At 39.8% G+C, this 72,089-nt stretch overlaps 2 protein-coding genes and 1 long non-coding RNA gene across 4 annotated transcripts in view; 2 read left to right on the top strand and 1 right to left on the bottom strand.

The window, feature by feature from the left end:
• The first annotated feature begins 744 nt into the window (after positions 1 to 744).
• Positions 745 to 40,485, top strand: LOC129092812 (uncharacterized). Of its 2 annotated transcripts, none has more exons than XR_008531267.1 (3): positions 745 to 834; positions 18,417 to 18,490; positions 40,097 to 40,485. It is a non-coding gene; the product is annotated as an uncharacterized LOC129092812 (long non-coding RNA). The 2 variants fall into 2 exon arrangements; XR_008531268.1 differs by having other exon boundaries at positions 40,126 to 40,485.
• A 9,057-nt stretch (positions 40,486 to 49,542) lies between these two features.
• On the bottom strand, positions 49,543 to 53,431 carry LOC129092301 (zinc finger protein 503). The gene is made up of 2 exons (XM_054600207.1): positions 52,812 to 53,431; positions 49,543 to 52,445 (listed from the first exon to the last, which is right to left on the bottom strand). The coding sequence occupies exons 1-2, from the start codon at positions 53,064 to 53,066 to the stop codon at positions 51,000 to 51,002; spliced, it is 1,701 nt and encodes a 566-aa protein (XP_054456182.1). The 5' UTR covers positions 53,067 to 53,431; the 3' UTR covers positions 49,543 to 50,999.
• Positions 53,432 to 61,021: 7,590 nt separating this feature from the next.
• The window catches only part of lrmda (leucine rich melanocyte differentiation associated), a 192,022-nt gene continuing 180,954 nt past the window's right edge, over positions 61,022 to 72,089 (top strand). The window contains exons 1-2 of the mRNA XM_054600471.1: positions 61,022 to 61,251; positions 62,328 to 62,428. Of these exons, the coding sequence (XP_054456446.1) occupies positions 61,210 to 61,251; positions 62,328 to 62,428 (143 nt within the window). The 5' untranslated portion in view covers positions 61,022 to 61,209. The remainder of the gene's footprint in view (positions 61,252 to 62,327; positions 62,429 to 72,089) is intronic.

Consider the following 72,089-nt stretch of genomic DNA (forward strand, 5'->3'; position numbering starts at 1 on the left):
CATCTCCATCTCACCCCTAATCCGCAGCCGTCTGCTGGGTGTATTTGCTAAGGTTTTATGTGTTTACAGAGAATGTAATTACCTCTTTTAGACATGCAGCTGCTAGAAAAACAGATTTTATGGATCATGGCCGTTGCCAAAAAATGTAAGCTCCCTGGGCTTAATTTGTCAATTATTAAATCATAATTACATTTTCTTTAAAGCTATTAGCAAAACGGGGTTTAGCAATCATTTTGTGTTAGGCCACTAACTTTTTTTCTGTGCTTTTCAAAAAGAAAAATCATTTAAACCTCCATGATATGTCTGGAATCTTTCCCCTAATTTAGCTAATAAAGTGCAGAAATGATTCATGGCAGATGAGGGCATACTTCATAATTAGATTACAGCTTGATGGACTAGAATGTATTAATTATGAAGACACATACACAGAGCTTTTAATGCAATTTTTCTCCACACTTTCTCTTTGCCCTCCGACCTCATTGGCACATTGCTCACTCATCTGTAGCCAGCTGCTGGGCCGAGTTACCAAGTTGTGGTAACACATTGTTACATCGAATTATGCACAGGCACGGACAGGCCATTCGCTAAGTGATGGCCACAATATGCATTTGCCTTGAAAACTTAGAGCGGGAGTTTAATTTATCGAGGGTGTCACATGGCAGGAGTGAGTAATTATTCCAAACAACCCTGTGGACCTCAGTGGTTAATGTATTCCAGGGCCCTAGGGGGAGCTGTCAGAAAAAGGACACCCTCACCGCTGCTCTGCTCACTGGCCATGTTGGATTGTGCTGGATTCAAGCTTCTCAATGCACTACCACAAATCACTCTCTGAGGGTATGTAATTGTGCGAAATATCTTCCCTGGTTTACAATTTCTGCAGCTCTGCATCATTACTAAGGTGTAGATTTAGTTCTCACTGAAGTTTCTTTGAAATACTTACTCCTGCTTGTTGGCACAACAATTGCTAGATGGTTTTACACCCTAACATTATAAATAAACAGTTAGAGAAGTTCCAGTAGGTTTTTTTTCTTTCATAAAGGAAAGCTATTATAGATTTGCTGTTGGTTTTGAAGTCTAAGCCACCAAACATTTGTGTTTATGAAATGATTAGACCATTGTTTTGTTAACTTCCTGTCTGCTGTTTATTGTGAGGTTCTGGTAAATAGTCATTAATGGTCAAAGCAGCTGTTGACAATAACTTATCAAGCAGGAGACCACAAACTCTCCCTTTGATGTTGGCATAGTTTCGAGGGGCGGTCATTTCCTGGGTCAAACTGTGCTAACAAACCGGTCTGCTTTTCAGTTTAGGGATCAACAAAGAAGTTTAGCAATGAAGTCTCTATGTTTTTGTAGCTTTACAATGTTTGGCTGGCAACCAATCTTTTATGATAATCATGCATTTTGCTATGTAGCTATTGTTTAAAAAAAGTAAAAAATTCCTATAATCTGTACTTTTATATTAATACAATGTCACCCAGAGACAAATCCACATTGGTAGATCATGTAGCTTCTTCAGATCCAGATATTTTCCTCAGGAGTTTGTGGAGAGCAAGGCCAAAGCTAAAATAAGGTCACATGAATCATGTGACCAGAAACGCAATTTCAAATGAATGTTCATGTTGCTTTGTGACTGCTGGATTTGCATGCCGCATCAACTTAAAAGGTGATAATATGTCAGTGTAGTGTTGACAGCTTGTTCCACTGCCTTCAAGCAGCCCAAAAAAGCAATCCGAGACCAAAATATTGCAAAATATGTTATGACACACTGTTATTTTTAAAATATGTTTTTTTGTTTTTTTTATTTATCTACAGTGGATCTGCAATGATATACATATAGATAGTGTTAGACAAGCTTTAGTTATATGCACCAGATGTTTTCACTCAAGTAAGTAGATAAGTAAAAAGAAAAATCCTCCACCTGCATTAAAAACAAATTGCTCTCTACCCATGGCTTCATCCAAATTGTACTAAAATTCCTTTGAAAGGTTTTGTAATATCCTGCTAACTGAAAAACTAAGGTGACGATAATATTAGTAATAAAGAACCCACAAATCAATCAAGATCCATCTTGAGCTATAGTCCTACTGCACAATAGCTCCTTTTGAATCCCACAGTAAAAATTAGGTTTGGTCATTAAGTTACTGAACCATCAGTCGTCATGAGTTGACAGAGTTTAGAACAGGGTGTCAGGGCATTTGTCTAGAAACACAGTGGAACTGTTTTAACAGGGTTCAAGCAAAGTGTGACTTTTATTCCCAGACTTCACATTATACCCATGAGTGTAGCTTGAAGACAAATAAGAGGCCTCGCTCTTTTAAACAGCACTGATAATAACTGTGGCTTTTGCATCCATGAGAAATCTCTCCTTATCTAGCGATTCAGTCTCACCCTGGCTCTCGGTGACTTACGCCTCCCTCTAATTCCCATTACCGGGAACACTGTACCCTTATTAAGGGAAACAATAAGCCACTTGTCAGCGCGGCAAGGAAATATGAGGAAGCATCTGCCTGGTCCAGAGGAACTCATGACTCTTGGTGAAAAAGCTCTTCGCCTCCCTCCTCCTGTCAGCCCTCCCTAGCCTCAGCCCTCCCCCCTGTGTCAGTCCTCCCTGTGACCTCCAGGAAGGCAGCGGTGGTGTGGAGGCAACTAAAAAACATAGTAAATCTGATCATCAGGGGATAAGCCAGAAATTGAATTTAGCTTCCTCCACAGTGGGCAGGGTTTTCAAGTGCTGCAGTTTGGGGATATGTGTGGGATGCACAGTTGGGAGTTAAAAGAAGGGTAGTTGGGTGGAGGGGGACACCCACTCTTGCTTGTCTTCAACCCCCCCAAATAGAAGCCCTGCTCCTGAGCCGTAAACCTGTCACAGAGATATGTCTCTGTCAATGATGGCATCCGACTTTTTTTTCCTTCCCCAACCGCCCCTGTGCTGGGCTGTTATCTCCTTCCTCCCTGCTATGTCTCCCTGCTCTTTAAGACAAAGGGTAATAAAGCTATAAATTGTGTGGTCTGCGGAAGGTATGGACATTCTGTCTGGGAGACGCTGTAAGAACTGCCATAAAGCACCCTCAAAGTCATAGCTGAAGATTTACAGTTATTTAACATCCTCCTCTTCCCCTAAATCACAGTGATAAGAGAATTAAGTGATGGCTATAGGTTCTTTGTCCTTACTCTATTGATTTTCTTCGCCCCTCAGAAGGATCTTGAACATTATAATTATTGAGCCCTGCAGTTTGATGCAGGTTTACAGAGTGGGAGAGGCGCCCTCAGTTCGATTGTAACACAGTTAAAACAAAAGGCACCCGTTTTTCAATTTGGTAATGGGCTTCCAATTATGCTTCATTTACCTTGTTTGGCCTGAAAATGGTTTATCCGAGGCCTCTGTGCTATAAACAGCTTCTTTTTGTTGGACAAAACCTCAGTAACAGCTCTATTTATCTTTAAGGCAGAGAGCCCTGCTTCTTCAGCAATTCTTCAGCCGTGGGAATAAAAGTGCTTTTTGTAACACATTTGTTTCATTAAGAACATGTCTCCCGTTGTTAGTCATTTTCTCGACACAGTGATCTGTGATGTCTCGAAAGCATTTCTGTTAGATAAAAATCAAGATCTACTGAAATGTGCCACTGTTTATCCCCACTTTATGAAAGCTTTATCCTCTTTTTAAACTGTTGGCCTGAAGACTGTGTGTGTGTGTGTGTGTGTGTGTGTGTGTGTGTGTGTGTGTGTGTGTGTGTGTGTGTGTGTGTGTGTGTGTGTGTGTGTGTGTGTGTGTGTGTGTGTGTGTGTGTGTGTGTGTGTGTGTGTGTGTGTGTGTGTGTGTGTGTGTGTGTGTGAGAGAGATACTTTGTCACCAAAAACATGGCCTTCTGCTCCTGAGGTGTTGACTCTGTGGTTGTGAAGGCGAGTGTCATTTGCTCTCCCAGTAGGAAAACTCTCATCACCCACGAACAAGGCATCTGAAACAGTAGGTCATAAATATGCATCTTTGAGATTGATCCAAGAGGAGAATTACGCTGCTGAATTATTTCCCCTGCAGTAATGAATAAACAAAACACTTGTACATGTGATATGTCTCCATTTCAGAACAGGTGTGAGTCTATTCAGGGGTTTTGTTCGTGCAGTATGTGAGCATGTACTGTATGTGCATATGTATTTGAACATGCTTTAGATGGCTTAAGATGGCATTTATGTAATCTGAGGCCCTGGATCTACCCTCAATAAACTGACATTTTACTTTCAAAATGTACTTACTTTTGTAAAATTTGATGTTAAACCAAAACTAATATCACCTGCTGAACAGATTAACAAATGCTCCCCAGTTAGGAAGTCATGTAGACTTTGGATTAGTAGGAAAACAAAGCAGAGACACTGGTTTTATGGTTATTATGATGGGCATGAGCATTCTTTTAGGAACAATGAAAGGCAGCAAACAGCTCATCTAAAGGTAAGACAATGTTATGGGTTTGGATAAGAAAAACATCTGATGATATATATGATACAGTATAGTGTTGAAAAAAAGTTAAATTGAACTGTTTTCCCTAAAAATGACAACTTCACTCATCTAACATAATATTATTTGTCACTTTAAGAGATAACTTTGCAGATGTTAGTCCCTGTGGTCATTTCTCAAAATTGTGAGGGACCAGTGGTAGCCTATTAAGAAATCAAGTCAAAAACCTTTATTATGCTCTTTCATTTTTGGATTTGGATTTGTTTTGTCTGACAACTTGACAGTATTTGTGGTGCAAATTAAGATAAGATAAGATAATCCTTTATTAGTCCTGCAGCGGGGAAATTTGCAGGCTTACAGCAGCATAGAGTAAAGTGCACACAAGAGACATAGTAGAAGAAGACAAGATAAAAGTAAAAATAAAAAAAATAAAATTATAGTTCAGTACAGTAATCCAACTGCAACACAGTGCTATATCCCAGAAATGTGATTGCAGGGATGGCAGTTGGTGACCAAAACATAGCTAAAAAGAGAATAAATATGACTCCAAAATAATGCTAATATTGCTCTGTATCTGTTAGCAACCGAGGGAATTTGTAAGATGATATTATGTAAATGTTGTTTACAACTTGCTCTGCTATGCGAAGGTGGCTGAAAAAATCACTTGATGCAGGTTCATGGTCTGGTGAAGTTTAGGCAACCAAAACTACTTGATTATTGTTAGAGAAAGTCATTGTCATGGTTAAATGAGCGCCTAAATGAGCGCCGTCGGTAAGACACGAAATGTGCAGCCTCTGGTATCATTGTCAGACCAGGTACAACCTCCGGGTATGAAAAGTGAAGCCAATGCAGAAGTGCTTTAATTCTGTAGTTTTTTTAGGGGAGGACAGATTAAAACTAGCAAATACACTGCCACAAGTATGTTCTATAACGTACAAATATATACACTCTCCCTTTCTTTTTCCCCACACACACAGAAACCCAAACATACAAACAGACACACACATTCACCTACACACACATTCACACACCGCGCCACAGAGGGCCACAGCCCCACTTACCACTGCCTGACAGTTGGCTTATTAACAAAAACGCAGGGAATATAATTCAATCATTTACCTTTGATACCCAGCCAGCTTTGTAATTTATTAATTCACACAGGGTGTGCGGGAATTACATTCACCAAGAAAAAAAAGTTGTTTTCGCATTCTTTGTGGACAAAACCCAACGCCATTCCCTCCCTTTTCTCTCTCTCGCGTCCACCTTACTGCAGCAGGGTCCTCAGAGACGGGGAGTAAAGAAGTTAAGTGCTTCTCTAGTTGAAATAATGACCCTGTGCTGATGTTTAGGCCTCATCAGCCAGAGTGCCTGAGGCCAGATCAGTCTGAGGCAGGAGGACAGGCTTTGCTTACACATCCCTCTCATTTGGTCTGACCTTTTGCAGTGTCTGTGATGTGGGAAGGCGATTGCTGTCTACATCATCAGTGTCACACGGCACCAGAAATAGCCTCCGTGTAGATCAGCTACCTTTGGAAGAGCGGGGCATAATGAACACTTTCACAGATACAGGTTGTGATGTAAAATCCAAATATCATGTCAAATGTTGCAAGTCCTTACAGAGAGCAGACCTACGGAATCAGACTTTGACACAAGCACTAGTGACACTCTCTGCATGGTACTGTAATCAGTACAGTATATCACTATCATTAAATCATCATTAATACTATCATTACATTTTTTTCTACAATAGATTACCATTGTGTGCAGTGTTTGCCAGCGTTATTCTGTTTTGATGACGCAAATAGGGCTTTGACGCATGAATGTTTGTGCTGTCTGTTAGTTGTTTGCCTTGGGTGTGTTTTTGCTGAAATGATTATCACCTTTTTGCACTGGATCTGAGTCAGAGTACCTCTGTAGCAAGATGCTCAGAAGGCAGCCTGAAGCAAATTCTTCAGTGTCATCTTTTTTTTGCCTTTCCAAGAACATCAAGCATTTGAATCAATGAGCCTTTATCAACAATCTGATTTTTTACCCCTCCATATCGCTTAGCTGCTGCACTGCCAGTCAAGTAGAAAAAAATACAGCAGTGTTGTTTTCTTTTTCTTTTTTTCCCCCTCTGGGTTAGTAAATAACTGCCACTGCAAAGTTAAAAGCATCTGAAAACCACTTCTGTAAATTATTGGCGATAAATTGTAATGAATCATACAGACCTGTGAGAAGTTTGATTTATAATTTGGGGCTGACAGCGAGAGGATATATTATCCTGAGAGCTGCTGGGAGGATTTGGTAGGCTCCATAGTCACATTCATCATTCTTTACTGAAGCCATTTTTTAATGTGTACCACTATTACGTCTTGTACTGTTCTACATATAATAGGACCATATACTGCTTCTTGACTCTCAGGCTTTCAGTCAGCTAGTTTCTATAGTTTAGATACTGCAGTTTCTTTGAAAGCGGTTCTCTCAGGGGACTGGATTTTATTTTCAGATACATAGTGTTCCTATAATGTGTGTCAAAATCTGCCTTATTATATTATGCATTTTTCAGGTCAGTTATTGTTTATCATTAACTGAAGATATACGGTACATTAATGCCTATAACCCGGGCGACTGACTAGCTTTTCCCAGAACTTTCATTGTCTTTATCAGCAAAATCTCTACAAACTGCAAAATAAAAAACAAAATCAATCCTCTGATTACCCCCAGGAAATGTTAGAAACTTATTTAGTCAAACTACTCTAAATAAGACATTTTTTAGAGTAGTTTTTTTTTTCTTTGCTTCTTTTTAAAAATAATGGATTATTTTACCTCCTTTGGCCCAAGACAGTTTATTAAATGAAATCAAATTAGCAATTTATACAGGATATCTTTCTTTGGGGAAGGTTCTTACAACTCATAGACATCTGAATCATGACAAAGGACCCGTATAACACACTGTTTTGTTGTTGTTTTGGTTGGGAGCCACCTAATTCTTAACAATGCAATATATATATATTAAATATAAAAATAGCGTATAATCTTATAATATAAAATCGTAATCTGAAATTCACCTTTATCTTTCAAATAATGTAGGGGAGCAAAAGGTTCAATATTTCACTAACATTTCACAAACATAGTGGAGTAGACATCTTGAGTTGCATAAAATGGAAATGGAAACCTCAAAATTGTACTTAAACAAAGTTCTTGAGTAAATGTACGTAGTTACTTCTAAACACTACTTTTCACATATAATGACATATTTCATATTTTTAAGTAGTTCTACAATCTATAAACTACTTTAAACCTATCCACCAATGAGCAATAAGTGTCTTCGTTTGACACAAGATGGTTCCATGCTAGCATGGCGGCCAACAACCTGGAGATCTCTACACAAGATGCTTTTAAAAAAAGATATACATTAGATGTATGTTTTCTATGTTTAATTGCAGTTGAACTTTAATAACTACATAGAAAAGTACACGTGCCTCCAGGTCAAGATATTACATTTATCAGATGGTAAGAACTAGAGGTCCTATGGCGATTAGCAGACCAAGGACAGTCATGTGGTGACAATGTTTACATCCCTCTGAGATCTAAAGAGCATTTACCCAAACCATATGCTGCCTTAATAATGGTTAGTGATATTTGTGTGAACGCACCCAACAATTAACGAGGGAGAAATGGGGCTGGCGTTAACCTCCGGGTATCCCTTGGATGTCAACACCCCTCTGCCTGAGCCTCTTCTCTCCCTCTGCCCTGCCCTTCTCCCTGCTCCTCACATCCCCCACCTCCATCCCTCTCCTTCCCTGTGCTCGGGGTCCGGTTGAAGTGATTTATCTCAGCGTGAAAAGACTTGTGATGACGCCGAGACAGGAGGCCTCGGGCCCTTGGCATTGAATGCTTCAATGGCGTTTGCATGAAGTTCACGGCCCCGGAGCCACGATAAATGTCAAGTGCAACAAACGTCCTGTAAATAAGATAGAGCTCTGCCAAAGCCGGAGTCTGCTTATTGACTACCAGAGCAGAATGTGGTGTCTGCGTGTGTGTGAGTATGTGCATGTGTGTGTGTCAGTGTATAAAACCGAACCTTGTCCTCGCTCAAAATAAAAAGCAACAAATCTTGGATTTCATAGATGCAGGCTATACTCTCAGAGCGGTTATGAGCTTTCCTCTGCATGGGGTTTTATTCGACAGCTATGTAAGAGTGAGGAAATGTTGAAGGTGAAGACCATTATAGAATATGTCATTACAAGTGTGTCTGCACATTTTCCCACACAAAATCTGGCTTGCTTCAATATACAGTCACAGTATTGCATTTTATTTTGTATCACATAGGACAGAAAACTGCTGAAAGACATGTTCTCTCCTTCTTTGTCAGGAGTAGCTAGTGGCTACTTAAAATCTTAATTTGCTACCTTTCACTTGAGATGTAAAAACTATATATGTCTTTTAGAAATGACTCCAATGTGAGGTCATGCTCAGTGCTGCCACCCAATGGATCCTAGTTGGATTAAATGTAACATTAGAGAATTATAAAAAGGGCTTTGCTCTAAACTCACCCAACAACATAGGGATGTAAATAAAGAAGTTTCTGATATGTGCTATTTGTTGACCAATGACATGAGAGCTACAGTCCAGAACATAGTGTACATACAGTAGGAGCAGCTTCTGCCCCAGTATAGTTTAGGACACACATACTTGTGCCACGTGCTCATCCTTTCTACACCAATAGTCGAGGCCTGAGGCCAACAGACACATGTTGTTTCTATAACACACAACATGGCTACTCCTTTATTAAATAATGTATGTCCACACTTCCTCAGCTCATGTCTGAATGTGTGGTATACTTTAATTTATGAAAGTATAGCATGAAAATAAATTAAGAAAAAAATACACCTACCAGAGATAGAGGCTGCACCCCCTTTTTTTTTTAAGTCAGACGACAAGGTGCCTTTATTCAATTCTGAAATTACATTTAAGGACTCAAGTGTATACTTCAAAGTATCATTTGATTTGATCAACCTCTCCTACTTCAGGATTTTCCCTGTTGGTTGAAAATGAGGAGCAGAGCAGGAACAGGGCTCCACGTTATTAGAGTTATCTGGGGAAGTACAGTCCTGAATATATCTCCTCAGCCGTTGTCATCCCCAGTTGATAAACTGCATTTCCTGTCAGTGGAGGACACTGAAGGTTACAGCTGAGATTAAAAAGAACAAAACAACCTTCCAACTGGAATGGTGAGACATTCCACCTACTGGATTGCTTCAAGTAATTCTGATCATTCAGAAGAGGATATGAACCCTAAATGAATCCTCCAGAGGTCCCTAAATATGGATGTAATAACAGCTTTTAACATATTTGAGACTTTCCACATGAGTGAGAGCAACCAAGCATGGGGACATGTGCTCACGCACTTACATCTGACATAAAACATGCAGCAATATGCAAACATTTGCCTACATGCACTCAGCTGATTAAACAGGCGCATAAATTATTGTACCCTGTCATTTTTATTTTTTATTTTTATATAAAGGCACTGGGTTGTTCCTCCCTCTATTGAAGTGACTCGCAAACATCACCAGCAGCACTTAGAGTTGGTTGGGCACAGACAGCGTGGCCTGCTGTATATCCAACCCTCGGCAGTGACCAAAAGCTGCGTTTGTTCACCAGCTCCAGACACACTGAGGCAATTTATGAGCCTCTGGCTGCAGGCTGATTAGAGCAGAGCTTGTAAAATGTATTTTGGCATGTATGCAGGGTTTTACTGGAGCTCCCTCTGTCACACATCACCCATTCATCAGTATGAGAAAGAGAGAGGTGAAACAAGAGCAGCAGAGGGTGGTGTGTCAGTGTGGAAGGAGGGCATTGTTCAATCCTCAAAAGCCTCCATTTTGGAAATGCTTTCCCTCAAACTGTCAGGACCTCATTATTTTAGAGACGAACACTAGATGAAGTTTGAATAATTATCATCTATTAACTTCACTGTCCTTGTTCAGTTTAAAATAATGTGAATATATGTTTTATAGCCCTCCGTAATATCAATGTTTCCCACTCTCAATAAATCCGCTCTTTGAAATCACATCTCTTCGTCTCCCAGAACAAAATCACCTCTTTTTTTTTTTTTTTTTTTATCAACCAGACAGAACAACATGTGCAGCCATTTCCTGGCCTCTATCCAAAACATGTCTGAGCTTCTCAGGAAGTATACATGAGCTCTGCTGTCACCCAACTTTCAGCATGATTTGTGACAGCACCGTCTGACCATAACAATTGCATTAACAAGCGCCGGAAGGCCCTGCCTGTCAGGCTCCGCTGATACCATGTGAGATCTTTATTAAATTACAATTACAAGACGACAAATCCTCTCTTTGTTCCACCTTATGGACTGCACTTGGACACGTGCCACTGTCACATGAGCACAGGCTGAGGCATTTCTCAGGAACGGGTCTTTACTCTTCTGGCGTCCTGTCTTCCATAGCATCAAACCTGCTGGGAGAATGAGTACACGCTTTGTCGAAGACAATTTGATTTGTAAGAGAAGCAAATTCATTTTCTCAGACTAAACTATATTTCTGTGATACCTTTGTCTTGTAAGCTGCTCCTTTTCATGGATAGTGTAACTTTTGGCCACCTTCACTGGTAAGTTAGGTAAATGTGAAAGCTACAAGACACGGCAGACTTTTTGACTTATTATAGCAGTAAAAACACCACTGTAATTAGAAACATTAATGATGGCTGCATTCCATTTCCGTGAGGTAATTCCAGGGTCCTGGTATTGTACAAGCTGGCTCACTGGGATACTTGATGGAACCAAGGTGTCATTAATGTTATTAGTAACACCTGTGCTTTTCCTGCTGACAAGTCCAAATGTCTGCTGTGAAAAATGCTTATTTCACAAGGCTACCAGCATGCTTCTATGACTGGTCCTTCTAAAGAGTAAAATTCTGCACATTGCACAGACAAAGGGAAGACAAACAAACCACTGTTGTGATGAGAACCAATTAAATGTGGGGAAAAATCGAGCCCTCACGATCACCCGCATGTTAAATTATTGAACATCAGGGGAAATAGGGGATATCTGGCCGCCTTTAAGCTAGTTGCTTGAAGCTAGCTAGCTACTTATCATCTTTAGGCTTTAAAAAACAAAGTATGTAAATGCATATTCTGAAATGAAATTGCTATATTAATAATGCAACATTTTGCTTTTAGTATATAGTGTTATAGGTGTTTGTTTTGTTAAATTGGGGTGTTTGTAGAAATATATTGGAGTGTCACTGACATTACACTGGAGGGGGCTTGACCATTTGCTTAATCCCGTCCCTTAAATGTAAAGTGGCCAGTCACTGGCTCAGCTCTACACACTCATTTTCTGGCTGATTTGATGGATTTCGATCTAATCATGGTTACACGTTGTGTTGTAGTGATACTCGTTACGCTGAGAGGTTGGATTGAGGAATGCTTTTTTTAAGATGTTATGTTTCTCCATAAAAACCTCTGGAGCTTAGCAGAGTACATTGGCGGATCATTAACCAGCGTTAGCACTTCTATGCTATGCAAGCTACTGAAGGTACACTGAATGACGCACACATGCTGCTTTTATGCATCTTTATCTTTTTAACCTGTTTTTGCTGCTGAATCAGTTCGACATCCTGGATACATCCTTGAATCTTATATTATACACACTTCTGTCTGCTTCCCTCTGAAATGGAGTATGTGTGTTTAAAAAAAAAAAAAAAGAATTGATTATATCTATTCAGGGAGTGCCGTTAGTGACAGTGTGGGCTCCATGGTAACTTTAACAGCTTCAAGGACTACCAGCGGGAGGCAGGGCTTAGCAAAAGGTCACTTAGCCACTGATGCAACGCATCTGTGAGGAAAACAAGACACACTGATGAGGGACAAACGGGGACATCCTCATAACACATCTTAAGCAGAAGGCAAAGCTCTTTGGTTGTGGGGATGTTGAATAAAAGGTGGGCCATGTTTTCAGATTTCCCACAGTAGCATAATGTCTCGCAGCATAACAGAAGTGTAAATAGTTTTAACTTTGTAGGCTAAGCAGCTAGCATCGATAGCTAGCTTAGAGTTTCAATATTCTAAGTATAAAAAAGTATAAAAAGGTTTAAAGTAAAGTTTAAAGTATAAAATAAGTTCTTATATTTCCTAAATATAATTTTTATTAACAGATTTTTTTCACAACAAAAATACAGTCAGTCTTCCGAGCTAGACCTCAAGGTGTTCATCAGCAATATTGTCAAGCAAGTCCACTAGGAAGCAAATAAACAATTACTCTTACCAAACCACCTTGATGCATTAGTGTTATTTATGACCCTAGTGTAAATATAAATTGAGGTGAGTAGGAAATGAAGCCCTCTCTAGGGCGTCATTTTATTCATGCTGGCAAGCAGTAATTCTCAAATGCTGAAAACAATACAGTCTGCATATGATAATGCATCTGGTGGATAAAATATGCCTTACACTCGGCATGTGTGTGGGCTGAGGCAATCACATATGCAGAGAAGCGGAAAGCGCTCCGGAAGGATCAATAAAGTGCATAGGATTTGGGATTTATGATGACATTATATCGATCTATTAGGAGCTGACGGTTTTAAGCACTCAGAGGTGCCAATGGGTATTATAACTATATCAGAGCTTAGACAGAATTACTGTATAACAGAAGATAAACTAAAGCATTTCCCTTTTACAATTACTGTCGCACCTTTTCAAAGGCTGATTAGTGTAGACAAAGACAAAGTGAGTGTGATGCAGCGCTGTCTGCTGATGGAGAAAGTCGCTTTGTTTTCAGATAAATTTGATTTTATGTAGCTTAGTAAAATTTGTTCAAATCTCATTAGCCCATGAAAGCTTAAATGAAAAATCTCTCTCTTTGGTACTCATAAACATCAAACATGCATGTCAAGTATGTAATAATGCAGGCCTATGTTGCGTAATATGCCTATCTTGATTTCTGCTGTGATGTTTTGTACATTTCCACTCATCTTGAAGAACATACCTACAAATGAGGGCCAGAATGAGATAGACAAAGATAAAAACCCTCCTCCTGTGACTTCTCAGGGGAAATGGAGTCATTTAGTAGATTTCTCTCCATGCGCCCATCACTCAAACCGAGCTGCTTTCACCATACCGCTGATAATCATACATATTCTATGCGCTCGAGCACCATAAATCTCTGTCCCTGTTTCATCCCTCCGTCATTCATCAATCACGCAGGGAGCAGGATGAAACACCGCCTGCTGGAAAATATATCATATTAGTACCTGGGATGTTTACCAAGATAATGTGAGACAACAGCAGAGGGTAAAATATAGCACCACTGCATTCCTTAAATTAAAACCACTCCTCCTCCCCTTCAGACCACCCTCTTCTATGGGAAATTCTGTCCATGTGTCCTTACCCTTCTCTCACCTTGATACATAACTAACTTTTGAGACACAACACTTAAGCCTAAAACAGAAGCAACCCAGTTGCACAAAATGCAATTTATGTGCTGTGTTGAATATGGAGTGACAAATTGCAAACACGTTTCCAAAACCTGTACAGTACATAGATGATATGAAATCAAACTAAATTATAACATTAGATTTGTACTCAAAGCAACAGTTACTACTGTGGTGGTAGTTGCATAATAATAATAATAATAATAATAATAATAATAATAACTTTAACTTTAGCACTTTGTGTTTGAGTTTACAAAGTGGTTTGACAGATGAAGCAGAAAAAGCAAGGCAATAAAACAACAGAAAGCTCAACAATGAGGCCAAACAAAGCAAGACAAACTGAAGAGTTAACCCACATAAAACAGTGCAATTTTTCACACAGTAAAACCGATAGATACGATAGAAATTAATTAACGAATTAAATAAATAAATGTAAAATAATATGGTAAAATAATGTAATTATTCAAACCAATAATAAAATAAAGCATTATAGTGACGAAATCCCATAAATGCCAGTCTGTAAATATCATAAATCAATGATAGAAAGTCCATTTCATTTTCTATATTGCTTAAATCTGAGGATAATGACATAAACATTTACTTAGAGATCTTCTCCTGTCCCTTTACGCTCCAACCAAAATGTGTCATTGTTCAATCGTTGTATTGTGATGGTCTGGTAAATAGGGGTGCTTACTTTCAATATAATTACATGACAAGGAGCTACACTAAGAAACAGGAAAACAACTGTCCTTAAGTTCCTCAACTGTGTTGGCCATTGATGCCTTAACAATAAGTATATATCGGTACATATAGGCACTGTGAGTAGTCAGTTAATCTGATATTTTCGAAGTGAAAATTTAGTTTCAATGGAAGTAGACTGTCAGGGCATCATGTTCGCAGTAGTTTTCTATTGACTTCAGTTGACAAATAAGTCAATAAAACTTACATTACATTATACTTCTCTCACATTAACAACACTTATACTATTGAATTTCCATTGGCATACGCTGATGACATGTATCATTCTGAAAATCATTAGCGGCAATTACCTCTGGCCGGTCTCTTTTATATATTATTCACCAATTTGGAAAAAGATGGATTCCAACTGTATTAGCCCTGTGCGTCTCATTGCAAATTCTAAAGTGGCCACATATTAAGCAAAATGTCAACATTTGTTTAAAAAAATGATTTCTGTATGCAAATATAAAAGAAATTACACAGTCCCTCATTTCATCGGTTCTTTAGATTTTTAGTACTGGATTCTTTAGGTATTTTGTTTTTTGGTTTGTGTGCGCTAAAGCTTTCCCCCAGGACAGTAAGCTACAGGCTGTGTATAGTACTGAAGGTTTTTTCCCTCTCTAGTATATCCCCTCTTAGATTAGAAATGTAATTTGGGGAGATGAATGCATTCTATTCCAGTTTGCTGTGATCAGGAGTACTGCTGTTCCGAAAACAGCATTGCTTCCCGATTATTGAATTTTTATGGCCAGGTAATTAATTGCAGATTCCATGTTTTGTTCTATTTCTTCCTCTCTGACATTTTAATTTCGACAAAAAGCCACGGTCTCCACACGGCCCTTCTCTGGAGATCCTAATGGCCTATAAAACATGATGACTTATAGATATGGCAGGGAGTTCACTTCGCCAATGATTGTTTGAAACCTTGCTGATCACACAGAATTTAGTCCCCCTCATGCTTCCTCCCTCCCGCCATCTCATCCCTGCCTTTCCTTCCCAACCTCCTGAATTCATTTCTTGTCAATTAAACTGCAGCTACAGTGTCCCATCTGAAGAATAGGAATCTATCAATGTGTCATCGACCGAGAATTCATTATTGGATGCGGCCTGGTAACTTTTCAAAAGCAGCGTTCAGCCCATTATTCCTCAAAGACGATTGTCATTACTTGACCAGGCAGGCGAGTGTCCTTGGCTTGCATGGAAGCACTGCATTTAAGGGCAAGGGGGAATCAATCGTAGCGGAGGGTGACAGACGCCATATCTCAAGGTAGACAGGTTTGAATGCTTATATCAAATCAGAATCCTTTGCTGGCATGGGGAACATTAGTTACCCTGGTGTCAGGAGCACATGTAGGCCAGCCATCCAGGAAAAAAAGGGGGACGGCGGTTTGTTATTTTATGCAGGTCTGCTAAAATGTCTCAAGATATTGATGAGCTACTATAAAACATCATTCTCCTCTATGCATAAAAAATAGATGCATATTCAATGCCTTGGATGTTGCACTTTTATTTTTATTCTTAAATAACAAAGATGAAGCTTTATTTTTATTTATTTTTACAAGTGGCGGCTAGAACTGGCTTGCAAATTAAAAAAATCTTAAAGAAAAATTGGTAAAATGCTGCATGTTATAATGCCAATTCAGCAACATTATGCTGAGACTAAGGCTCATTACATTGGCACTGAACAGACTATATTAGCATTTAACAATACACTCACTTAAGATACAAAAGAAAGGTTGATATGAATGAGTCTAGTTCTTGGCCGAACCACTAACCTTGCTTTTGTCCCCCTCTACTCTAACATATGTCCACAGGATATCTATCCACGTGTGTTTATTTATCATCCGTCCTTAGCTTCTTTCGTCTTTTCTGCTGTCCCCTCGTCATGGTGCTGTTTTTCTGCTGTGTAAGCATAAGTCCGCACAGCATATCACTCCTGAAGCATACCCCCCTCCTAACCTTCAAGAGTTCTCCCTGCACATTCTCCACGGCTTTGTAATGGCTGATGCAGTTACCATATTTCAGCCCTAATTGGGTCGAAGCTACAGAGCCAATTTGGGAGGGTACTTCGGAAGAGAGTTCCTCTGCGACATTGTTAGGCGTTGAGTCCTCTGTGTTGCCAGGTGTGGATTGTAATTGCCACTGAATGAAAAGAGCACCTCAGAAGTGGAGGGCCGTTGTGGTTTCTTTGGGGTATGTGGGTGCTTTATCCACAGCAGTGTTTTCCTCTCTTTTTGCTCAATATGTCAATCCAGACAAGATGAGATTGGGTGACTTGTCTTGTTTACATCTTTTACGTTTGTTTTTGGAGCAATACTGTTGCCTTGGGAGAACACCGTTTGTTCGAGGCAACCAAGTTGGGCACTCATCAAAATAACATATTACGTACCGCACCCTTACTGTATTCTATTTCTGCCTTCATCCTATTTTCTTATGTGTAGCAAATGTGCTTTCTCATCCAAGAAGCATTGCTCAGAGACTAAGATGCGTCTCACTGTCTGACCTTAGCTGCCGCTCCTCAGAGCCAGGATCTATGGAAGCCATTTTCTCTCTAGCCAGTCATGAAGAAGCAAGAGATGTAAATGTCAGTCTGTGTCTCCTTAACACTCAATAAAGGGCTGGGATTGGGCCCCTCCACTCCGCCAGTCGATTGGCCATCTAATGAGGAGAGGCCTTACCATAACTCTCCAAGATTCACTACTGTTTGTGTTTCACCAGAGGCCCTAGCACAGTAATAATTCCAACTGGATAAATGTTTTCCCGATAACAAGCTGAAATAACCTGTCGGGTTGAAGTTGATGTAGAAAAGAAGAATCACACAATTAGTGATCAGTGGAGATTTATCCTGGTAGCAGGAGACAGAAGGCTAAGTCCTGTTCTCTGTCTGGCAAATATCAAGGCTACCTTGCTCAGATGTGCTCTTTCTTCTGTTTTTCCTGCGTGTCATTAGTCACAGGCTTTACCTTTGTAGCAGACCTCCTTGTTTTTACCTCTAAATGCCCCCTCACACTAGCTTGTTAATGTAATTGAAGTCACTCTGAGGGAGGATGTTATGGATGAGGCTCATGCAATGAGACAATGCTACCTAATCTCCGTTTATCTAGAGGCTACTTCCCACCTTGAAAAACGGAGGTAGCACGGAAATCCATTTAGATTTGTTGAAAAGATAATAATAAAGAAGGTTTTAAATTAAAGACATCAGTTACTTCAAATCATTATAATGGCTCAATCTACAACCACTTTTAACTGCATTGATTGTTCAAAGGCAGACAAAGTTGTCTTTTATAGCAGCCTGTTTGAAATTTTGATTTGGTTTGTTAATTGGCACTTTCTCTGCAATCATTTTCAAATAAAGGGCTTATTTAAATATCCTAAAAAGACAGCGATTACATCGTGTCAGACCATTACGCCTTTCCACACCTTATAATGTTACAAGGCACTCTAAAGTTGATTAATTGCAACCAATTTCGTCATAAAGAGGTAGGACTACTGTAGCTATTGTAATTAACCTTTAAGTGTGATGGACTTTACCGTATATTGCCCATTTCTATTACTGACCCACATATATCACACCAGAATACGCCGCCGTTCCGTGCATTCGAGGCCTCCCAGGAGCCTCAGCATACATAGTGTATGCGATGACATCATATCCCCAAGGGAGTGTGAATTATCTTGTTTTTGCCAGATCTCTCATATGTATTTTCTCTGCTGTTCCTGCTGAAATGTATCATTTAAACCATTAGCAGCACCTAGCTCTTTCATTAGAATGAACTATATCATCCCCTCCCCAGAGGCCCCCGCAAGCCACTGGACTGTGAGAATACATTTCACTGAGAAGGAAAATTGAAGGCGGCAACATGCCTAGGTAAAGTATTACTTAATTTATACTGCTAATGTATAACATTGATTCTCTGTGGGGAAAATAAAGGACAACATATTTTCAGAGCCCACATCATTAAGGTTTAATAATTTAGACCCAGTTAGTGTGATAATAAATATACTGAGGGAACTTAAGTGAGGGTTTTGGTGATGAATGCAATTAGAAAACATTGCACTTACATAGAAGAATAATATGAATGGGGTGTAGAAATTAATTGGAGTTGGAGAAATGGTGTGGCCTGCGGTGTTTCACAGGAGGGATAAAAAATTGCCTTTTTTTCCAGGAGCCCTATCCAGAATACTAACTATCCTCTGCATGCTGATTTTCCTTATCAATATCTACACAACTAACAAATGGCTGGCCTAAAAAATGGGCTCCTGCTGCTTCTCATTTCTAAATGCAGGTTTGCACTCTGAAATGAAAAGATGGTGATAATGTGTATTCAGATTCTTGTGAAGTGTTTCATTTCATTTCTGTTTGAGCGCATTGCTCTGTGCATTACCCATCACAGTTCTAGTCCGTCATTAATTGGGGAAATATGGGATATGCTGTCACCGCTGCACATGCAGACCCAAAGATTCATCTGCTTCATACAGTATGTATCAGCAGGACTGTGATGGCTCTTTAAACCTATTCATTATATTGCACAATTTAAATTCCCGATAATGGGGGTGCATAAAAATTTAAAAGCAGTGATTAAAGTCAGAGACAATATTAAAAGCAGGGTTTAACAAGGTCTTTGTTTCTTTTAATCCATAGAATTACTGTCAACATCTTCTTATCACAATTATTTATTTTACATTTGCAAAACAAATGTCCTTATGTTAAAGCTAGGGTTGGTAATCTTCTGCAAAAACATTCTTTGTTATATTTGTTGAAAATCTTATTACACACGAAGAGCAATCAATAAATTAAAAGCTCTGACGAAAAAAGGAGAAACTGGCTGTTGCAGGTCTGTAATAAACCAATGCCATCATTTCATTCATCGGATTCACCAGAGTCCTCCATAAGCTGCTAGATTGACAGCTGTGAGTACTAACAATATCCATATTTGTTGTTTACTTTCAATATGATACCTTATTTCTTATGATAATTTAGGGGGAGTGGCTTTGAGAAGAGGCCTGAAGGGATGGGGTCTCCAGCTTTAGCAATTTTTGGAGCTAGTACCACTAGCTGCTTCCATTGGAAAACAGTTGGCAACACTGGGCTGGGTTTTGTGGTTGGGTATTTTTAAATCTCAAGCATAGCTTTAAACAGGGCTTTAAATTAACTGCTATCTCGGATGACAACCAATAGTTTATAAAGTGACATGTCATTCTTACAAAAGGGACTCCATGTGAACATTAACGTTGCTACTACACAATGTGGTCCAAAATGTAAAATTTAAAGTCACATATGATGTTAAAAATGTTATACATACCACACTATTTGTTTGGTATGGTAGTGGAGTAACAATGTTGGCATTTAAGAAAGTGTTGAAGATTATTACTTTGTATAGGTTGTCATATTGCGTCTTATTTTATCAGATGCATAAAGCTACATTCCTGCCCTTGAAATTATTTGTTTATTTACTGGCTAGTTCACACTAAACAAGCCCTTCCAAAGATGGTGAGGTATGAGGAGCACTATGCATTTTGTAGCATCGATAATGTTCCAGTCAAAAGACCTCTTCTTAAAAAAATGGTGGAGGTTTTTCAATAGTTCTCCCAAAGCTACATTTTACACCCCACCAAAAGATTAATAGTACGTCGCCCTTGAAAAATGAAATTCAAAGGTATCAAAAGGCTGCTAGGGATTAGAGCCAGGGATTCTGATATCAAGCCCAGTTTACTCTTTATGATGTCATTTTCTTTTTATGGAGGAAGCAGGGGGTGAAAGCTCAAGGCAGATACAGGATCCAGGTTTGGGGGTAATCTCCCATATACCACAGTGCATAAATCTGCTCCATTGATCTCTGGAATCATACTTTATTGACAAGAGCGAGTCTCTCCTTTTGAAAAGTGATAACTGCGCAAGGCAGTCCCACTAAACGTTTATGGATGTCATTCCTGCCTTGGTCTGGGCCCCTGCTCTGTAATAGCTTTTAGCGTCATGTAACACTCCTACGTGTGAGTGAATGCACAAATGTGTCTGAGACCCTGCTGAGTAGGTTTACGCTCGCCGTTAATCATTGTCCGGGCCAGCTGGCTGTAGCCACTGGGCAGGTGGGCCTGTCAGGTTGGCAGCCTCAATCATGCAGCACTGAAACCGGAGCCTTCAGGGACGACCATGCCCCTGGTGTCTTTCAAGTCCCACGTCAACTGGTGCTTACCAAGTGCTATTTTGACTGATACTTTAGATAAGGTCCAGTGTGTTGAACGTGCCAAAGAGAGATAATTAAATCCCAATAAAAAGACACATAAAATTGTATAGGAAGACATCATGTTTATATTTCGTCTTTGGTTTCGTAACAGTGAAACTTTAGTTGTATCTTGTTCACTAGCCTGGGGATTTAGTAGCTTTCCCCTATATGTTGAATATGGTCTTGACAGATTGAATTTTTGGTATTTGTCAACTTGGCTATTGCTCTTGTGTTTTTGTCTATGACTACTGGTCATGATAACATTTTACACCATTATAGAAATTTTAAAAACCCAAACTCAAAGTACAGCCTCCTACGGCTTTCCAAAAAAATTGATTCAACAGGAATCTTTTCAAACACTTGTCTTTGATGTGAAAAAAGAATTAAACAAATAATAGGAACATATGAAACTCTTGTAGCTGTTGTAACAATACATACAAGTAGGGAAGTTGTAGCAGACACAAGCCAATGGATTGTGAATGCAGGTTTCTGAATTGCCAAAGAAAAAGTACATGGAACACACCATTCAATGTTCATTGAGTGCTAATCAACAATAAAGGTATATCTAGTTGATGTACTGTCCAACTTTTGTACAGTTTGCTGCTGACTTTAAACAATCAACCCAGTAAGATTCCTCATCTAAAGGTCTTGTTCCCAAACCACCCTGACATCTAACTAGCTCATTGATGGACAGAGGGTCAGAGGTGTTTAGCATTTTCCACTGTAAGTTAACACTGACGAGAGGGAGAGCACTATGCGGCCTGTTCTTCCATCCATCGTGCTGAAGTGGCTCTGACAGGCAAGCATCTGTGCCCCCAGGAGCTGACAAGTCTCCCGTGAACCAACAGGAATGCTTGGACCCCAGATTAGCAATGTGGCCCACAATGAGGATGTTTTGTAGGCTGTTTGGAGCCGTCAGGACTGGGTTCAATGACTAGTTTCTGTCTGTTATAGTATGTCCCAAGCAAGGAGTTTAATACACATCAGTCAAACTGATAATATTAAGTTGCTGTTGTTGACTGCGGATTAGATATTGCTTGTGTGGATGCTGATTTACATCTTTCCCAAAGCTTCAAAAAGTGGTTGGTCATAGTACAATAATTGGCTCATTAGTAGCACTTTTGTCTATTAAGTATAAAGGATTATCTGCGTTGTGTAACTTCAGTCATTAGAAGCCCTGTGAAATCAAGCCAGTGAGTTTTTTCATTCAAGTGCCAAAGTCCAGGGGCCAAATGCATAAAAACTCTGTGTACGCACAGAAACAGAAATATGCATAAGCATTATTTTTTGTCAGATTTATGAAGGCACACCTGGTTTCTTTGTGTAACTGGCTAGCATGTAGGCCTTTGTATGCACGCCTGTGGCTATTTACAGCCCAAATACCACAAATTCATTGCATATACCTGTAAACTCTCATTGTGGCCATAATTCATACAGTTGTGTTTTCTGTCTTTGCAGCACGTTTTTGTGTTTGGTTGGGTTTTCTGTGGCCCCCGTCCAATAGAAAAAAAACCCAAAACATCTCCACTATAGCTCACTGATTAACATTTTATATCTTGTTTGTTTAATCAAGTGTATAAACAAGTCCGGTTTTATGTGGGGTTACTGACACTATTGGCCAGGCACAGTGACTTCCTGGAGTCTTGTCTTTGTGAGGTTGCAAGGCAACCAGTGTAGGCTTCCCTACTTTTTGATTTTTCTGAGCTTTCGCACGGCGAATAAAGGCATCAATCACGTTGGACGCACTGACATATTCAAAAAGGACACTATAGCTTGGCCGAGGGGTATGACAGAGAGGCTCCAGAGTCCGAACCACGAGAGCAAAATTAATTACTCTTTTCAACCTTGACAAAGGTAGCGTAGAGCAGATAAACTCCTTCCGTTCTTACCTTTCACAATAAAAGCCCTAGACATATAGATTGCCTAACTGTTTACAAGAGGAAAAGTTGTGTTGTATTTGTCAAGCCCCTGAGTGTAAAGAACTTAAGTGTGCAACTGTAAAACATCTGAAAACTCCTTGTGTTGTGTTGTTGGTGATCACAAGATGAGTGATTGAAGTCAGCAATGAATTAGCAGCTACGGTGTGCTGGGAGCACATTGGTACAGTTTATAAACGGCTTGAAAACAAACCAGCCTGGCCTTTCTTGAGTTTCACACGGCCATCAAACTGTCAGGTCAAGAAACAGGCGTCTACCCTTTAATGTCTCCTCATCCCTCGCTGTGCCAGTAAATTCTCTAAAGAGCAAAGACCTCTTTACCGCAATCTTTTAGTTTTACACTGACAGCTATCGCAGCTCTTCTCTTTCTCTCAACTTACATGCATGTAACAGCTGCTCTTGTAAATCTTTTATTTACATATTAATTAAACAGTCAGGGATGATGTGACACTCACATTCAGTGTATTTTAGTTGAGAATATTCTGAAAGAGACGTTGATTAGTAGTGCATATTTATCTGCTCAGAGCTTGTTCCTTCACCATAATTACAGAATGAATTCTATGCAAATCACAACAGTTATAAGTCACCCTGGTCTTATTATTATCTCCTGAGCCCAGTGTCCCTGTGAAAGTTGAAATTTGTGATCTTGTGTAATGAGAGTTGAGGGTGCCGCAAGAAATCACAGTCATAAAGCTATGTCCTGTGGATTATATTGACAGCATACACACAAGCACATTGCACACATATTCACATCTCTGTTTCCAGTTTCATGTTTAGAGCTGCGTTCCTGTGGGTAAGAATTATAAATATAAAAACACTGACAATACGTCCTACTTGGCCTTTAAGACCTACATAAGTGGTGCTGTGCTGAGGCCAGCTGGGTATTAATAGTTGGCATGGGAAAACGTAAATCATTGCTCTCTTACCAAAAATGTCATTCAATCCTTGTCAAGCTTGTCCTCTTGAACTGCTCAGTAAATCAAACCATGTGTTCTACCCCAGGAAATATTCCAATTCTACAGGCACAGAAATAGCCAAATCAACACATCAATCAAACCTCATGCCAATCAATTTGAGTTGAGTAATGGCTTCTCTAAATGGCCCTGTGTCCTCCACACTGTCCTCCATTCTGTAACTGCCATCCACTTTTCCAACTGTTTCATTTAGCCAATTTGGGTCTCTAAGGCAGTCACTAGCTGCTACTTCCTGTTGTCCAGGCTGTCACAACACAAGTTATAAAAAGAGAACCCGGGGCCTATTTTGAGCTGGGAGGACCTGGGGGTCAGTTGAGGATGAGGGCGAAGTGAGAAGGAAGGGACTGGCATTGTGTGAACACAAGATCACCATGCAACTAACGTGGCCTCAGCTGCAGTGCACACAGTCAGAGCTTCAGAGATTAGATTGACCAAAAGCTCAAAGTTAAAGGTATATTTCAACTTATATCAGCCAGTTTGTATGTTTTTATGAAGGCAAACTTTATCAGATATGTCATAAAGATGCTTTGTATACAGTTGGAGACAGTTAACCATGAAGCACATTTGGTTAATGCTGGTGCCACAATATGAAGCACGTACTTTATATCACATTGATCTAGTATCCAGTCTACTCCAATAATTTTGAGATGCATATGATTTGTAACTGGGGTTTTTAAACTACTTTCTACATATTTCAAAGTAGTCAGTTAACCCAAATGACCAAATATAATATTTCCTCACTTACCATTACTTGTAGCATACTTTATTACATAGCATACTATCTTTTCTTTATTTTTCTTTATTAAAGTACGTATTTAGTGTTAAACTAAGTAAAATTTCTATTTAGCTTTCTACAATTAAAGTAGATGAAAGTGACATGTCTTTGAGATTTCCAGAGACTGGAGACTTCCATTTCCAAATGTATAGTAAAGAGCTATGGTTGGGGCCAACACTACATGAAGCTAGTTTCTCCAAGCCTGACCTGATTCAGCCCAGCCCGACCTCAGGTCAGGTTGGGCCCAATCGGGTTAGGGCAGAGAATCAATGCTCTAATACAGTAGGTGAGGTATGAGTTGACAGTAACTATGTAAAGCACACAGATATACAGAATCAAATTGAAAGAGAATACAGACAAAGCGAACCCATTAGAAAATAAATGAATGCATTGTAATGTTTACTCTCAAGGGAGAGACAATTAACCACAGGCTGCATTATTAGCATTGTCTAAAACTGGAACTGTCTTGAATTTTTTTTCTTCTGAATTTAAGAATAACATTTTAAAAATACATGAAAAACAGCCTTTGATATACCCATTATGATCTTGTTGCAGGTTATATGCACTCTTAAAATCACTACTCTGTCAACTACAATGAGATCAAGAAGGTTAATATCTGAGTTTCTGTTCCTTCCAACTGCTTTTAAAAAAGCCAAGCATGATCCGGTTCCTGGGAAATGAGGGGTCGTTTTAAATGCAGTTAGCACTGATGACACCCAGTGGAATTGTTTACCTAAATATGATTTTGTGATAAATGAACTCAAATGTGTCGTCGTCCTCCGTTCCATGTGTAAATCCTCTCGCCATCACTGCTGAAGCGGCATGAGGACAGGAACGGATTCCCTCGCTGGCCTGTGAACATCTGCTGGGCCATTTAGCAAGTTAATAGATCAGCCTGGAAAGAGAAAGAGAGGGAGAGAGCAGAGTAGGTGCAGGTGTTCCTGGCCAGAGCCAGAAGACATCAAACCAAAAGCCAAGGCCAAATCCACAAGAGCACAAGCTGAATGACTCACAGCATCTCACAGATAATAAAACAAGTATAAAGTTTGCGTATGGTGCAGGTGGGGGTATTTTGCACCGTACTCAAGAGAGACCAGGCACAGGCCTGTTAGGTAATTGGATGCATATGCAAGAAGGTAAATGAAAGAATTTTTCGAATATCTCTGTGGAATACCAAATGGGGACAGGACAGAAAAGGAAATTAAAAATTATTCGAAACAGATGGACTGTTCTTTGAGTTTTGGGAAATTTATTAGTGCAGTGAAAGAAATGTGTCTGTTTATTTTCTGCTGCCATGAAATGAATGACCTGCTGAGTTGTGCTTGTGTTAGTTTATGACTGCCTTGCCATTATTCATAATTTAGAATGCATTTATCGATTCATGATTTATTGTGATTTATTGGTGCCTGTCAGATTTCATTCAAAACTCCAGCCATGTTATTTCAGCAGCAGGCCCAGAGTTTATTAAAAAATATAAACAAAGTTGGGCAATATGCGGATACAGTTCCATTTGTACCTTATGTATAACAGTCTTGGCTGGATTCAAATGATGCCTCGCTGTAATGGATTTGTTCCTGTTATTTTCTTATTGCCAACAACAAAAAGATGAAATGTTCTAGTATACAATGCCAGTCAATGAACACTTTGTAATGGAAATGTCCCTCAAAGTTCAGACACTGTTTAAAGTTGAGTGTGGTCAGGTAGGAGCATAATATTAACAATTGATCAGGAACAGCAGCTATGCAATATGATCCTATCCAAGAGGATTTGTTAGGAAGCTGTTTTGTTCCTTCAGCAAAGCATCATTAAATCTACTGGCTCAGGTTGCTGGGAACATAAAGGCTAGCACTGATATTAACCCAACATATGGTTCAAATTTGGAAGAAATATCTCAAGATTAAAAGTCTCACAATATAAAAGGGTCAGCTCTGTTCAAAGTGTATACATTCTGTTATGAATTTAGCCCTACTTATGAGTTAACCTTTAATTTCCCCAACATGGCTGTCGGAGAAGCATTTTTCTAAATAGCTGCTGTTTATATGTTGGTCTCTCCTTTTGGGGATTCTACATTTTACAATTTGAACCTGAACAACGTTTGGTTAAATGGCTCACGGTGTACTTTTCTGATGGCCATCCGACTGAAAAAAGCTTAATGTGTAGCCCAGGTCAAGGAAGTATAAATACACAAATAAATGATAAATTAATTAACAGCATTTAATGGCGCAATATACAGGATTTAGCGTGTTAATATAGTTGCAAGGGGATATTTTGAATTTCCAGACATAGTGGAGTAATGTCCTCCGTCTGTGTGTTGTAATCCGAGCTTCACTTTGTTTCCATAGTCGGTCCGGAGCACAACACATTAGTGCATGTGATTCTCTCTGTTGTGCCCCAATGGCTAGCTACTGGCCAGCGCTCTGCACTGCACTCATACAGCAGGTACCGACATGGCTGTCAGCTGTGTTGCCGTATTTTGTACTGTTAGCGCTGTTAACACCGTTAGCTGACATCTGCCGGCTTAGCCTTAGTTAGATACCAGCAATTGAGTATGATGGTATTTCATATATGCGCATGAATGCAAATCCACCTTTGAAAATGTTTAAATCACGATCATGCTGCATTATGATTTGTCTCTTATTCTGGTTTTATACATCGTTGTAGTGTACATGAGAAAGTTGGTTTGTCCTCCTTATGCAACCTTGGAATAGAACACTAGTACATTTTTCTTTGTAAGGCCATATAACCTGAACTGCCTCCTTATTTATGTTCTTTACTGGCTCTTAAAACTACCAGTAGCTGCATCAGTCGAGCGACCAAATAATGTTCGTCATTACTTAAACCCACCCCGTCTTTCACGAAAGTGCCTCTAAAGTTTTTGGACCCTGATCTCGGTGTGAGCTGCAGAGACATTTTAAACTAGATTAATTTATGAGCATTGAAGCAATTGATGAGCAAGAAAAAGTCTGTTATTTGTGCTTTTACCTGAAACTTTTACTTGGCCTAGACTCTCTCAGAAAGATATGTGAAATCTCAATGACTATTGAGACTATCCTTGTAAAGATTATACCTAGAATTTGAGGAAAGTGGTGAGCCAAAAACATACTATACACCTTTTGTTAGGACGAGATGTACTATTGGAGGTATGAGACTCCAAAAGACTTTTCTTTTCTTCACAGATAAAAAAAAAAATTGCACGCTCATAAAATAAACAAGAGACAGAGAGAGATGTCTCAGTCTGAATCATTCGCCTCCTTTTCATATGTGCCCCTCAGAGCTGCAGGCCAAGAAGGGAGATATGTTGTGAGAATTGTGAGAACAAAAACAATTCTCACCTTGAGATAAACAAGAGGCATCACCAAGGCCTGCTCCCTTCCTGCTGTGCTCAGCGAACAGTTTCATCCAGGACAATGAGGAATTCAACCAACACTGGAGTTCACCCATTGTCGGTATAAATACAAAACTAGATCTAATGAGATCTGACAAAGCAGTGCGTAATGGGATTTGATGTCTGTGGGTGTAGATGAGGAGACAAAGTTGGAATCAATAGAACAAATAAAACAGATACTTGAAGCAAAAATCAAAGAAAGAGAGAAATCATAAACTTGTTTGCATAGTTGAATAAATGCTTTGTTCTCTTGCAACACAACAAAATCATCCAAGTATCATTTTGTTTGGTGAAGCTCTAAATGTCACGCAGCCTAAAATAGTTCTGCACTCCACTTAACTAATCCAATCAAAACCAAATGAATCTAGGTAAACCTAGGAGCAGGTACGGCCTCGTGTTTCGACTGCGATTATCATTAGTAAGCAGACACACCCTACCTTCACTGGACTGTGCCTGTTTCATCAGGATCTAAACCGAGCTGTACCTTTCAAGTCTCAGATCAGCACAACTGAGGGAAACAAACAAAACCCCTCCTGACAGCTCAAAAGCCTTTCCGTGTCTGTCTGAGGTTAGTGACGCTCCACGAGTTGACACACAGTACAGGAAACAATTGCTTCATTATTAAGAGGTGAAATAGTTTCAAAAAGACCTAGTTCGCTGCGCTGAGAGGGAATTAATAGGCTCCAGAATGCTGCTTCAAGTGAAGTAAATTAAGCTCATGGCTGACAAAATCGTTTGGTGATAGAGCTGCTTCTCTGTATTTTATAGGTCTTTGGCATTGCTGATGAAAAGGGCAGTGGCTGTTATATGTGGATTGACCCCCATTAGAATGGAAAATGATGAAACATAGTTAAATTGTGGGTAAAGCACTGGGGAAGTGTCAAATCAAGAAGTATAAATCAGACCACATATTACTAAACTGACAGGGAACAATTGGAATAAGGTTATATTTACAATATGTGACTAATGTGGAACTATCATAATATTAAATTAAAATGATAATTTTGACATTTTAAACCCAGATTTGTTTATTTTAATAATAATAATAATAATCTTTATTTATATAGCACATTTCATACAGACTAAGTAGCTCAAAGTGCTGTACATTAGAAAAAAGTTAAAGTAAAAGATAAAATCGATAAGATAAATAAATAAAAAATAGTAACAGAATAACAAGTTTGTACACAGAATAACAAGTTTGTACAGAGCAACAACAACAGGAAATTTCAGCATATCAATAAAACAGAAAAACATTATATATACATAGAAGTGATTGAGTACATAAAAGGGACTATGTGGAGGGCACCTAAGCGCTGTTATTGAAAAATGCTTGGTGAAATAGATGTGTTTTTAGCTGAAGCTTGAAAGAGTCAACTGAGGTTGCCTCTCTGATGTTTTTGGGTAGGCTGTTCCACAGTTTGGGAGCATATGTGAAAAAGGCTGCATCTCCAATTTTCCTTTTCGAGAGGTTTTGAGGAACTAGGAAACCAGCAGTGGAGGATCTTAGTGTTTGTGGAGGAATATAGAGCAACAGGGAGTTTGTGATGTAGGCTGGTCCTAAGCCATTTAGAGCTTTGTACACAATTAAAAGGATTTTAAAATCAATTCTGGAGGCTATAGGCAGCCAGTGCATTTTTTCAACAATAGCCAGCTAGTTGACATATTTTATACAGCTAGATGAATATGTGTTCGTATTTTGTCATTTGTCTCTTTATTTCAGTTTTACAAAAGTTGGTAGATGCGCACATTTGATGTCACATCAAATGTGCGCATAGTACTGAACTCAAATCATTGAGTTCAGTACTAAAGAGTGGGATTACATTGTTGACAGTGTTCTTTAGTCTATTTTGTTTGAACACTGTGACGTAATGAATCCTCTCAACCCACAGTTTTGTTTGGGTGCACTGTAATCGGATACAGGAGTTGCTCCTCTTCTGGTGCATGTCTGACAGAGCAGCTGCTCAAGGCGTGTTTATGGCCTCCAGTGGTCGATGCATTTGTCAGTTTGAACGGACCTCTGGGATCTGTATTATTGAAACATTCTTTTCATTATCATCAATAACCACCAGTGGTGGTATTGGACTTCCGTTGGAACTCGAGTGAGTGCCAATGTGGTTCCATATCTGTAAGCGTGATTGCTAACGTGTTTGTCACAAAACAATTTTTTTAATGATATGTAGGTTTTTTTTACAGCTTGTTATCCTGCTACCAAATGGCCAAAAAAACAATCAACGTAGGTCTGTAGATTTTTACTACAACCAACTTCATCAACAATACGTCCTCTCATTAGTCTATAATTTCATAGGTCACTGGACAATGACTTGAAAGCTGCCATTCACGTTTTAAAACTTGCAATTTGAGCTAATGCAAAAGTCCTACTCTGAGGATACCAAGCATCCAGTCAAGAGTTTAAGTTCCATCAAAAAGGTTATAATTAGTGACAGAATGTGCCAACCCTAATGCACAAACACAACCATCACTACACAACCCTCCAACTATCCCATAATGAATGAGAGGCTTGCTTGAATGGAATTGGCATGTCAGCGGGAGAGCAGGGCTTTGCCGCTGCAATGGATGCCAACATACTTAACCCCTCCATTTTAGACATTAGCTTCCACCACTGGAACTCCTGAGAGGGCTACTTCTGGAAACACTTTTCGTACCCACTCAGCTCCTAGCCTCTCCCGCGGAACGTTTGGCAGAGAGGAAGATCTTATGATTATACTAGCTTTTGTTTTCATCCTCACCGTGCCCGGATGGGTTTGGATTTTTAAGAAGTTCAAGATGTGGCAGACAGACGGGAGATAGAGAGAGAGAGAGAGAGTTAAGGTGAGAGGGAAAAGGAAGCAGAGTAGTGAACAAGGCCGTTTGAACTGAGAGTGTAATGTAGTCGGGTGGAATCTGTCACTCAGCTTATTGCATGTTGATGACTCAGGGTAGTTTCAGCTGTAAGCAGCTCCTGATTTATGGACAGACAGTGAACTCCTGCGGGCAGCGAGGTAGGGAAGGGAGGGAGATCACAGCCCCAAAACTGCAACAGGGCCTCCTTTTTTTAGAGAGAGAGAGAGAGAGCGAGAGAGAGAGAGACTGACTTCATTTTTCCCCATCATGCCAGACTGCTTTGCACGGCAATTAGCTGTGTCCTCATTTAGTTTGCCCCGTCCCAAAGGGTAATGAAAGTCATACATCATCTTCAGGGCTTGCTAATTATCCAGCTCAGTTGCAGGTAAGCTTTGTAACCATGAGAAGGCCCTGTCGCCCAGATATTTATTGCTCTTCCAATAAGCGGGTAAAAAAATACTCTCTTGAAAGGTTGCCTGCACCAGGCCCCTCACATCCTTGACATACCTTTTCGCGAATGTGCTAGTCAAAGGGGAAATGTCTCCATTCCACATAAATCATCTCTTTTGGTGTGGCAACAACATTTTTGGGCAAGGCAGTGTGCAAGTGCCTGAAACTGGAGAACATAAACATTTTGGGGGTCAGCTTGTCTGTGTTGATTTACATGCGGATGGTTAATAGAGGAAACACAAGTGAAATACAGCGCTCAATAATGGTATGGCTAGGGGGATTTGGCCGTGCCTGCTGTTTCAGTACCTATTATTGAAAGACATGCATGTTTGGATTGTGTTACTCAGCTCTGAAGTGCATCACAGTTTCGTTGTCACATTAAATATACTTATTTGGATAACAAACCCAAAGTATTTGAAGGTAATCTTGCTGTGTTTCTAATGAAGATGAAATACTTTTAAAATATATTTAATTCCAACCCAATTCATTTCGAAGGAATGAGAAATCCAAATACATTTTCCTCACACATGTTTATTTGAATTATTTTCTCCAATTTTATTTAAATGCAAAATATATATATCTATATATATATATATATATAGATATATATATTCTCAATGTGTGTGTGTGTATATATATATATATCTATATATATATATTCTCAATGTGTGTATATATATATATTCTCAATGTATGATTAGCTCCAAAATTGTTGAAAAGATAGGTACAAATGAATAAACTTTAAAATATTTTTATTTACTCTATACTTAAAAATGCTTAACTTACAGAGTATATCCACAGATATACTTGCATCATATGTATATTATAGAGTCTCAGAATGTTGTATTATTGTTTAAGAAATACAGGCAGGAGACTGTGAATACAGGGTGAAGGAAAAGTAGCAGATGGCAGAGTGGTCACTGCCATCCCGGCTGTGATGCGACTAAGATGGCAATATGTATCCAATGTGACGCCTGACATGTTTGGATGTTTGGGCCCACATCCGCTGTCAACCTACGTATACAGATGGAAAATCTGTCTTGGTCAACTGCTTGTGGCCTTCATTCCTTTCTGCCTTCACCGCTGTCATCTCCACCCTGCCATCCTATCCGCCTTGAGCCTGGCAGCTAGTGCAGTCTGGGTATTGGAGTCTGGAGAGCGCAGGGTGAGAGCTGGAGGCAGAGAGGAGACTAATTGTCAAGGTTATGCCTCGGAAGATGATTGATGTCAGGCTGGGCTTTCCTGTCAGCCTGTCAGGAGGCAGGAATGTTTAATGTTCTCATTATTGGTTACGCTGTTGTGTATATTTCTCTGTCAGCGCCGCCGAGCCATCTGAACTGCCAAAGCACTTCAAAGGCCTGCAGGTCATTTATCTTCCCCTGACGCTCCCAATGCTCAGCCTCAGCTGAGTGCCAGTGATTTGTTATGACTTGAGAGCTGGCTGACAGACAGGTCCTCTGTAAGGAGGGGGAAAAAAGGATTCCTTTTTGTCACACTGTGAAAACATCAATGTTCCCGTAATGGGCTACAACTGTCATTGCAGGCCAGCACCTGACAGTTGTGTGGCCTCACTAATTTGCAGTCCCGGTGACTTGCACTCTTCTCGGTTAAGAATTGGTTGTGGTGTGACATACAAACAGGCCGCCATCTGTTTTTCGCCACCATAGGGTGGGCAGAGGAGAGGAGGGAAGGCTATGCTAATTGAAGACACGTCGCCATTTCGTATTAATCATCGAGCCTACGTATCTTTTCTTTTGAAGTCAGGGCCGAGCGATGAAGGGGGAAAATAACTCCGTCTCACACGAAGACAGGGAGGAAGATATGGCTCAGGAAGGCTGTCCAGAAACATGGGTGGAAAAAGAGCGAAGGGAAACAGAGGATAAGAGATACAGGAAGGAGGTGGGGAGGTGGGGAGGAGGGACGTCTTACAGAGGAGACGAGCGGAGGCTAGAGGGGAAGAAAAGGAAGAGGTGAGGAAAGGGGAGGGGCATGGGTGAAGCGAGAGAGAGGGAAGAGAGGAAAATCAGATCTTTGTTTCCTTTCCCAGGCCGTGACATGATTAATCGTTTTCTTCTGATCTAATTTTGGAACATGAAAAACAGCACATTTGTCTTGAAGAAAAATGATGTGCCGCACAGTGCAGATGGAAATTTCAAGCCCTGAAAAAGATTAAAGTGAAATTCCACTCCTTAGACCTAATCATGAGTTGTAGATTATCCTGTCGTCTTAACCAGATGGTGGGTTTGATTCCCCGGACCCTTCCTCATATTAATGAATGCTAGACTGTTATATTTGACTTTGGTAAGTGAAATGTCTATCAGGCCTAATGGACTGCCAGCCAAACTAACACACGTTGCACCTTTCTATGCTCTTCCTGCATTTTTCATGCCTTCGACTGGTGCTCTATGTAGAACACTGTGCTTCCCCCTTCCATTTCTCACAGTGTTGTCGCCCGCCCTGCCTGCTAAATATTTTCACATAGAGAGTCGGGAACAAGAACAAACTTGTGTCCACAGCTAATTTCCTCCAATAGGTTAGGGCCATAACTCTGGACTTACAAGTGTCACCTGGGGCAAGCGGGGAAGGGAACTCAATACTAATATGATTAAGCTTCCAGTCAATATGACTGCATACACGGCAGTATGTTAACCAACCTAATTATGAGAGGGGTGATAAAAGGAGAGGAGTGGGTGGCCGGGCATTTCATCTCGGCACACATACGGTTGCCCCGTGGCACTGTCCTTTCCCTACCAGAGACCCTCTCACACACACACACACACACACTTGTGCACAACCACGCACACAAACAGCCTTGTATTTCATTTCGAGTAGAGCCCATTTTTCATTTGCCACAGACAAATTGGGTTGCACGATTAGCTGTAGCAAACTATCCACTGCTCCCGTCTCTAATGTAAAATGTTTAGAGGAGAAATGTATCCATCTGTTGCATAACATCTTGTTATGACATTATATTCCCATCAGAGTAGGATGATGACAGTGCACAATATTTATTAAGTAACAGTGACACTAATTTCAGTATCTGTGGAACTCTCCAAACCCAACTGCAAAAGAACTGACATCAGCTTTATTTAATGCTGCTATCCATTATTCTGTTGCTCCATCTGCTTACTTTAGGGGAACAGTCCCACCTCATGAAAATACAGAGACAAGTCTTTGGACGCTTGTGTGGGTCGTTTTGGCTGCTGGAGTACTTGGAGGCCTTTTCTTCCTTTTCATGCCTAAGCTAACTCTGCTTACATTTTGTCTCATAAGGCAAATCCAGTGTAATGCTGTCCACTTTCTGGCCCAGCTTTAGCCCTCCTGTCCATTTCTGGACAGCCAGACCTGTAAAATCTGGTAGTTGACGAACTCTCTAGGCAGGCTGCCACTCTCCTTGTTGGCTATAATAGAAAATGCAAATGTTTGGAGGACAATGTATGAACAGGGAAAAGACCAGGGGGAGCAAAGAGAAGGAGCCAGCAAAGAACTTTTATTCATGAATCTGCCAGGCGCAGACTCCAAACAACAGCCCCTTGAAACTTGGACGCCATCGCAAAACCACGAACATGAACTGAGGGAGACGGAGAGAGCACAATGCCAATATGTCACACGCTAAATAGTTTTAAATTAGAGCCTGTATACGCCTGTTGGAGACTACATTCATCATACTCAACGTTGGTCTGTTTCTTGCAACCCTGGCAGTAAGAGCTTCCACATGCCAGTGTCGGCGCTGGGGAGAAACAGAATCGGGTTATCAGCAGAAGTTTACTTGTCTTTAATCAGCCTGTAGCTAATTACCAGGCTTCCACACAGCGTGGCCACAAGTCATTAATCATACAGGGCGTCTGGGAGCTCTCAGCTTTGTCCCGGACCGCTGCAGCAGACAGGAGCTCCCTTTTCCATGATAGAGCTCTTTCCCTCTCTCTCTTTCTCTCCCCCTCTCCCTCAGAGCACAAATGCCTCTAGTGGCGATGGCGTCGGCCATTAGGGTGTAAATTACAGGCCTTGGCGTAGATACCCAAACAAAGACCCTCTGTTGTATTTCCTGTTTTTATTCCCAGCGGCCCTACGCCATTCTTCTCTTATTAAAGATAAACTCACAGTGAAATGCATATGCGCACCCCAAGATGTGCTGCTTGTCTGTGCTTCTTGGCAAGTACTGTCAGTCAACAAATCAGCGCAAGAGGATGATGTCAGCGTCTTAGTGGCAAACTCACTTGCTAGTTAACTTGATGGACGTAAGGTTCAATAGAGTCGCCATGGAGAATCGTGTGCTGGTAATATTTCGCAGTGAAAGTGGAGGTGAGAAATAAAATTGTCATTTAGCCAGACCAGGTGATACATCATTCTGTCTGCGCTGCAACGCCCTCGCTCACCAGTGACTAAATGGGCCTGGACTGTTTTCAAATTACAACAGAGGTGCTGGGAACTCCACAAGGACCCATCCGTGGCGCTATGACGGCAACATTTTGAATCTGCCTTCCACATAGCTAAAAGGTTCATCTACGTGACACTCGGAGACAGATTTTTCTGTTGAAATTTCCAATGGTTACATCCAGACGGCAGACGGCATGTGTAAAATAGCAGGACAACAAGAATGAGGGGGAGAAGGAGACGAAGGACATGGACAGAGAGATAGAGAGAGAGCAGACAGGATGTCTGCTTCCATCACTCTGATCCCTCGGACAGCTCCATTCACCGTCCTCCATCACTCTTTGACAGGGGATATTTCCTTCGACCCAACTCTGTTTCCGTGCTACTGAAATTCCATGCTCAAATGTACACATACAAGCATCATTCCAAAGGAAAACATCTTTGAAAGGCACTGGCAACTGCAAAGTGAAGCTTTCAGCTGCTTTTCATGCTACTGCATGACAAACTCCCATGGTTGGCTGAACATGTCCATCGACCAGGTGGAACAAAACATCCCTTTGTTCACCTTGGAGGTCAACCTGTTTCCCATCACGGATAACACTCACATGTAACACAAAGTGTGTTCTGTTAAATTAATTCTTAATGTTGGATGTGCAGACTTTTGTCAGGGAAAAAAAGAAGGTTGCCATATCCTCCTTACTCTTCAACTATTTGAGCACAAGGTTGTAAAGACAGACGGTGCGTCATGTAAAAGTAAAAGACTGGCATCAAATGAAAGATTGTTTAAAGTCAGAACTGCCAAATCTTTATGCCCATCATTTATCTTGTTACCAATAGATCAAATTCACTTCATGGCAGAGTCATAAAAATGTATGAGAATGTAAATGACTGAGTGACCCATTCATCTTGTTTAAAGTGGCAAATGTAACATGCTTCTCATCCTGAGTGATAAACTCATACTTCACTCTTTTATGAAGGATTCATTGTTGATGGTGAAACATCCTGAATTTCATTACGGCGGCAGGTAGACAGGCTCTGCCAAGGTACCCCCGCTGCAGTACAGTATGTGTAAATCACTCCAGCTGTCTTCTGCCAAGGATAGAGCAGGATGCAGTTTTTTATTTTGCAATAAGCTAAAATCCGCCCTCAACATTTTCTGCAGCCATTTTTGTTAAAGCTCACAGTGTTTTATCCAAAAGTCATACTGAATGCTCGCTTTTTTCAAAGCCAGTTCACCCCTTGAAAAAACACGTTGGTATGTGACATTTTCACTTCATGTGTTTTTCTTTGATGCTGTTTCCTGAAAAGTAACATCAATCACTCCGATTTCCTCATGAGAAGAAAAAGTACATGTGAGTGACTCCCATTTGGCTTCCTCGACCTGAAAAGTTGTATTTTGAAAATCTCAGCGGACGAAAGAAATGCAATCATGCCACTAAAACTCAATATTTCTGCTGGACACAGAGAGTGGTGAGTGAATCAAAGGGCAGGTTTTCCCCTCACAGCAACCCAACCACCCTCACACACACACACACACACACACACACACACACACACACACACACACACACACACACACACACACACACACACACACACACACACACACACACACATTCAGAGTGCTCACATGCGCTCAAATACGCATGCACACATGCTCCTAGACAGAAACATACACACATTAGTCGACAGGGCAGTACACTGAGGTGGTTTATGCTTCTTGTCAGTTGGAGGGCGTGATGAAGTAATGATTAATATGGGGGGAGTTTGGAAATGTAAATCTGTGCTGCAGCACAAATAAACCAGGGGGGTTTCTGGGGATGATTAAATGGACATTTCACAGTTGATTGAGCATGCAAAAAGTCATCCATTTCCCCCTAACTCTGTAAACAGAAATGGCTACCCCCCTTTCCTGTGAAGTATATGATGGTCGTTGTGGTTTTATATGCACACACAGGCCATTGAAGACGAATGAGTGGTTGAATTTATACAACCACTGGGATCTCCTGATTAGGTAATTTATATGGAGGACAGGTTTATAACTGCTAACTCACCGTCATGTCCCGCAACAATTACTTCTGAAATCTGGCTGTAAAAGCAGACAGTAAATTCTGCATTTTTCTTTTGCTGTCATCAGAGCCTATAACCTGGGATCTGATTTTCAATAAATCTTTTTATTTTTTTATGAAATGGAGTGCAATTATATCAAGAGAGAGAGATTTTTAAAATTGATCCAAGTAGTGAGGAGTGGCATGTATACTGTCTATCTAAGACTGCCCTCAGTGGCCCCTGTGAATCTCAAAAGCTTCCAATTTACAGTATGTGTCGCACATTTTTGAGAAAATGTGTCTTCTCTTAATGGGTCAGGAACTAATCTACTGAGGGTGAGAGGATAAAGACATGTTTACACAGAATAACATAAATTCACATTAGCACTGGATGAAGACTAAAATCTCAGTAATTAGATCAATATATGACAAATAGGGTAAAAGAATGACATGGAAACTCAAACAGGAGTAAAGAAAATCAAGACTGAATTTCCATTAGATGTCATGTAAACTCATGCTACCTCACTTTGCATATACCGATAAACATGTTACAGCTGCAGGCTACAACCCTGATCACAAAGCCAAATACAATCACTGAAAGTATACAAGACTGTAGTTTGTTTTGCTGTTGACCCGGTGAGCTTCACTGTCATTGTCTCCAGAAATGATATTATCAGTTGCAGAGTAATAAAGAGATATTAAAAAAACACATGGAGGTATAAAATATCAAATTTGACAAGAAAGAAAGTATTTAATTAAAAGAAAGCAATACCATTAGTACTGTGGAAAATACATATAGTTAGTTTAAAACATAAATCTGGTAATAAAAATAGATATGGAAGTGTGTAATATACTACAACTGATATTAAGTAACAGCAGTTGAAAATTACAAAGTCAGAAGGTCATCCGTGATTTTACTGTTATAGTTAACAGGAAAATACTTTGGACATTTGACAGAAAGTAAAGTTCTCTTTGGCTAATGTCTTGAAGACCCAGGAGTTTTTGGCTGAAGCACAACAAACTTAAAATGTAATGTTGTTGGCATGGCAGACAAAAACTCAGAGACAAGTTGGTCAGTAGACCAATTGGCCATTTTCATTTATATGATTTCAGATTGCATAAGTGATTGGATCTTTGGAAAGTCTAAAGAGATCTTGGTTGGCAGATTATTCATCTGAACCAAATGTTCAAAGCTGCAAACACTCTCTCTGATGCGTCTGCCATATTACTTATTTAAAATAAGAGCGTAACATGGTGTAATTCTCGTTTGTCGTAACTGCTAAATAATTATGAGAAATCACACTTCTCAGCTACTTTCTAGTTTACTGTAGGGTGGTGTCAGATGGAAAAAAGAAAAAACATGGAAGTTACATTAAAACTTATTTAAAGTTTAACAATGTGGTCCAGCGTTCATAGAAAATTGGTTTCGACATCTCTCTCGGTACATGTTGGTTTGTTCTGGACGGCAGCTGGTGAGAAGTGGATGTGTGCTATTAACGAATCCTCTGGTTGGGGTCCCACCCCAGCATGGCTGCTTGTAAATGGCACTCTCTTATGGAGACAAATCACCCACTGGTTAGGGTTTCAATGAAAGGGGATACAGTTAGAGTACATAAATATAGCCGTAGGAAACACCACTAACCATGTGATACTCAAACGATAGACTTTTTGTGGCCATAAGCCAAGTTTCACTCCGAAGAGACTCAGCCACCAGACCAGCTAAAAGCTCACAGTATACAGTGTATATGGAAATGAAATCTGTGGCAGAGCCTGGGCTCAGATAGTTTTCAACAAGCACATTTAGCTGAACAGATGAGCCGGATGAACCATGGAATAGCCCTCAGAAAATACAACCGGGTGTGTATTGTTCTGCGATGTCTAGAAGGGCTGCACTTGGATTATAATGTGTATTTCAGCCAAATAGAGTCAAAGAGATATTTGTATAGGAACTAGAAAGTAATCAGGAAAGATAGGATCAGAAAGATATATCCCTGTGGGTGCTTATTAAATCCTGACACACAGAATAGTGTTTGTGTGGAATTAGTACAAAAATACTGTAATCACAGTTAACAATAACACTTAACATACGCATTACACAAGATTGAACTGGATGTTAGTATTAATGTTATGGACAGGGATTAAGAGTTTGTTTCCCCATTAGTGACTGTATGTGATTAAATGGGTGATCGAGTGTTTGATTGATAATTGTATTAAATTAAAAGCAGTTTCTGGTTGTCTTCATAGCTGAAAAGATGCCTACAGTGAAATCAGTAGTCTCTGTCCTCCAATGTGATCAACTTGAACTCCTGACAGACAGCGGAGCAGTTTATCATGAGACAGTATATCACACAGCTCATGGATCAAATTAACAATTAGAGCTTTGAAGTTCACAAGATTTAAGAAGAAAAAAAAGCATTTTGCATCTCACATGGTTGACTTACCCATCATCTTCATATTCGTTCACAGCTGTCACATTGACTCTTTCTTTTCGCCAGGAACAAGGGGATATTGTTCTATCGCTCCAGAGTGAAAGCATGCAGGCACTCAACCTGTCGAAACCATGCTGGGCTGTGTTGAGCTCTGAACTGGAAAATGCTGGCTGCCTCCCTGCAGCTTTGGACTATCTGAAGCAGTGGTTCTCAAACATTTTCATGTCACAGAACCCTGGATAAACACACATTAAGCCAAGGACTGCAGCCAATAAGATAACATCCCCTTGACTGCCATCTAATAAAATCCTTTCCTTAATGTTGAATTGTATAACCATCTGTGTGCATCAATCATCATGCTGATACACTGAGTCTACATGAGAACATTTCTAATAGTTAAAATACTCTTTTATAACTTTTATTTAAACAAACCACTAGTCTAAATGAAATGAATGTCAATAGCAACTGATCCTTTGATGAGTTCTGAACCTCAAACGCTGATTGGCCAATGTTAGCGTAGCATCAACCAGCTCTGACCAATGTCCGACAACTAACGGGCTCTACTCAGTAGACTCTTGTGTACTTCATTTCAGATTTTGGTTTCTACTAAAGACCTGTGGAGCACAATAGCTGAGTAGGTTACCACATAATCAAATAGTGTTAGCATGTAATTGCTACGCTAGCTACTGAAGGTATACTAAATGTATACACGTGCTGCTTTTGCTTTTTAATGATTGTAACAGTGAATAAAGACCGACATGACTTTAGAGGTGTTGTTCCTTAAGCTCATTGTTGCCAGCTGATGTGGTGGTTCACTTTTACACTTTGATCTGTAGGCTTTAGCTGCTATCTTTATCTTTTAAACTCATTTTTTGCTGTTAAATCAGTTTTACATCCTGGTTATGTCCCTCATATGCATTTTATAGATACCTCTGTCTGCTTCTCTCTGAAATCACTTTTTAGTTTTTACAAAAATGTGATAATATTTATTCAGGGAGTGCCGTTAGTGACAGTGTGGGCTCCATGGTAGCTCAAACAGCCTGACGGAGTAGCAGCTGGGGGGCTGGCTTCACAAATGGTCAATTGTGAGTTGAGCAAGTGTACATTCATCAAGCAAATGGGTGGCCCAATTGTTATCAGAGAGCATAATCGACAGGTGCTCTAAAGTAAACACTGGGATGATTAATCGTTTGCATATCAAGCCTCCTTTGCCAAAAAAGTATGTTCCAAATTCAATGAACTGCCAGGGACATTAAACATTAACAGAGAATAACATAACAAAGAACAATACCTTTTGATTGGCGGCATCCAAGTTTGAATGTCATTGTAATGAGTAATATTCTTTGGCTTTGTTTGCAAACCAATAGAATGGCCACCCACATAGAACCGACAGCGTGCTTCTTTGAACTAGCATTTAGACTGACAAACACAAACATTTGCCAAAAAACAAACCCATTCAATATTCATAATAGGGCTCCCATGTGAACACTGAGGGTAAATCACACATCAAAATTTAAAACAGATCTATTTTTTATAAGCACTATATCAGATCGCTCGTATTACCTGTGGAGCCCTGGACTGAGGCCTATTCACAAATGCACACACAAAGGACACGACACATTCAGCTGCGCCTCGGCTGCTCCTGGTTATGCAGTGTTTCATGACACCCTGTTTGCAGTGAAGTACTGAGCAGCGTATTAATCAGTGCTGAGAGGTCTCCCATCCATCCAGGCATATGGCTGCTTGCCTGTGGAACATTTTAAAGGCAAGCAGGTCTATACAACAACCATTAAAAGCACACAGAGCCATATCCCTGTAAATTATTTAGCTGGGAGAGGGTAGTAAATCAGTGTGAGTGTCATATACTGAACATGGCACATGCCGGAGCGAAAAATGCATACAGAGCGACTATTCACACTTGGCGCTGAGCATGGCATTTAAAACCCCGTGTTGTCCGCCATCTCTCCACAGCCCTGTCAACTTCAGTCACAACTAATTCATTGAAGTTGATTATGAATGATCCATTTTGGGAATTTGTACAATTGCACTCTGCTGAGTATTGAGCTTGTGTACACTGGAAGCGGGGGCTTCTGTTATGTTTCAAATCAATGCTTTTGTTTTTTACATTGTTATTTCAAAACATGAGGCAAGCACTCTCCAGCACACCTTAAATGGAAATTTATGTTCAGTTTTAAACATATGATAAACAGAACACTGACTTGAGGCTTTTTGTGGAACTAATGGTTATGCGAAGAAAGCCTTGCTGAAGAAATGCCAAAGCCTCCACACCCCAAACTAAACATTTTGTATTTTAGCAATAATCAGTTTTCCTTCACACAGCTATTCAAATATTCCATTTGTAATTTTTCGAGGCAAGAGTTATTCCTGAATGTCGGTGCTTGAGATCTGGCTTGTCGAAAGACTTCACTGTGACTGACACACTCATCAAAATGAGAATCCTTCTAGCCTGGGGGAACTGTGATACCTGTCAAATGGTGGATATCTTTTAATGTTCCTGTCTCAAATGCATGTCAGAGCAAATGCCAAGTCATAACATCAGTTATTACCTGGATGTTCAACGCCTGATTCCTCTTATTTACCTTAGGTTTCAAAAGATCCCTTCACTTGTCTTTCCCGCTTTCTTTGTGGTGAGAATCATCCCAGTGACAGTTTTCTATCTTGAAATTTTCAATAGATTTCATCTGTTTATTGTTTGATTGACTCCCTGTGTGCGGCGGTGTGTGTGCATGTGTAAGTTATGTGTGCTTCTTCTCTCATAATGTTTAACCTTATAGGTTGATAGCTTGCACCTTGAATAAAATTAACTATTACTTACAGCAACATCAGAACACTCTCCAGACTCCTTTGTGCTGTGCGACCTCAGGCTTACTCATATACTGCCTGTCTATAGGGGGAGCCGTTCAGCATATGACTGTCAACACTTTTGGCTTTCAAAAAGCTCTGTAAAGTCAAATTACATGAAAAAAACCAGACTAAAACAGTTGCACTTAATCCAAACTCTAGGGGATGCCGAGCATTAAACATTAAAACATACTGTTTAAATACTGTGGAATGTATGTGTGATTTTTAGCATTTAGCTTGTTATTTAGAGGGCCTTCTCTGCAGCAACCAAATTAACTAATTAAATATAAATAATTAGAAACAACGTCACTATGTCCAGTACCGCAGACAGCAGACCCTGGATCATGTGGTCTGCAGCTTCGACTGTCTGTCTGACTCTTTGAATTTCTGATTGACTTGCCACAGGAAATGAAGATAGACAGCAGAGGTCTTCTTCATCTGTCACAGGACATGGTGCATTTGGATAGTTGTAGGAGATATTTTTCAGTCTTATCACCACCTCAGGACCCCTCAGTATGGGGCTACTATGACTTTATACAGTCCAGCACTATCTGGCAGATGTGTGGAGTTAACACATTTTAATGACAAGATCAGTTAGCTCCTAAACAAAATGTGATATCAATACCTGGATACCTATTATTCTCATTTTTCCAGTAAAGATAATATGCAGTAGTTGTATTGTCAAATTTGTCCTTAAATTCATATTATCTGGAAGGAAATACAACAGAGCCTTTCTTGATTTCCTTAGACTCTCCTTTTACACAATAATGTGGCCTACTATTTTAAATAAGCAACTGACTCCAGAAGGAAAAAACAGAGTAACTTGCTTGCTCAGCATACGGCCACCTACAATGCTCTCACTACAACTTGTGTAGGGCAAAATACAACATAAAGGGAGGAGAAAAACAAATGGATTGTAGGTAGTTTAAGGTTCAATTTCTCAGTTAACACTAAAATGCATTAAAGCAATAAACGTGATGCGAGCCCCCATATTTCCTGGGGCTGCGTTGCTGTATGTCTGGCTCAATCTGTCTCCCAGTCAGGCCCATTAGTCTACTGCGCTCCCTTCTTAATACGCTCGGCTCCCCCAAATGCCTCAGATCAATGTGGGATACATCACAGCATCATCATTTACTGCATGTGGATGAGCTGAGAAATGTCCCCCTCTCCTCTTATTTCCTTGGAGAAGTCTCTATTGAAAGTCATATGGGCACAGGCAGAGAGAAGCAGTTTGGTTTGGGGTTGTCGGTGTGCAGGGGAGGGAATTGTTTTGGTCCACTGACAAGAATGAATTGCTGGAGTAATGTGGAGGCTGGTAATAGTTGAATAGTTTATATCAATGTGATAAATATAGCCCTCATAAATCACGTAAGTGTTATATATTGCTGTTTTTCACACTTGGCTCCAACCAGGAAACTCTGGAGAATATCATAGTGGAGTGTATACAGAAAGTTCCGGGTATTCATAGTTTTTTTTTTAAATTTGATAATGGTCCTATGGTGTTCCAACGTTACACAGGGAAATATTAATGCTCCCATATGGTTCTTTACAGGTTCTGTTTCTCTCAAAACAGCTGCTGAGGTGGGAAATGGAGGCAAACAGAAAGGCAACTGTTTATATACTCCCTAACTGTTTTTCATTTAAGGGAAATAGCTATCCTTTAGCAGAGAACTCACCTGATAAGAGAAGCTTTTAGTGTTATAATCGTGTTACTTTGTTAAGTGGGGATGTATTTTGAATAAGCACCCATGTTTGCTGTGCCAGAGAAGTTGGAGTTTGCTGGAAAAGTATGCTAACCTTAGCATATCACAGCAGAAACTATAGCCACCCAACACCACTGACAACCAATCCCCCATCAGCCAAACCTCATGAGTACAACTGCCAAAAAACGGGATGAGGTCTTATAATTTATCTTTTGCTTGTTTCCACTTTCCTTGAACTTGACTCAATCTACGCCCACTTCCGTTTGTGTTTTTATTTGAAAATCCCTTTGAGAATGTGCCTGAACTTGCTGCATCAAGCTATTGGTCTTAATGCGTAGGTGGATCAAGCAACGAGGACACCTACGAAGCAAGATTTTCCAATAAAGACAGGTCATGAAGCCAAATAGTCACACCCTTCCTCAAAGCCAGCACATGTTGTGGATATACAGCACTGTCCATCAAAACATTCACCCAGCAATACATGATATGTCAGCTATAATCAATTTTAGTGTATATTTTTCCTTTTATTATGTGATTTAGTGTTTGGGGAGAAACTATTATGTCCCATTCAACGTGTACAAATCTGCATTTGTTTACATGAAAACTCCACAGAGTAACTTTATAGCTTTAATGTAGCGCTCAGTCCCAGCTTGTTTTGTCCTCTATTATACCAGCATGCAAATATTTTGAGATTTGAATAAGTTTTTAATTTTTCATTTGTTTATGTGTTTTTTGCTGAGGTCGTGAATGACAAGTCCTGCCCTGTGATGCCAGGTAAACTTTATTTTTATTTATTATATCCTCTAACCTTCAACACACACATTGGTGCACCATTGCAACCATCTCCGTGTTCTTTATTTATTATAAATGATTTATAATTTGTTCCATATAATGCTATCTCTCATTGTAATTTGCATTATTTCATTTTCTTATGGTAATTTGTATTGCCATGTGAGCAAGTGCAATATTTATCTCCAAACCAATTTCACTCAGTTATCAGCAATGTTTTTATTAATACATTTATTTTATACTGCATGGTCATAATATTTTATACAATCGAATGACATTTGGTTTGTGTTTTTGCGTCAATAGCAATCACTTGGTAAGAAAATTTGAACATCTAAACAGAATACAGGAGGTGGCTGAGGTTTGTGCACGTCTGGTGGAATTATGTATTTTTACTTTTTCTAGCAACAATCATGGATAAACATTGAACTAATTCTTTAAGAACCTTTAGGTCTTCTAGGCATTTCACCCCCAAAAAAAGAATACCTCCAAATTCACAAGTCAAACATGAACCAGTTTTAGGGGCCTTTTGTTGTTGTGCATAATACAGTATCCTCAAATGTAGGCCTAAACTGCAGACACCCATCCCAATAATACAGACAATAACATTGAACTTAGTTTTATGTAAAGTCATCACTGAGTATTAAATGTTAAATGTATGTTCCCTGGAGAGATATCAAACTGAAGAGTATTGACCAATCAGTATATCTTCATGCAATACAACAGAAGACCAGGGTTTATGCAGCTAGTAAGCATGTGAGTCATGGTAATTGGTGGCCCCCACCCATGGAAATGACATCATGTACTCATACTGTCATGTAGGCCGCTGACACACTATGAGGATTTACTCACAGAAGGGAGAGGACAGCAGAAGACAGCAATTATGCGGTGCACTGAAACCTCGACTTGTCAAAAAAACTTGGAAAGGCAATGCCTCTATCTCAAATTAACTTGGACGCCTCTGTCTTTGATAATCCACTGGGTGGCTACACAAAGACAGATGCTGTACAATGTCTTATATTGTATTCGCACAGCTTCAAACAATTAGAATAACCTTGTAATGGTCTGCCGTAACGCCTCAAAGACACAGTGCTTAGGCATTGCTGATTTCAAATGAAGGCAAAAAGCCTCTTGCCGTTGAGCTCATCCCTGACATTTTATCTGCTTTTTTACATTTATCTGTGACAGACAACAACCTCATCAGCGCGCATACAACTCCAACACACTCCATTAAGGTGCCTGGAATAAGGGTGCATTTCCATAAAATATTCTTTGTCAGAATCAGAAAATGGGCAAATTATCTGAACGCTAAAACACCCCGGCGCACCGTAGATCCCAAAGCAGACAGAAATGACCTCATTTAGGCTGTCTAAGCACAAGAAAGTGTCTCGCTGGTTCCAGATCTGAGTGGCACAGATAGATCAACACTGCCACTTCTATCGCATCACCTGGATGAGCACTTTACATTTGTAAATCAATGAGGAGGGTAACCACATGTAGAAGAGCTGGGAGGGATCCTGTCTGCCTTTGCACGGATTTTTGAGAACCAAATTGCCTCTATTACAGCTCTCTGTTGGAGACTGCATTTTTGGGATCAATCTGTCAGAAAAGGGTGCTTTAGCGTCGATGGATGTGACCAACAACAATGTTGATTTTTTTTAATCTCCTAGATAATAGGCAGATTTAGTACCTATTTGCCTAAAGCAGTAGATCTAGTTACGACCACTGAGTCTCGGCTTTGTTTCATGCAGCTCACTTTATGGCTTCATTACTTCAATCACGAAAGCGGTGGACACCTCAACAGACTGTATCAGCGTAAATCACACGCTGAGATAATGACAGTCGGGTGTTCCAGATAAGATGACACCTTTTACTGCAATTGGAGAGCAAAGGCGTAGTTGAGATATAGTAGGTACATGTAATGTACAGTAGTATTAATGCATGAAGGCTGCGATGGAAACAGACAAAGACCGTCCTATGTGGTGTGTAAGTGGACGCATAATCAAAAGGTATTTGAAAAGTAACAATCTATACTTGTAAAACATAACTGCAAGTAAGAAAATATCAAGTGCCCATAAAGTAAACAGTGCAAACAATGCCACTATTGATCAGTCACTTTTTCCCCGTCACTGAGAGCTTTTATATTGTAATCGCAGCCTGATAAAAACAACAACCACACGTACATAAAAGATAATAATCGCTCTATGACTTATGTCTGGCATGGGGTTGAACATTATAGCAGCTTCCCCTTATTGACACAGCTGTTACACAAACTATAGACTCGCCACTGCAGACGACGGCGTGTCTTTATATCGTGCCACACACCCACTAATGACAGCTTTAGTGGTGGTAATTCAGTAGGGTTGAATATGGGGTTAGGTGTGTGTGAGTCACGTCCTGGGCTCCCCCCCCTCCTCACCAGATGTCCTGCCAGGTTTCCTACAGTGTCTCTCTCGCTCTCAGACGATCCAGGTATCTCCCAAGAATCTAAAATGGCTGCTTTAGGTCACAGCACAAGTATTTTTTTTAAGATGTGTTGTTTTTCATAAAGATGTTTGAAATAGTTCAGTGACTGTGTTTTGCCATGTCTGATTGCAGTTAGCTGCTCACAGGGATGTGCATTTCTGAGAACCTCAGTTGGCCAACAGGCAGGAACATCACTGAAAAGTGGAATGAGCAGCTGTCTTTGTTTAGGCATAAAAATATGTCTTTACAATCCTAAGAAAAGATGCAATATAATGTCTTATTTAGTAGGGCCATCACTTGTTATTCTCTTTACAGTATTAACTCTCTAAACCTTCAAAGTTATACAGTAAAGTTTAGGACTCTTCTCCTCCACGATGCAGTGTTTGCCATTTTAGATTCTGACCGGTTTTCCTTTGGAAAGGCTCCGATGTCATTTAAAACTGTTTATGGTTCTAATAATGTTTACTGGAACAAATTAGGTACAGCTCTCTTAAACTTTGACTCATTGTCTTCTCCAGACCCTCACAGGACTGTTCATTTTGTTAATTAGATCACTGTTAAATCCTTGCGGACAATATTTAAAGGGGGTAGTAAGTAAGAATCACCAAAATCCAGATAATTTCAGTGATTTTCTAAATATTATTTTTTATATATATATTCAAATGATAAAATCTGAATTTTTTTCCAATGTGCTGTTGTCTGATGTGTGCTTTTGTTCTGCGGAGCTCTCTGCACACCTCAGCACTTCCAGGTCTTGATGGACAAAGTGAATATTCACTTTAATACTCTTGCATACTCTAATAACCCCATGTTCTCTCTCTCTCTCTCTCTCTCTAGTCTGTGTCAAATCTCCACAGTGAGGGAGGGAGGGAGGGAGGGAGGGCTGGGTAATTCATGCACACATGTGCCTGCCTGTTCCTCCAGTGACAGGGCCAGGGGGAGGGGCACATGATAAATTGCCTTCCACCGGGACCCTCCGAGCACAGCCACCATGATGTGGGTAGAAATGGAAATTGCTCCCTTTCACCGTCATTACATCAGTTTAGGACGCGTGTGGGCCTAATACACACTATGTGAGGAGTTTGTTTCATCTGAATAACCGCTGTGCGATAGACAAGGGACAGCGAGGTATTCTAAATAAATAATAATAACTGTAACACAGCTGGGTCAACAGTGCGCCCAAAAGAAGTGAAAAAGAAAAGGAATGTTGTTTAGAGTCAACCATAGCAAGGATAGCCTGTACATATATGAATGAATGTAAAAAATAAATACAAAAGGCCCTTTTATCGCAATGTTGATCCAAAGTCATTCATTATGGATAATTTATGACTGTCTGAATTATCATTTCATGCACCGATTTTGATATGTTAAGTTTGAACTGTATTGTCTCTGAATATATACATACTATATATATATATATATATATATATATTCAGAGACAATACAGTTCAAATAGGTAGCTGATATTTCTTATGAATATCAGACAAAATCCGCTGCAACAATACGTGCATTGCCGCTATAAGTGCAAGAAACCATAGGAAAAAACCAACATAATATAAACAATTCAATTGTAATTCATGTGGGATATTATTTATTATTTAGGTAATTTTAAAAATATAAATTGATATGCGCCTGGTCTCCGAAAATTCAAACCAAGATTCGTGAGTGTTTGTTCCTTCATGAAAATCCCACAACTTTGCACAAGATCTTTTTCTTTTAATAACAAATGTAGTGCTGTGTACATTAAGATTTACAGGTGGATGAGATTATCAAATGCAAATTAAATAATAACATCCTGATAATAATGAAAAATAACCTATACCAGCCATGTAAAATAAAAATGAATAATGGCTTCCACGTCGAAATAGCAGTTTGGTGGAGAATCAGAGGCTCGCTGTCAGCCCACAGCTTTAGCAGAAATGAAAAGACACACTGGTCCAAGACGCTTGTAAAATTAATATTGCATTAAATCTGAAAGCCAGCAAATTATTCAAGTCAACGCCCGTCTTGTAAAATGTGTTTTGATATATTTTAATCTTAGCAATTTAAAACGCAGCTGTGCTTATAAACTACAGAAAAATCTGTCCTGGACCAACTTTTTTTTTTGCAGGTAAAGTAGCCAGTAAGCTACAACACCAATAAAACATACTGATAAACTTTACCCACCACGAAACTAAATGATCTCATACAAAAGCCCGATTAACTGTGTACACACACACACACACACACACACACACACACACACACACACACACACACACACACACACAATGCATTTCTCTCTCTCTCACACACACACACAACCAATTTCCACTCTCATTCAAGTTGCATTTAATTTAAACTTTTTAACACGTGCTCTGATAAAAGTGAACGTTTAAAGCTTCTCAATTATTTAGCATTCAAACTAATATAATTGAAAGAAAGAAAGAAAGATGCACACTATATCAGCAAATGTTCAAATTAATTGTTTTTAAAAGTATGACAGGAAAATGTATATAGGCCATGTTGCGGAATTTATCAATGAGGTTTCTTAACCCCATTAATTTAACAAACCAATTTTAAAAACTGAAAGTTTAATATAAATTCAACTATTTCGACACTGAATAATACTTCAGAAAATGAGGCACACGGAGATATGGAACAGAATTGTTTCTTATTTTTTCCAGAATACATACAAAAAAATACCAATTCTCTTTCCAAGGTGTACACCTGAAAAATAACGGCAATTTTTAAAATGTGGACAATTTCTGAAATTTAAGAAACAAACATGCATGTAAATTATTTTTCTTCTCAATGAGACATTAAATAAGAACAAATACAATCATAGCAATTTCAAATTAACATCGAAATGAAGACCCCTACTTTAATTAGTACTCTAACATGTGTGTGTTTTCATTTTACCTATAGAGAGATCAGTTTAAACATAATGCACTTTTTGAGTTGCTCAAATATTTTTCCATTTGCAGCTATTACCGCCTGCGTTTAAGCAGACATATAAATAAATACAGTTGAAGTCCACGGATCCCGCCCATAAGTTTAGCGCTGTTAATATAAAAGTCTTTATATTTTGCATTCTCAGTACTATAAACTCTTCAAAGTCTTATTTTTTTTTGTTTCCCCCCCTCACTGGTATCCAAGCGCTGATGCTGTGGTGAGTCTCTGGCCATACAGTGCATACGGGGAGTAGTAAGGGCCGGCGGCAGCGGGGACTGGGACCGGGGCACCGGGCTGTGGCAGGGGGCTTTTGGAGTACGGGTGGTAGCGGCTGCTGAGTCCTAACGCGTGATGCGGGCTCCTCAGAGCCAGAGTCCCGGGACTCCCGGGGCCACCTGAAGGCGGCATGTGCATGTGACAGGCCATGGCCGCCGCTGCAGCGTTGGCCAGAGACGAGGACCCTGGGTAACCGGAAATCAACTTCTCCGCCCCGGTAAAAGCCGTGTGAGTCCTCAGGTGATTCAGGAGCTCTTCTGAAGAGGAGAAACGCTTGTCGCATGGTCCATTTGCCGACACCCAGTTACAAACGTGGGGGAGAGGGTCATTGGGGAGCATGAACCCGTACGGGTACAGCGGGTGTCCGGTAAACGCTGGCGCCGAGGAGTGGACGCCGTGCATGGGGTGTGTCGGGTACATGAGCTGGTAGCTGGATTTGAGGGCGTTAGCGGCCGCGGCAGCTGCGGACTCGTGCGAGCACTGGGCACTGGCTGCGCCCGCTAAGTGACTGGCACAATGGTAACTGAGGCAGTAAGGGTCTCTGCAAAGGCTGGCTGACATGATGGACGGGGGAGAAGCTCCGGACAGAGGGCTGGAGCCAGCCTTACTGCAGCCCAGTGAGCTGGCCAGCTGTGCGTTCACCAAGCCCCCTCCGTGGGAGAGGAAGTGCTGAGGGTAGCCGGCGTAGGCCCCAGCCAAGCTACCCGGGTAGGACATACCAGCCGGGGGCAAAGGGAAAACCGTCTGCCCTGGTTTGTACGGAGAAACCGGCGCCACGAGTCCTGACCCGAGAACGGACGCGGAGGATACAGAAGTTACAGATGGGGAGTCCGAGGAGGAGGAGGAAGAGGAGGAGGAGGAGGTTTTGTTGCCAGGCGTCGTCTCCTGGTGTTGGTTGACCTCCACGTTAATTCCTCCACAGCTCACGCTTATCCTGCTGTGGCTGGTGGTGCCGGAGCCATCCGTGTTGCCATTTTTATTACAATCAGACTCTTTTTTGTCATCCCTATCCCCGCCTTTGCCCTCGGACGGCATGGGGGAGGCGGAGGAGCTGGAGTTGGGGCTGCCTGTCCGCGGAGTGAACGGCTGGCAGGTGGCGCTCGGCACTCGGAAACCAGACTTCTCTCCGCTTGAGACGCCCGAAGACGAGTCCTTCTTATCTGAAGGCTTGGAATAAGGTTTGAAGCTAGATTTGTCATCCACACCGATGTCACTCATTTTCAGAGGACCAGATTTAGATTCCTTCTCACTAGATCCATTTGTTACGGAGGACAATTTGGAGGAAGGCGGTGGGTCCGGTTTGCCGATCTGAGAGCAGGTCTGCGCCAGAAGAGCCAACGGACTTTTCTTGGCATCTAGCTGCACAAAAAAGAAAAAAAGAAAAAAGACAACATAGATGTTGATCAATGCTATTAAAATGCACAATGACTGTTGTATGTTTTAATAATAACAATACGTGCAGCCTGAGACAAATACAATTGTTCATGTTCGCATCTCCAAACGGAGCTGTGATGAAATTACAATCGCGTTGATTATTAAAAACAAACGTATTAATATTACACATAACTGTTTACACATCGAAACCACATTTGCTCAGCAAATATTAGGGGGATAAAAGCAATAGGCTCCAAAAAAAAACAACATTGTCACGCGAGGCACTGACTGAAATGGCCAATCTCACGTGGTAAACATACCGACGTTAAGCACTCAAATTGTCGTTCTTACCTCTATCGGACTGATCGGGGTAGAAGGCAAAGGCTGCAGGTACTCCGGGTGCAAAATGTGTCCCGACCGTGCGGTAAGCATTTTCAAAATCTTGATGGGAAGTCTGTTGGCTTGCCGTAGTGGATCGGACGGGGGTGCGGAGTGGAGAAACGGCTTGTTGATGCTCGCTGAGCTGCTATTCCGAGAACTGCTGCTTTCCCAGGCTACACAAACACCACTACGTTTCAGGACAGACGCCGAGGGCGATGTGATCATGTCCCAATTGACAGGAAATAATGAAACGGCGATGCTTTCGTGAGATTCATTAAGGAAACAAAAACCAAAAAAAGCATCGAGCCTCTCTCTCTCTCTCTCTCTCTCTCTCTCGCTCTCTCTCTCTCGGGTGGGAAGAAGAAGAAAAAAAAACACACCAACAGAATCGTAAAAAAAAAAAACCGAGCTCAAATAACGAGTAATCCGGGTTAAAGGAGCGAGGTAAAGGCGAGGCAGCTGGGAAGAGACCGTGCGAGTTTATCGCAGATCCGTGGCTCTGTCTTGCACCATGAGCGATGCGCCTGGAGTGCGTCTGTCTGCAGGTCCTCGCTCTGTACTCCTGAAGTACGGACTGCTAGAAATGTTCACTTCAAAAGCAGCTGAATTAGTCCGAGATTAAAGCCTTTGCCGCCTTCCAATCAAATGGGACCCCGAGGTGATTGGAGGGTCAAGGGGATGTGACGTTCTCCTCTTTGTAAGCGCCTCCATCTCGACAGCTCGGGGGAGGAGACAGGCGAACATAGTTTGGTTAGTGGGAACGCTTACACGGTTTTAGATGTGTGTGTGTGTGTGTGTGTGTGTGTGGGGCTACGGGGTCCTGTGCTCACTGAAGATGAAGAATAGTGTGTGAATAATACAATAGATAACCATTACCTCTATTATTTAGGGAAATGGAAGGCACCATTGACTAACTTTAACTCTAGGCTATCGTGTTGTCTAATTATAAAAAAATGCCATTTAGTTTTGAGTGTGAACGGTACATTAAACAGTTTATTCAACTTATTTGCTGCAGTTAAGTAGTGTTTGTAGCATCAACAACACATTAATTTGCATCATAGTCTAACATTAAACTATAATGTAAAGTATGATGGCACTATATTGCTGACACATTTTAGGCTACAGACTTTTTTCCACTGCTTCCCTGCCGTTAATAGCTAACCATAATTCGTGAAGTTTAGGATTATAGGTGGACATATACGTAATTCAGAAGCCTGTCGTTAACAACTATTTCCTTTTCTTTTCTTATTCTCTTGAGGTCTATAGCCCGAGAGGCGCGTTCAGTTTGCGCCACCGCGTCCACCGCTGGGACTTCTCCTCCACCGGCAAACATAAAACCAACCGCTTCAGCTTGAATTCCCTAAACAGACAAGCGTTGACAGGAATAGACCAATGTAGTGATGGAGGGATGTGAATGTCACATGTTTTCAGTATAATATACACCGCCCTTCTATTTCTATCTCCACCCCTCCGTCAAGTGTCAATTCTGCTCCACCGCAATCAATCAGTTATTTGTCAGACGCTGTCAATCCGCCGCTTGATTTATGTCAGCTATTGTGGCTGATTACATGCCAGTGTGACTGCGGGGAGAAGAACAAATGGGGGGGAGAGAGAGAGAGAGAGAGAGAGAGAGAGAGAGAGATTCTGCAAGAGACACCAAGTTTTTCAGAAGAAAACAAATCGATTCACGAGTTAAGATTTAATTTTTTTTTTTTCTTTTTAGATGCATCGTCCAGACAATGTGGGGGAATGAGAAGCAGCAGGATGACTGCACTGTATTTTTTCCCATTCTGCTCTGGCCTTTTCAACAAAGTCTACAACTTTTTTGAAGTTCTCCATCAAACACCTCGGAGGTGGCACGCACGATGAAGTTTTAATAACTTGCAGACAGCGTATAGCGCGACGTATGGCCGTCAGGGCTTTAAGGTGTTAAAGTGCTTTTGCTATAATCGGCTGCTTGGTGTTAAACGAGAAGTGGGAAAACACTGCTGCCACGAAAAGAAAAAAAAAAATGAGAAAAAAATAAAGAATCAAAAAATAACAGATCAAATTATTAATAAAGTAGGAAGTTAAAATTGACAAATTATTCATTTTATTATACATTATCTCTGCTATATTAAATGTGGCACATCCGTTCCAGACAAGTTAGCTCAAACACTCTGCAAGATAAAACATGCATTCAAAAATACAAAATGATAATGTGTAACAACCCGGTGAAACATCACGGTCTCTCAAAACAGAGCCCTGTCCATTTTGGGCTAAACGTCATCTGCCATTGTGCTGTTAAAACCTGTCATCTGCCTCGGGCACACTGTCATCTGCAACAAGAATAACAAAGACAGGGAACAAAAAAAGAAATCCAGACATTTCATATTGATGTCAGCTCGATTTTATTTACATACAATGAAAATGATTTATTTTCTCTAAGAGGTAGAGAAAGCGGACAGGGAGGAAGAAAAGAAGAGAAATGGTCTGTCAGGCCGCAGAGAAAAGAAGTTTTAAAACGCCTTGAACTATTCACCGCCGAGATGGCTAATCAGTATTGAGGCTCCGGGGCAATCGGGCAGCTTTTCAATGCGGTTTTCCTTTCATCTCAATCGGGATGGAGGCGCTCAATTAAAAGCCTATCAGTTTGTAAGTAAATCAACGCCTATCAAAGTTGTCACATCAAACAAAACGATTATTATTGCAACCCGCCTTTGCCATTAATCTCTTTCTGTGGTAATCTGCTTGACAGGTCAACTTGGAGAGCATGAAAACCTGGAGTGGACAGTCAAGGGGCAAATGATATTTTCTGGTTTAAAAAAAAACAACAAAACAAAACAAAAACTAACCATGTAAATACAAACACACAATGGATTTGAGTTCATATTCCGTCACAAATACAATTTAGGATGAAGGGTGTAGTGCGAAAAAAATAATATAAAACAAACTATTAATAATAATAATCTATTGCAACAATTTAGTAATTAAACTGACTGTTACATGATTTAGCTAAAAGTTCTTCAGCTCATAGGCCCACACTGGTCTGCATGGCTGACTATACAACGTTCTAAACTATGTACGAATAAATAAAAACAAGCAATACTTGTCTTCTCTATAAATACATAAGTCATCATTTTGAGATCATGTGTCATATAAATAAACATCAGTTAAAAAAATAGGCCATCATTTTAATGTGACTTTGTAAAAGTGTGTGTGGGGGGGGAACAAAGTCTAAATGAGCTGATCTCTATTCCATCAAATGTTTTTAGTGTTTTTGTCTGACAGAAAGGGGGGGGGGGGGACGTTTCACAATATGCAAAGATGTGTGATTGATAACAGGCTTGCTGTTTTCTGCAAGGGCTGTCAGTCCGTGACACAATATGTGAGTTATTAGGGCAAAGAAGGGCAACCATAAATTCTCACTGTCAGGCGAAAACCCTCTTTATTGTCCGCGTGACGAATGGGCTTCTGCACCAGACACCAAAATACCCGGCATTCCCCTTAACTGGGAACACATTTTGGCGACCATAATTCATGATATTTAAATAGAAAAGTTTTTAATATCCCCATATATTTCATAAGACTGACATGCTTATGAATCACTCTTCGCATGCAAATACAACTATTTACATCTCGTGAGGTAATATGTTGGACTCGCAGCTTTACTGGGGGCCGACTTCCTGCTTATGAAGCGAGGTTGAGCACATTTCAATGTTGATTTATATCAAATGTACGGCCACATTAAAATAGAAATTACACAATAAATGCATCTTCACATCTCATCCAGGCTAAATATATAATTTAAAAGTATCCTATAGTTTTTTTTTTTCCTAAGCTTTGACTTTTGGAGCTCATAAAATAAAGTTATTATTATTTAATCTGAGCTTTTATTCTTTTAATTATTTTGTGGCTATTCCAGCTGCATGCAAACCCTCAATACGAGACGCGCAGTCTCCACATATGAGTAACAGATGAAACCAGATGCACGCTGTACAGGAGGGGATTAAAACCAACTACAGAACATGCGTCAAGTAAAACAAGGTCTCTCTAAAACTCCACGGAGGAACGACAGGTTTAGCGGAAAGTCCGTGACACGACATTACCTGGAATCATTTCCTACTAAGCTCCGATGTAACACGTCAGAGAGGCAAAAGGATAAAAAAAAAACACTGTAAGAACATTAAAACGTAGTCCTTCTTGTCTAAACGAGACTTTTTTTTTGTTCTTTTTTTTTTGCGTTACACAAACACACCAGGCATTGAATTCTGTAATAAAAAAATAAATAAAAATAAATAAAAAAAGTGTCAGCATCGCAAAGGGCACAGTGGAGACTGAAGCCATGCAGACTCGCTCCCTCTCCCCGGGCAGGCAGCGGGGAGAGGGAGCTTTTTTCCGCGTATGGGAGGTCCCGCGTGACGTCACCAAGCATGCAGCGAAGCGCACGAACAACATGGTGTTCCCAAAACTTCCTGATTCTCTTAACCAAGTGCCACCTTGCTTCTTCTCTCTCCCCCTCCCCCCCAACCAATTGAAAATGCGCAGGTTTGCCTCCACACTTCATTAAAGCGCGCTACAGCACTCATTAGCACAGCTCGGAGGATAGACACAGCAGTGAGGTACCCTGTGTCACTGTTTGGCTGCAATGTCTGCTGCATTCAGACACCCTTCTCAGTGCTAAGTGGCCCATAGAATAATGATCCAATAAATGAATGAAAGATAGTCGGTGATTAAAGTCTAAACCTAGTTGTAGGTTTATATGGCAGTAGTTGGATTGCAATATACCTTATGTCATCATTTACTATCAGTAATTAGGCTTATACAATCTTTTATTGCAAGTGGGGGCAGTAATCCCCAATCCAACATCTTCCAATAATAAAAATAACGTTTAAGTGTATAGACAAAGTGTAGGTATTTAACTTGATCAAGAATCATGCAGGCAAACACATAAAAAGCATACACACCCTGAGACCCTAGTAAGAGTTTACACAAAACTATTGTGATCTTATTGTGTAGTTGACATGCAAAGCTACTCTAAGTTATGAAAGTGTGACATGCAAATGAGTCATATGCTTGATATGAAGCTGTAATGTTTTTTGTATTCAAATTAATATGTAATGAAATCTTTGTAATTTAGTGAGTAGAAGAAACGTGACACAAAGCAAGTAAGTTTAGCTGTCAGATTTTATCTGATATAAAATGTGACCTTAAAAAAATAAAAAGCCTAACAAAACAATATTGCTGCCACCTCCTGCCACCTTTTCTTTAACCTATAGGGCGACTTGCAAACTTTTCACATCACAAGCCTTAATATAGGAAGATGTGTCTTATATTCTGTGGCAGCAGGGTCATAATATGACTAGAAAGACATGGAGTCAAATAGATGTTATGAAATTTCAATTACAACTTCACCACAGTTCTCAGACCAAGACACAAGCACATGCTCATTACAGTATTTGATAAGTCATCATTATTTTAGAGTAAGCCAGCAATACCACAAACAGAAATGTGACTGGGTTCAGGGATGGTCCATGATGAAAATTATAAGTTATATACACATATTATTAATATTATCAAAGAGGTCACTATCTTAAAAGTTTCCCTGCAGAAGTATCTATCAACCTATGAACGAAGATATATTAGCATAATTGAAACCACCTGTTGCTCATGCACTTAAGTGACATAAAACCATCATTATTGTACTGAGCAGTAGGCTAGCCAAAGAGGTCCATATCACTCAAGCAAATTTCTTCCCCCATGCGAGGTAGTTTGTGTCCCTATGTGTGTTTCCATCCATAGATGCTGCCATTTCATTTTGCATTCTATTCAAATAATCTCTTTGGGACAATTCGAGCTTGAATATTATACTCCCAAACTCAAACTGTGCATGCGATGACAGGGAACAGGTTTGCAATCAGTCTCTGAATACAATAGGGGTTTTAATCCTGCTTCCTCATTTGACTGCATTGCAGAAGCCCTTTTGTTTTGACTAAGACTGTTTGCGTTGTAATGTTAAAACCAAATCTATTGCCTTTAATAGTTTTCTGATATGGTCCAGGCCAAAAACAATCACAACAACATAATGTCAAAAAGTTTGGGAAATAGGTTTAGTTTTAGAGTGAAAGATACCATATATTCAACATAACAGATGGAGTTTTTTAAGTGGTACTAACACGTAACCATGACGTCTGAACAGAGTTTTCCCCTCAGGATAGGTTAGTATGCAGATAGATCAAACTGATGAACTTCAATTCTTAGTTTAGGACAGTAGAAAGTACATTTAAATGAATTTGGCAACTATTTTAATTTTATTTTATTGTGGTGTGTCTTAAATTGACTATTGCTTACGATATGCTTTTTGCTCTGACTGCAACTGATTTTGTTTATGTCGGGTTTGGCTGTCACTGTGACGTAGAGTATAACAATTTCACAGATTTAAGTGTTAAACACTTGTCAAAGGAAGTCTAAGCCTCATTTCTCACTGGCTCATTCGCTGAAAGGGACTTAGTCCTGAATGCTAACTGTTGCAAAGTTAAGGGAAGCAGTTCTGCATTGCTCCCTATATTGAAGGAGGGGAAGTTTACCCAATATGGTCTATATTTGACATATTTAACTTCTTTTACTCAAGTAGTTGATCTGAATACTTCGTCAACTGCTGTTTATTTACTTTATTGTCTCTTGGTCGTCTGTGACGGCCTTCACTTTATTTATTCTTCTCATGTTCCATTTTATTTATTTTTATCTATGTATCAATTTTATTGTCAATATGGCCTTGCTGTTTTTTTAATCAGTTTATTTTGTCATTGAAGAATGCAAATTTATATCTTTTAGTCATATTTGTTTTTAATAAAGTTTTGAAAAAAGCGGATGAAGAAGTAACTTCATTGCAACATGAATGTCTAGTTTTCACTGCCTTCCTGTTACACAACAACTGCTCTGTTGAAATGATTTGACACTCAGAACCCCCCCCTCCCCTTCCCTCCCCCACAAACAAGTAGGCTATATTTTTCATTGTGTTATGTGCACTTTTAAAGTGCATGTGTGCACATTGTCAGTGAATATGTGCACATTGTCAAAGTGCATTTGCACGTTTTCAGTGTGTGTGCGCGCAGACTGTCTCTCAGCAGATTGTGCAGAGTGTTTAAACCCTAATTAGCCTCCCATACATAACCTGGGCAAATAGGACCAAAGATATCTTTAAGACTAGCTAGCCACCACTGAGATAAGTGAGAGATGTGTGTGAAGGAGAGGTACCGCAGGTCCTTCCTTCCTGCTGCTGTCAGGTTGCACAACCAACTCTGCTCCCAGCAGACCACATGACACATGACAGTAAAAACCTGTGCAATACATTACACTGTGCAATAATAGTTAAAATAGTTTTTTCTGTCTGTAAATATAATATTTCAGTTATTGTTGTTTTTCTACTGTTTCTTATTGCTTATTTATAATACTTGTTTTTTTTATTTTCATTTTTTATTTTTTATCTTGTCTTTCTTCTACTATGTCTCTTGTGTGCACTTTACTCTACGCTGCTGTAAGCCTGCAAATTTCCCCGCTGCGGGACTAATAAAGGATTATCTTATCTTATCTTAAATGTGTTAGTATTTGTAATTTCACTGAACCAACCCTTTAAACGGACCATAGACACTGTTGGCAGCAATGACCTCATGTATCATTGTGCCACACAAAGGGAGATGAATGCTTTGTTGTTAATATGACCAAGCAATATGCTCTATGTTTACAAGACAACATTGTGATTGACAGATGAGTTTGTCAAGTTATCTCTCAGGTAAAGTCTGAGCTACAGTATGTCAGCTTATTAACCTAACATTGGGAGAAATGAGTTATTGAATTCAGTTTGATGGGCTCTTATATTACATTATAAGTTGAGATGCAAGTTTTTTTTTTTTTTAACTTTTCTTGGTAGCCTACTTGGTAATTCATAAACAGGTATATTAAGCCTACTGATGGTTTTGATGGTCTTCTGGCTCTGCCACTGTTTAATGAATTGCTTTCTTTAAAACGTTAAGCTGTTTGAACTAAACCCAGAAGTTTTTTTTTTAGTTTTTTTTATTACATATTGAGTACGGATCTATCATAAGAGCATGCTGTTGGGGTAAATCCTTCACTGCTCTTGCATCAGGAGTCAGAAGAAACACTCGTGCCAGCGTGCTTCCGCACAACAGAGGTCAGCTGATAGAAACAGCACGCGGAAACTGTAAAGTCATTTGGAAAACGACAGTAGAACTCCAATATAGCCGGGCTGCGTCCACAAACAGCAACTTTTCTTTTATTGTTGATACGTGAGCAGGACTTTGGATATCAACACAGACAGCGCATCTGAAAGACGCAGAGATCACCGAGCTGTCACCGTCAGGAGAAAGTTATGGCACGCAACGAGTCGCTGGTCGCTTTGAATGGGACTCAAGTAAGTTAACCGACACTGTTTCTCTGACTTTGACCAGCTCTGTGCTTTGCCCCACGCATATTTAATGAGAGACTGTTAAAAAAGTGAAGTTTGCCGGTTAGAAATGCCTTTAGAGGGTTCTGTTTATCTCCTCGACATCACCGCTGTCATGTGACACAGTGGGACTAACATGACAGTCGTGACTTTCAGTTTTGCAGTTCCTCCCACAACATCACTGCTGGGAGATCAGTGATATATATATATATATATATATATATATATATATATATATATATATATATATATATATATATATATATGTATATATATATATATATATATATATATATATATATGTATATATATATATATATATATATATATATATATATATGTTTATATATATATATATATGTATGTATGTACTTAAAATATGTATGTATGTATGTAATGTATGTTGTATATATATGTTTCATATGTGTGTGTGTGTGTGTGTGTTTCATAACGTGTACTTAAAATATGGTTGTAAACTGTTGATGTTGTATGAAATGATGATTGTAAAGCAAATAGTAATTTAAATCTTTGCAAAAATGATGAACACGGTAGCATCTTATATTATAATATATATAGCATCTTATATTATTATATACAGTACCAGTCAAAAGTTTGGACACACCTTCTCATTTAATGGTTTTTCTTTATTTTTTTATTATTTTTTTTCAACATTGTAGATTAATATTGAAGACATCCAAACTATGAAGGAACACATATGGAATTATGTGCTAAACAAACAAATGCTCAACAAACCAGAATATGTTTTATATATTTTTTTTCTTCAAAGTAGTTGAATGAGAAGGTGTGTCCAAACTTTTGACTGGTACTGTATATAGCATCTTATATTATAATATACATAGCATCTTATATTATAATATATTTAGCATCTTATATTATTATAAGCGCATGATGTTCCCAAATCTTCATTCTTTTAAAGGTGGAGTATCCTGACACAATGTAATTTTACTGTACTTATGTTAAAGGGTGCTGTAATTGCTGCTAATCTCACACATATCTCTGTGTTTAATGTTTTATTCTTACAGATTTCCTATATGGGACATGACTGCATGGACATTCCAGACTTCCTTGGAGACACGTATGGCCAGTTTGCAAGAAGGCTGGATCTCAGCTTCAATCAGCTCAGGTAGATGTCAAACCTAATCACCTGGATGCACATGGTCTCTCTCTCTCTCTCTCTCTCTCTCGCTCTCGCTCTCTTTCTTTAATACACACACACACTCGCTTTCTTTAATACATACACACACACTTTAACACACACACACACACAGACTCTCAGTCTTTCACTTGCACCTTTACATCAGGGGCAATTGGATGTGTTCCCTTGGTCTATAGGTGGTCAGAGTGTCATCATGACATCAAAGAGCTGAATGAATGTTAGAGCTGGGCCTGGTGACTCGCTGTTACAGGATAAAAAGGCGTGATCGATAAATGTGACATGCTAATTTGGGGGCAAATAGAAGAAAAGATTCCTCTGTCAGGACATGAAGGAACACCTCATGGCAGCTGCTTCAGAGGGGGCTGCCATTTCAACAACAGGACTAGCACAGTTGATCTGGCAAGTGAAAGAAAGGAGATGATGGTTATAAGGTGCTTTTGTTTCATGACTGTCAGGCCATGAAGGCTTCTCAATAGAGGCACTTCTTTTTCTTTTTTTTGGATTTTTTTTTTTGTCTTGAGGCAGTGCTGGAAATGTGGAGTCCTAAGTTTGACTGATTTACAATCTGTCATATTGCAAAATCCCTCATTTACACACAGTGTTCAGACCAGCTGGAAAAATCAGTTTGGGGGTCAATGAATAAGTGAATGAATGAACCCACTGTTGAAGTGCCTTTGAGCAAGGCACTGTGGATGTGTGTAGCTGTGTGACTGTGAAACAGATGCTGGAAAAAAAAGCCATCAGCACCAGGAAAAGTATGACCCAAGACCTACTGATTCAAATATTTACTGTATTCATGTTTGCAAACAGATTTGAGTTTGATTAATTGAACCTGAATATACAGATTAATCCAATTGCATGTGTAGGCATAAACATGGTAAGCAACAAGTTGAACGAGTGAAAAGAACAATTGCAATATAATTTTAGTGTAATCTTTTTGGGATATTTTCTGCATATCTGTTTTTATGCTTTGTGTAACAGGGTCACCTTGTTAACAATCAATCTTGTTCTTAATCATGTGCCAACGACAACATCAACAAGCATGACTGTGTGCATGGTATCAAGTCATTTATGGCGTCATTTATGGCGTCACTTCTTGCGTGTATTCCCAGAACAAAACGTATTTTGGAGAGCAGTCACACTCATCTGGGATTCCTGCTGGTGAAAGATCTTGTAGTGTGTGACCCTCTGTCGCTGGTCGGTCAGTAGTGTCTTCAAGACAGCAAGTTGTGTAGCATGAATGTGGCTTTACAGACATGAAAGCTAGATGCTATGACAACATAGGTTGATAATAAAACATTATTGCTGTTTTTAAACACAGTACAACTCTCTCTAAGTGCTGGTATAATTATTGTATTTACAACATTTTAGCACCACAAAAATGTGGTCACTGGTGACCGTCAATGTTTATAAGGAACGGTTGTGACGCTGTTTGTTTATATACCTGATGAATGCCGTTTAGAATGGCAGTGTTATAATATAATCTATGAGAAGGTGCGCATTATTTTTCACTTTTATTAGTGATGAATGTCCTCAGACGCATCTGTCGCAAATTAAGATGTTCAGACATTTTTTTTTTTTTTTACTTTAAGCTCTGCAATAGGAAAACAAACATTTTAGTGAGTGGACTATTTTCTTTAGGTCAAAAAACTTTCAGCACCCACATTCAGTTAATGGCTGAGTGGATGATCAGAAGCTTTTCCATATTAGTGGTATCAAACAGCTAAAGCTAAACAAGATATTCATGACATAGCTAACTTGCACTAACTGGAAGACTTTTGAGTAATCTTTATTCTTTCCACAGATAGACTGATACCAGATCATGGCTGCTATGTGTGTGGTACCAAACAATTGAATAGACGAATACTAGATGTCTTGGCATTGCGTTAGAGGAAGTGATGTTTTACGTGCTGCAAACAGCTTTATGAAATCTGACTTAAACAACCCTTATGTGTGTTGCTTCCAAGGAGATCAAGGCTGGCATTATGTTCCTCGCCTTTGAACCCGTCACATTAAGGACTTGATGTTAATAATGAAATATTTATAACCCAGATATTACTAATTCATTATTAATTTTCTGTTTGGCTAATCTCAGATGTCAGATATCGTTACTAAACTTCAAAGGGTGGTATTGGCAGAGAAGTGGTGCAGAAGCATCGATGTGGTGCACGAACCATTTGGGGCTCATATCAATGGACTATTGATTGATTTTTTTTTTTGCCAGTGGGCAAAATGATCTGTTACATAGTGCTTCATATTTTTCTCCTATAGACAGTATTTTTAAATGGCTGACATTGAAAACTTGTTTATTGCAAGCTAACGTAAGCTCCCATCATGAGCACAGCGTGAACACTGTATCTCTATCCATAGCTATGAAGTACCGGTATACATTACTGACCTGTTAGGGTGGTTATGCCAATCTTTACACCATACACACACTCACATCACAGACCTATGTATTCTTTCTTACATTTGCTCTCTGTTGCGATTGATGTGTGTATGTGCTCACATGTCATGGGTGGGTGGAGCTGTGAAATTCAATAAGCAGCTCAACATGTGTTAAAGTTGTATTCTAACTAAGGCATTGCCACCCCCTCAGTAGTCTTGATCCCTATAAGAATGCACCTTATAGACGGAGGCCCCTGACTCACAGCTTCATTTTGAAAAACTTTTGCTGAAAAAAAAAATAGCCCCTGAACTCTTTGTGCCGCTGTACTTGTGTAGCTCTTCGAGTTTAGTGTATGGCGGGGCGATATGGTCAACATTTTCTATCTGGATATAGTTCATTTTTAAATCTTGATAACAACATATATCATGATATAGCATGTGTTCTGGTAATTCACTGAATAACACATTTTTTTTATATATTCATGTTTAAAGTACTGAGTATTTTCTCTTTAATTAAGAACTTCATTGCAAAATAATTTGATTTTCTGAGTTAGAATGTTCTTGTTATTATCAATTTACATGTTTTAATTATGTGTCAAGATATCTCGCTATATGATTTCATCACGATATGATTCCATTAAAAGGCAATAAATTATCATATTGAGTGGGCTTTACTGCAGAAAGTATTTTTGGGGAAATACTCAGTAAAATAGATATTAGATTAATCCACTAGAAATTGGCTGGTAAATATCACTTTTAAGAAGAACGTAGCTTATTATGGCTTACATTAATGTAAAGGCACACTTTTCAAAATGTCCTCTCTATTTTAAACAGTTATTACCGGATACTCCTGATTCATGCCCTTCACCCTATAGTGGAGTCTTAAATATTAAGAGAAAAGACAAGTATTAAGCTTCATTGCAATAAAACATTGTTGAGAATCACACATTATATTGAGCCATATAGCGCAATCTTATATCGTTATTTACATCCGAGCTTTGATGTTACATGTCAGTTAGGTGAGACGTGTGTATATTGACACCATGACCTTGTTTCAGTGTCAGCCCAAGCAAACCAGGTGCAAACAGATGCACGTTACTGAGAACTCTGTGGACTTCCTTCAGCATCATGCACTTCTTCATGCTGCTTGACTCAAATCGAGAGAGAGACATTGCCAGAGTTTGTTGTAGCTAATATGCTTATTTCTGTCAGCTCAATTGACAACGCTCATCCAGCAACCTGACAGTGCGTCACAATGAGAAGAAATGTACTGGCATCACCTTTAACTGAGTCCTGCATGGGTTTTTTTTGTGTGTGTGTTGCACATATGTTTATGCTTGTGTGTAGGCTTGTGCATGTTTGCTCACATGCAGTGTTTGTGCATCTGTCTCTGTGAGCATAACTGTGAGTGGCTGGGCAGGTAATGGCAGGGTGAAATTATGGTAGCGGGCTGTCACACCCACACCTCTCCCTCTGTGTGCCGCCGTGTCAGCCTGTCTCATCAATGTGTTGAGAAGTGTGGCTCACAGCGAGATTTCTGTCTCAGGACAGGCTTGGATGGTATTGTGTCGTCCACTTTGTTCCAGGTCAGGTGTGTACACAATGCGGTGAGTGGGAATGTGCTGTCTTGACATGGTTCCTTTCTGTGACTGGGGTGAACTCTGGGTGCCTGCATCTGTTACAGGCAGTGTTACAACCCTGGACACATGAGGTTTGAGGAGGACATGTGTCTGTGAGTCACAGGAGGAATCCTAATGTTCTTAGAACAGTAACAGCCTTTCTACTCAGATCTGACATGGCGTCTCGATAAACAAATCACATTTGTGCAATGGCAGCTTTTATGAAACCCTAAACCTAACTAGAAAGTAAAGCCAGCTCTGTTTTACTTAGATCTGTTTTAGCTACTTAGATCTGCATATCACCGGTCCTCTCAACACATGTGATACCCATTACTGCACATGTAATGTTAAATTGCATGCAAAATGTTTTAAACAACTGTCAAATATTTGCTATAGTTGATTATAATTGTGGTCATTCCAGTTAACAGTCATCTCTTAAACAAATGCTATCAACGGCTGAACTTTATTTAAGTTCAGTGCTTAAAAAGTACAAAAAAAAATGGGAACATCTGTACAAACTATTATAATAACACAGCCTTGCAACAGTGGCCATTTCAGGATTCAGTTCTTCTTTTGCCACTGTGTCAGAGAAGTGTGGATTCAACTCTTTGATCATTTTGGTGGCTGTGGGTTGTGTTAGTGTTGCATTGAATTATGCATTTCTAATATTCTGTCCACTGTGTAAGTTCAGTGAACTAGAATTGTTATTTGATCAGAAATAATATTTGTACAATAGTGTTGTGTCAAGTCCTGTATGTGATTGAATAATTCTCAATGGTATCACAGTTTCAATAAAGGTTAAGACTCCAAAACAAATTATATAAGTATGCTCTGAAATGTTATTGCAACCACTGATGCATTGAGGGGAAAGTCACCAGTTAACAGGGAAACCACTTAACCCATAACACTGGCACTTGACCCTCTCCTCCATCATTGGTAGCGTTCTCCTGCAGCGGTTGACCTGTATTCCGTCTTCTGTCAGACCGGACAAATTTAACACATCTTGTTGTTAACATGAATAATGCTTTTAAGGGCAAGCCTTCATTAGCTCGAATATCATCCTCATGCTATGTTGTTTTTTCACTCAGTCCCAAACCAGTGCATTTAAATACATTCTATTATTCCAAACGTGGTCAGGTTTTGGTTAAGATCTTACAAAATTGAAGGAAGGCAGCTGCCTTTAATTTCTGACGATATAGATATTTAATTAATTTATACTTAGGAAAATAAGGTGTACAGATGAACACTAAGTTGAAATTCAGCCTGGCATTAAGAAAGGCGAGTCCATGCTGGACTTTTGCATTGCAGATAACCTAAGCTACCTGTGCATGTGTGTGTAAAGTATGTGTGTGCCTGTGTCTGAGGTGGTATGTGCTCACCCAGGCTATGTTGGTGATGGCAGGCGTTTTGCATTTTAATGACAAATCAAGTATGCTAACTCGCGCTTTAAAACGAAAGTGCTGTAAATGTCGCTGGCTGTCAAAATGAGATGTAAGTAGTCTGATGAAAAGAGAACAAAGAAGACAAAGTAGGGAGGCCTGGTACACTGAGAAATGAAATAAAACCTTGTATGGCCTGTCAGCTGTGTCGTTTTATATTCATATCTAAAGAACATTATAGTATTACTCCGCCGCTCATGCCTCACTCATCTGTCTCTCTTAATTCGTCACAGGCCCCGCTCTGTCTTTCAAGTTGCTGTATGACAACACAGGAAGGGGCCTGCTAATTGACAAATGAGTGTCACAGACATCAAGTGCTCCTTTTCTATCCAACGCTAGGTAGACCCTTGTCGTTTGATGGTGAGGGGACAGGAGGAATGGGGGGGGGGGGGGGGGGGGTCTGTTATTGGCAGTAGCCCAGTAAGAGGCATTAGACCAGTCCTAGAATGAGAAGTGACAACGTCAAGAGAGCCTGTCATTGTCTTGCCTAAGTGTTCAATCTTCAGAGATGCTGGTATGCAGATAAAGTGTCAGTTAGGAGGAGAGGAGATGAAACATTGGCAGTATGAAGTCCTCAAATCACTTAACTGGGAGCGTGGAGTGTATGTGTGTCTGGTAATAGTGGTGGTGTACTCTGTTCTGCTGAGGAAAATATATTCCATATCCGATCTATCAGGCCTGTTTAGGCCGATATTCTAGGATAACCTGATCTGTGTCTCATAAATTAAGGCGGATGCAGAGCTCTCCCAGCCCTAAGAGATTTAAACCAGGGAGATGAGAGAGACAGGGTCTGAAAGGAAATAAGGTATTCATATCAAGGACATTGATATTATTTATCGTTGTTTAGTAGTAGGGGGAAAAACAACCTTTAATTTTCATTGGGATGGTTCTTTAAATGATGTACTACTCCTGGGAAAGTGATGGCATGACAAAGAGCTAAGAGTGTTATGCTTAATGAATGGCTTCTCCTTCTCCTCTAATATCTCCAGTTTGAGGTTATATCAGAATTTTCCTTTGTGAAATTGCTGCAAACAGTTTAACAGGGCCAACAGAGAGCCTGAGTCACTTAGTCCTTTAGTGAAGAAGCAAAGAGTAATCTGTGCTTTTTTTGTGTTGTAAGTGATGGCTGAGGTCATTTGCGATTATATTTTGGACAGTCTCAATTTGACTGTTTTTGGATAGATCTGTAACAGGTTCAACGTGGGCATCCTACGAATAAAAACCTCTCACTGCATTAAGTGAATTAGTAATCTTCCAATCTATCTAAAAAGCCAGCTAAAATCTGTTTTCTCTCTTTGGCTAAATAGACAACTTGTATTTGATTGATTCCACAAATTGCAACCAAATCGCAATGTGGCCTTCATTATGTCCATTGTTGTTGTTTTTTTTGTTTTCTTTGCCCAGCAATGTATTTGCATTCTTAAGAAAAATTTGCTTTAATAAAAATTGCCCTGTAGGGTAGAAGATGTTTACAGATGATCTGCACATTTCATCTCCCCTAATGGATCTCATTAAATGTGGTACATGTGCTCTAAAGCAAAGGATTTTTCCTTAAAATCGAATGTTTTGATTTGTTCCTCTACATCTGGCTTCATAGTTAACTCTAGCTGCATTTGCACTATGAATAACATTTTCAACGCATACTCTTCACTAAACCACATTCATGAATTGGATTGGCTGAAGTACATCCACAGTCTGTTAAGCCGTGTCAGTCTTCTCAATGTAAATTAAAGTATGAATGTAGCTTTTAAAGGGAAACCGCACTTTCACATCTAGCATTATTGACCATGTGACAGTAAGAACAAAGACAGCTAAATTAACAAGCTAAGTGGAGTAAATAGATCACACAATCAAGGTCTGCCAGCTTGCTGGTTATTGCAAGTTGATGTGGTTTCACTCTTGGATAAGTCATGTAAGTTAAAATGTTTGCCAGGCTTGTTTAAGGAAGTGACACGTATTTCACTGCGCAGCAGTCCTTGATGTTGCCCAAAGCATTGCAGAATTATACACGTGTGCAACAGTGCCATCAATTCTCTCAAGAGTTGTTGAGTGTCAAGCAACCAAGAACAAAGATAAAGATCGTAGACTCTTGTCTGTGTTTGCAGATTTTTAGATAACTAACCAAATTTTCTGGAATAGTATAATGCAACATCTGTTTAGGTTGTCAACAAAATTCTGCGAAAAGTTCAAAATGAACAATGTGGTAGTCTGTTTCTAATTTCGAAACTTGCGTACCCTTGTCTGTGGCACTCAGTCCCATTGGTTCCTACTGAACATGTTAACCTTAAAAAGTGGGTAACAAATATAATGCATTTGTTTCGGGACTATTTTTGAGAGAGGATGATTACACATTTGGTGTTCTAGTGAGTACTGCAGCAGGACAGTGTAGGTGGCAATGGATCAAACTAAGCTACAGTGCCTATGTTAATCATAATGGAGGAACATGTCAGCCACTGCAACAGTGTGGCTCATTGATGTGTTTTTAATAGCTTTTGGAAAACAGTGGCGGTCCACGCCACAGAGGAATAAGCTATATCAGACTTTGGCTACACAGTGGAGCAGCTAGTCTATCAACTACACAATTCCTTTACCCTCTGTATAACATGTATATAAATCTTTATCTCTCTGTTAAAGCACAACAAAAGTCCACTGATGGCAGGCGAACCATCTGTTAATCACTGTCAGGAGCTGCCATCAACCTTCTAGGGCAATCCACATCCTCCTCTCTTCTTCAATATAAGGCCATCTTGTGGTTTTGCTTTCTGAATGGAATGGAACATCTTTATGTTCCTTTTGTTCACATTATATATACTGGGCAGCGATGCCATTCCTTTTATGACTGCGTCACATTTTTTATTGTATATCCCAAGACGGATGGCGTGCCACTGACACAGAGATTTACAGGCCTTCAGCTTGCAGTGGCAGAGCTTTAGAAGGGTCTGCTGACATCTAGCCAACACTTTGGAGGAGGAGAATAAAAGCTGACATTTTATTGGCTCTAAGAGAGCGAGAGAAAGAAGAGTTTTGGGGGGGGCAGGGAGGAAGGGAGAGAGGAAAGAAAGGAAAAGAGATTCTGTTTCTCCACTTTATATTTTTCAGCACTGCCAGCTGTCACATGGTCCTTGCTAAAAAGAGGGGATTTATTGGGTATTATTTAGAAACTTGTCAGTGGTAATGACTGCAGCTATGATTTCAATTATCACCCACTAAATATAGCTTAATTCACTGCCTTGCTGGCCATAATGAGCCACCCTGACATCATTTTTCAAAAATTCGATACCATGCTATTTTAATATTTTATGTTGACCACCGATTTAATTTTCCTCCCTGGTGCTTGGCATGTGGCAAGGTCCCACTCCCTCATGTGCAGTTGGATAGTCAGAGCTATTGAGTTCAAAGCTGTCCCAGGGATATATTTTTTTCCATTGACAGAAATCCAATTAGTTTTAGTACACAGTCTGGCTGAATAAAAAGGGTCTTAAAATCTACAATATGTTTCCTTAGCGTTTTACCAGAGCGCAAAGCCAGTGATGGATCGTTATGATTTGACCTGATGGGGCCCAAGTGGACACACTCCTTTTTCTATTCTGGCAAGTGAAAAACAAACCATCCATATGTCTTACTCACTTTGATAGGCATAGCAGAGTACTTTGATATTGGGTAAACATCTACTGTACAGTGCATGCACTGGCTAAGATCTTAACTCTTGTACATATTTAAACACTTATTAAATACTTTACAACGGCTACACATATTCCGTCGAAACACCATGTAAATATGAGAAGGGGGGAAAAGTCAGATGTATAATTCAGTAGTGACATGTTTAGTAAGTAGGCGATTTGAGGAGAGTTAATGTGTACTCGGGTTTTGACACGAGGGTGTGCATTTTTAAGCAAGCATTTAAAAAGGAGATGATTAGGACTGGCACTCAGCTGTCAATAACAAGCTTTCCACTTGAAGCTGGAGATGTGGGTGAATTTTTGACATTGTGAAGCTTTTCCTTTGCTTCAATCCTCCTTCTGGGGCAATGGTTTTAAAGTACGTAATACATACAAAGTCATTCAGGAGACCCGCCAGCGATTAGAACCTCTCTTATGGCGGGTTTCTCATTAAAAAAAAAAAAAGGAAAGAGGGCGCCAAGTTATGTTTGAGATACAACCTGTGTCTCTTTTAGCCCATAAC

The sequence above is a fragment of the Anoplopoma fimbria genome, chromosome 6 (genome assembly GCF_027596085.1).
Source record: "Anoplopoma fimbria isolate UVic2021 breed Golden Eagle Sablefish chromosome 6, Afim_UVic_2022, whole genome shotgun sequence".
Classification (NCBI taxonomy): domain Eukaryota; kingdom Metazoa; phylum Chordata; class Actinopteri; order Perciformes; family Anoplopomatidae; genus Anoplopoma; species Anoplopoma fimbria.

Excerpts from the sequence above, each read along its gene's own strand:
- LOC129092301 (XM_054600207.1), bottom strand. The coding sequence starts at position 53,066 with ATGATCACATCGCCCTCGGCGTCTGTCCTGAAACGTAGTGGTGTTTGT. Across the intron at positions 52,446-52,811 it reads CCCCGATCAGTCCGATAGAG|CTAGATGCCAAGAAAAGTCC; the intron begins GTAAGAACGACA and ends TTTTTTGTGCAG.